Consider the following 72,089-nt stretch of genomic DNA (forward strand, 5'->3'; position numbering starts at 1 on the left):
GCTCTGCATCACAGCAGTAATGACAGCCTTAAAAGGCCAGTGGTACCTGGGCACGGTTATCTGTCATGGGTGAGGCTCAAGGGGGAGGCAATCTTGAACACAGTCTGGGTGGCCAGTTAAAAGAGAAGCAATGTGATCACTAGTAGATGAGTGCAAGCCTGGCTCTAGGTTTTTTGATGCCCCAAGCTAAAAAAACAACAACAAACAAAAAAAACTTGCTACTGCCTGTCGGACTGCCGAAGAAAAAAAAAGGCAGTTGCAGGTAGCGTGTGGAGGGCGGCAAAGGCGGCTCGCAGGGGCGTGAAGGGCGACGCTGCAGTCCACTCGCAGCCGGGTGACAGGGGCTCCCCTCCGGCCTTGGAGTGTTTCTCCCAGCCAGGCAGGCGGAGCCCCCAGGGGCTGCAGGAGGTGCTGGCTCAGCTGCTTCTTTAAAGGTGGCTTGGCCGGGCTGGGCTCCGAGTGGCGCGAGAAGCAGAGGCTGGTGCAGGCAGCAGGGAGTGGCACGTCTCGGGGAGCCCAGCAGCACGGTGAGCGGTGGGGATTGCTACTTCCTGCCTCCCGGGCCCGGGTCCATGCCACGGCTGGGCTGGGACTGGCGGAGCGCGGGGAGCCGGCCGGGGGCTCCGGAGCTGCGGTCCAGGCTGCCAAAGCAAAAAAAAAAAAAAAAAAAAAGAAAAACCACCGCAGGACGGCCGGAATGCTGCCCCTTACAATGCCGACCCAGGCATGTGCTTTCTTCTCTGGTGCCTGGAGCCGGCTCTGGATGAGTCAACAGACAAGGAAACCTCAGTTCTGTTCTGCTGTGTGACCTTGGGCTAGTCATTTAATCTCTCTGAGCTTTGCTTCCCCTTCCTTTATGCTTGTTTATTTAGAATATAAGCTCTTTGGCGGACACTGTCTCTCATCATGTGTATGTACAGCACCTGACACAGTGGGGCCTCGATCTCCATTGTGACCTCCAGGACCTATTTATAAATAATATTAATATAAAGTGGCAAAAAGTGAAGCCCAAAGCCTTGAAGGTTCCCTGAATGAATTCTTCCCTTTGCTACTGCCATCAGCACGTCACAGATAACAGGCCTCTTACATCTAACTTCCACCTAAGAAGCTTAAGCAGGAGCTTCTGATTTGGTTTCTTAAGTGCGAGCAAAACTTGATAGAGGCTCATGCATCTCCAAATTGCTGTTGGGCAGAGTGAACAGCCGAGAGCAGATGTGCAGCAGCTTCCTATGCAATCTGGTCATCAACAAGCCATTGTTTAATATCACTGCAACCGAATTGCAAAGGGAAGGGCTACATTGCTGCATCGTACCTGCTGTTCTCTGCCATTCCTGCAGGTGTATGGACATCATGGGCAGACTTTAAGTTATGCTTATACTTTAAACAGGCACATATTCGATTATGGAATGATTTAGCTTTTAAAATGCAAACACAGGGTCAAATTCTTAAACAATATGAAATTGTTGTAATGTAGATGTTGTAATACGCTATAGGCTGCATGGGCCTGGTATACATGCTGTATGCTTGACATGAGGACATGAGTTGCCTGCTGGCAGCTGAAGCAAGGATTTAAGGTTATGAGCGGTCAAGAATTGTCTGTGCAAAACAAACTTGGTCATGTCTGTAAGAGGAAATGGAATGTTTTGGATTATGGCAGCCTGCCCAGAACTGCTCTTCTGGAGTTATGGATGAAAGGCTTAGTAATCAGACAAAGAACTAATGATGCAACGGACTGGTCTATGAAAAAGGTTGTTTGCTATAGCTGAAGTTGGAATCAGACATCGACCCAGCGTCCTGAAAAAGAAGAGGCGTGTAACGTGAGGTTCCCCACGCCTTGTGATCAGAATGAATTTTGACAGGCCATCGGGGTTTCCTTCGGATCTTCAGATTCTGGTGTAGCGTGAAAGGAGTGTGAATGTGGAGTGAGTGGGGTTTATACTGTAATCAATAAAAATATTTAGAGTATTATATATCAACACTGTGTCTGGTATCTGCCTGCTCCCCCATCCCATAGGGAGGCCTCTATCAGAGCCTAATAAAATGTCCCTTAAAATGAGAGTCCATGCAAGCTGCCGAAACGCTGATGTGTGCTCATGATTTGGTTGATAGCAGCCTCACATGCGTACAACCCCCTCGCATAGGTTATTTCAGCCAACAGCATGAACAACCTGAATGTGATGGTGTGCACAGACATCCCCGCTGGGTCAAGGGACTCACAAGCATAATAATTCAGCCCAGGACCCCCATGTGTAAAAAATCCATCACTAAGAATGCAAGTGAAAATGCAGAAAAATAATTGCATATGCAAGTTATTTACACAAATAACTGGTGGGGGGCACATTTTGAAAACTAGGCCCATTCTGCCTACAGGGCATTTGATGCATTCCCTTTGGCTAACCTTGTTTCTTCCTATGATTATTCAGAGATCAGGGAGTAGGGCAATATTTTTTATTTGACTGACTTCTGTTGGTGAGAGAGACAAGCTTTCGAGCCACACAGAGCTCCTCCTCAGACATTTTAATGGTAAAGTGGCATTTCAGCTGGAATTCTTAGTTCTGCGGGAACTATTGTGCTGTCTATTTTCCCCTCTATTTTATTCATAAAGATAAATGTTGTGATAATCTGCTTGTGCATGAAAAGAAAACAACATAAACCTAGAAAATATTTATTTTTATTTGAGTTCCATTGTAATATAAGGTGGTAAAGACTAAAAATCTGTCATTGCTGGTTGCAGCCTTGCCAGTTTCACCAGTAATTGTTTCTTTCCTTTGTTTGCCAGCCCTGTACATTTTAGAAGGAACATGCACTGTGAGGTGTGGCTCTGAACTCTCCAGCTGTGCATAATGGGTATGCTGGAGTGTGTCACCCAAACACGCCAGAGAACAATAGCTGCAGCGTGTCCCTGCCTTGGTCTTTCCTGGAAAATAGCATTGACTCATTGTCCTCTCCCGGAGAGCCTGGGCTTCAATAGAACCAAAAGAAGAATCTCTTCAAAAATACAGATGCCCCAGGGCTCTTTTTTCCTTGGCCAGGACAGGAAATTATGCATTTTACCTCATTCACTTCATACAAAACAGACGCACATCAACTCAAACAGGCATGCACGCACACAAACACACCCACAGATATAGACACGTGTACATGCACAGACATGTGTACACACACAGGTAGGCAAATGGAAAGATGCAGCCTCACAGACACACTCATGCAAACAGGGACACACCCAAAGATGCAGAGGGACACAAACACACACAAAAAGATACAGACGAATATATGTGCGCATGTGCACACACACACACACAAAGAGGACATGCACACACAGGGATGCTTGTGCACAAAGGGGGACATGCAGGGGGATACACACAAACCCCAAAAGGGACATGCACAAAGAGGAATGCCCAAAAGGATGGACCGACACACACGTACACAGAGAGACAGAATCTTTTTCAGTGTCTGGGGTCAGGAAATGAAACTGACCGCCCCCCTCGAACTAGTCCATCCCCTTCCCTTCCCCTTGCCCCCCATCTGCCTTTCCTCTCTTCTTTTTCCTCCTATCTCCCCTTCCCTCCCTCCCTCCCTCCACTAACTTTCTCTTCCCTTTTCCCATCCTCTCTTCCTTCTCCCTTTTCTCCTTCCCTTCCCCATGCTCCTCTCCCCAGGGTAACCCCACCCCACCCTGCTCACCCACCTCACTGCAGGGCTCTCCCAGGCAGTCACAAACCCCCAGCCTAGCCCCTGCCCCCCCCCTGGAGGCGAGGCGAACCTTGGCTCGTTTTTTCTTTCCCTCCCTCCCTTCCTCTTTCTCTCTCTCTCTCTCTGGCTGCTACTTTCGGTTTTAAAGACACCTTGAGCTGGGGATGCGCTTCTATTGGTCCAGCTGCGATAAGGCCACCACCTTAAATCCGCCTGGATTGGTTTGGCTCTTCATCAATCATTTCTAGTAGCCGGGACTCCAGATGGTACTGAATGGGCAAGGAGGGAGGGAGGAATAGAAACTCATGCACAGAAGGAGACAGCAGCTGCCAGAGGCCAGGAGGAGGTACATGCGGATGGCTGGCTGGGTGGGGAGAATGGGGTAGCCAGTACTGTGTGTATAGAATAATGCAGAGAGACAGTGTAATAGATTGTAAGGTAATAAATTATCTATATAGTGACTATGGAATAATGATTATAGAGATCCAGATTAGACTTTCCTGTTTTCATTTAGGTCCCTTTTGTGCTGAGGTTTATTGCAAAACTCAGAGCTCTGAGCATCTGTTCTGCTGAATATTATTTTCATTTCCCTGGAGGGTGGGGGTAAATGGTCAAGGTGGGCAGCCTTAGGGAAGTAGGATGGCAGCTAAGGGCTGGCAAGAAATACAGGCTGGGGAGAGGTATGGACTAAGCATGGATGAGTTTATATTTATTCTGTGTTCAATGGCTGACCAAGAGCAGCAGTGCAGAATGAATGGGAGCTATGTGTTCTGATTGTCGGGTTATGCGTAGCAGTTACTCCACAGGATAGTAGGGCCCTAGCACTTAGCTCTGGGGGTACAGACAGACAGCCAACATCGGCACAGCCTAGGCACCCCGTTTAAATCATGTAGATATAAATAATGTATTAACATGGCTAGGGAACTGGGGTGGCTGACAAAGTTGTAGTAAAAAGACCAAGTGAATGAGCACTTGATGTCACGTTACCTCCCTCCCTGTTTTTATAGCAGCATGATCAGGCCGCACAATTTGGGTGAAATCCTGGCTTGTTTGGTGTTTATTGGTTTTTGTTTTGGTCACTAAATAGCTTAATTGTGCATGTGTCTGAGAGGGAGCACAAAGCATATGGAATGGGCTGAGACCTCAAGGGAGGAAGAGGACATGTTATGAAAGAGACAGCAGGGAACCACCCCACCCAGCAGCAGTATTTTGTTATAATTTATCATCATTGACTGTGGATATTTTGGGGGAATAGAACAGGAGGGAAGAGGCTGCCGATAGGCATGTGTTGGTCTTTTAAGCTCTGCTTCTTTTCATTTTGCCACTGGCCTGCATGCTGATGGGGCAGTTTTGTGTTCTGCTTGGGGGGCAAAGATGTGGGATGGAGATCTGAATTAATGTTAAGCTGGGTGACCTTATTCACCTCTCCTCAGAAACCTTCACCGAAGCTGGGTGAAGGTGCATGGGAGACGCAGCACGGCAGCCACATGCTCTGAAAACTGCCTGCTTCTGTAGCGTGCAGCATTGTTCCTCCTGCCGCAGTCCATGTGGTAAGTGTACACTCAGCCCAGGCCCTGGGGAGGGCTGGGGCTTCTGAGCAGTTTTTCCAGGAGACAAGAGGATAGAGGAGGAGGGGCTGGAGATGGAGGGGCCTAATGGCTTATTTAATTGAGGCAAGGGAGGGAGACTTGCCTGTGCTCCAGCACTCTGTCGGGTTATTCTCGGTCATGCACCTGCTGCTGCCACAAGGCTATCGCCTGCCTGCGCCTCTGTCAGGAAATGAGTCTCTCTCTACTACTCTGCAGTTCGTGCCCACTCCCTCCCCCGCTTGAGTTAATGATCAAATTAAACTGAAATGCTTCCCATAGAGGGCCAGACCCTGCTCTTGCTTAGACCAGTGTACATTAGGAGTAATTGTGTGGAGTCCAATGGAGTTAATCCAGATACATTAAAATCTTGCTCATAAAAGGGCAGATCCTGATTTCAGTTACACTGGAGTAAACCAGGGTATGTCTACACCACAGTGGCACACCTATGGCACTGCGGCTATAACACTGTTGTGCTGCAGTGTAGATGTGTCCTGCCTCGACGGAAGGGGTTTTTCCAGAGGTGCAGTCAATCTTCCTCTTCGAGAGGTGGTAGCTGATAGGAGAATTCTTCCATCAACATAGGTGCATCCACAGTGTGTGGCTAGGTCAACTTAACCATGTTGCACAGGGAGTGAGATTTTTCACAGCCCTGAGCGAGGTAGCTAGATCAATGTAATCTTGAGGTGCAGAGCAGACCTTAGTTCAGTTCCAGATTAACACTGGTGTAAGTGAGAGCAGCATCTGGCCCTAAATTTAATCCTGTGGCATAAGCAAAAAATCCAGAACATGAATGATCACTGCCCCACTTGGAAACTTTCAGATCTACGATAGGTCACTCAAACCACATTCAAATGTTACGCACCCTTTTCTCTATTTCCTTTAGCATGATTGCGGATTGCCAAGTAATATGTGGGAGATAATGGCTCACTAGAGGTCACCTTTCAACTCAGACTATTATGAGCAGCACAGAACATTTTACTGCCTCATACATGGGCTGATACAGTAGCAGGCAACTCAGGCACAATGCATGTCGTACTGAAACGTCATCATGCTTTGAGCTTGCTGTTAATCAAATGATATGAAATCTTAGAAAGTAGAAATACTCTAGTGCAATAGTGAAGGCTTTTTATCTTATTGTGATAATAATAATAATAATAATAAATAGTTTTCATATAGCTGGTTGACTTTTTTTGAATAACATTTTTCAACTTGAAAATGCCTTTTTTTCCCCAAAAGAATTCTGGCAAAAGGAATTTGTCAAAAATCTTGACATTTTTCAATTTCCATGATATTTTCTGTGATTTTTTTTAAGCAGTATTTTTATCAGTGCAATGGTATCACCAGGTACCATTGAAATGTTCCAAATTTTAAGTAAACAATAAGTATAGTTAATAATAAAATAACAATAGTAATGCATTTTATTCTTTCTTTATCTTTATCTTGTTGTGCTTCGTCAATCAGAGCACAGCACCATTTTTATGATGAGCATGAATTGGATCATTTGCTTTTCTTCCCTGGGCAGAGGGGATGCCAATCCAGTGGCTGTCTTTGTGGGCATAAATTGAAAACTTCACGGCACCATCCCTTCTTGGGAGCGTGTAGACTCCTGAAGAGGCATGCAAGAATGTGGCTTGATGGGATTTTAAAGCAGATGGAGGAAGGAGGGAGTGGAATAGTGGACCAGCTTCTCTATGCAGTGACATCCCTGGCTGATCCCACAGAAACCTAAGTAGATACCTGATTGAAAATTAATGCTATTTCACTGGCTTTAATTCCTTCTTGGCACCTCTCCAGTTGCGATTGCCACAAAAAAACTACCCTGCCAGGGAAAATTGGGGCCAGCCTTCTATGCAGACACACCGTTACACTCTGTTCTGCCTTCTTCTGTCTTAGAACATCAGAATCCATTGGAAGTGGAGGCCACGACTCCTGCCCATTTCACTTCACCCAATACCCTTCTCTTCAAGTATATAATTGACTGCGAACTCCCTGAGCTGAATCCCATAGTGTTCCCAGCCTCAGCCTTTGTAATTTTCCCAATGGAAAGGGACAACATCTGTTGTTATTAGGGCTGGTCATGCAAGAAAAATCTTTTCTCATGGGAAAAAAAAATAAAAAATTTGAGGTTGTTTTCATTTGATCTGTTTTCCAATGTTTTCAGAATGTTTCGCAAATTGAAATCCCCTCCTCCATTTTTATTGAAAACATTCTTGAAATGTTTCAGTTTTTTGTAATTTACTGAAAACAAAATTAAATGCATTTCAATCACATTTTTTATTTTAAAAATGGAAAAAAAAATTAAAAAGCATGTTTTTCACAAGAAAAAGAAAAATGTTGATAATTTTCCCCAAAGAAACCTCACTGGATTTTCAAAATAAGGCCCTATTTTCACTAAAATGTTGTCATTTGATATTTTTGACTCACATCAATTACGAGGTGTATTGTTGTCTTTTTGCTTAGGGGTCCATTCAGGACTCAGTATGTCATTGTGCTAGGGGCAGTACAAACACCAGAACAAAAGATGCTCCCTGTTCCAAAGAACTTCCAATCTAAGTATAAGATGAGAGACAACAGGTGGGGGAAATGCTATTTCAGTGTGATAAGCAGTGATCACTGTGCCGTAGCTGCCAAACCATGTGTCCAGCTATACTTTGCAAGGCTAGTCTACTTGTTGGGATATTATTAATCATAATTATGTTCATATCATGTTTTGCATTCCTGAGATCTCAATGGCATTTAGCATTAGCAAAGTGAGCTCCACACTACTTCCGGTAAGGTAGGTCAGCACTGCCATTATCTCCTTTGCACAGATTGTTCATTTTCACCCAGGCATGGGGATATCCCAACATGATCCTCAGCTTTTTTCATACCTTGTTTCCTGGTGTATACATTGCAATGTTGGACATGAATTTATGTTAAAAAAAAACAAACCCTTTACTGTGCAGAATCACTTGAGTAGAAAAGGATACAAGTGAGCCCTGTATATATACTGCATATATCTTGGTAATCAGCAATAATGGGAATGGAAGACTGTGTCTGGGGTTTTGACAAGACATGGTGCTTGGATGCATGCAATGAATGTATACGTATACTCAGGGCTCAGCCCTCTGAATTGCAGAGAGGCTTCCATGTAGTGTAGGACAATGAGCTCAGCAACCCAAGTTGACACCTGTGTGTGCTCTGAAATGAGAGCTGGTGATTGGGGACAGGGGAGTGAGCATGCTGGGGAGGGAAGGTTTAGATGAAAGGCTGGATCTTCAGCTGATGTGACATAAAGAAGCTTCTTTGATGTCACTAGAGCTACAGTGATTTACAGCAGAAGAGAATCTGGCTCATAGGGTGACCGTGGCAAAGAGGGTGAGTGCAATCTCATGAGTTCAGTTTACATGCATAGCAGCTAGGATTTTCAATCTCTTCTACTGCCAACCAGGAGTAGTTGCTACTACTTCAGAACTGTATTTAGCAAGGACATTTAGCAGAGACAGTGTGGGGAGTCAGTCACTGATGGAAAAGCACCCCAGGGTGCAAAGAAATTAGCATCCAACTACTCAGTGCTGTATGATCTTAGATTGCAAACACACCAAGGCAAGCTCTGTCTTTTTATTATGTGTGTGTACATCACCTAGCATGATGAGACCCTGGCCTGTGGTTGGGGCCACTAGGCACTACTGCAGCACCATAAATCAATCAGAATGATTGCTAGAACACAGGACACTCTTCCCATGCCTAATCCTCCCCAACACATCCCCTAGATGAATGAGGGTGGAGTGGATGGCATAGCGCTTTAGAATGATCTCGGATGATAATACTCTTCTTGTCAAGCCAACATGTGGCAGTGATCACTCTGCTTTGTTTACTTCACTTTTATTATGAGCAGGGTGGATTTGATTTAAATCGCTAGTCAAGAAGACTCGATTTAATCATGGATTTCTACATAAAAGTGCATTCTTGTTGGTTGTTATAACCTTAATACATATTCTTCACAACTCAGAGATAGAGGAGATAGATGAGACCCAAACTAGGTCTCTTTTAGGGCCTGCTGCCATTATAGGTTTTCCCTTCTCGTGAGAGAATTTCGTCCCCAACAATCTTCTGTTCATTGAACTTTTTGAAACTTTGCACTTTTAGAGAGAGGTAAAGGATTGACTCTGTGTACACACATTTGAAGAGGGCCAATAGGGTTGAGGTCTGTTATTTCTCACCTTTATATATCATTTATTTATTTATTTTAAAACATTTTTGCTGTTAACAAGCATGTTATCTCTGGAGACACAAATCCACAGTTTGAGAACTGCAAAACTAAGCATCTCTGATGGTATCTTCTAGACTTGGCACTGAGTCTCATCGCATAGATAGAAATATTAACCTAAATAATCTATACAGACGCCCCTGGAACCCCGTAAGATTGAGTCCCTAATCCATGAACTATTGGAACTCATTTACAAAACTTTTCTTACCCTAAACATGACATGAATATATTGTCTCATACTATAGAATTAGAATTTATAATCTCTATTCCATGATGAGATATCTTTGAGCTATTATGTATCTTTAGCTATGTTTTTTCTTCAAAAAGCATTTTATAAAAAAAATCCCATTTAAATAAAAAAAATACAATTTTTTGATTTGTTTTTAAATCATTGATTTTTATCCACGTTGATTTTGAGTAACAGAGCCCAGTGATCAGCAACCTCTCACTCTCTCACAAGACCTCCTCCAGACCCCTGCGGGATTGAGTCCCTATTATGCAGGCACAGTTACTCTAGGAATACAAACTGAGTATTTGGGCATTGTATTTGAATTCTGTTTCAGTAGCATGAACAGACCACACTGGGGTAGCATTAATAGAATATTGACTTTTCCAGTTTGTTCCTTAACCACTACGCCATCTTCCTGTCAGTGAGGTGTGGAGTAAGATTATTATGCAATGAGAGAGTTTTTCCATCATGCAAAATTCTGGTTAATATAATAATATAGTAATGCATAGTAAGATCCTGCTATGCAAATATTTAGCAAAGAGCTGATGCTGTATTTGTTCTAATCCGAAGAATCACATTGCTTGTATTTAGTTTGTTGCAGGCTTGGTGGTCAGCCAAATAGAGTATGATATCAAAGGAAAAGTTCCCCTTTTAATGCTGTCTCCCTCTTGATAGCCTGATGCCTCTGCAGCCTTTACGGTATGTAAGATCATGTCCTTCCAGTGCTGTTACTTTAAGATGGGTCTGAAAAACCACGCTCTGTGCTAGTTACAAATTCCCACCTAGCAGGCATTTCAGGGTGACAGCCTTTGAAGTCAGTTGGAGTTTTGATTTTTGTTTCAGTGGTAATAGGACCAGGCCTGTCATGTGCTCCTTTAATATCTTTGAAACGCTTTCTCTTTCCTGTTTGTTGTTGTTCTTGTTGTTATTAAGGCAATTTAGAGCCAAATGCTCAGGTGACATAAAATGTCATAGCTCCATTCTGGCCTTAGTGAATTTAGAGCCCGTGAAAGATGCTGGAGTGACAGCATCAGAATCTTAGACCCAGATCCTCAAAGATATTTAGGCTCCTAACTTCCACTGATTTCAAAGGGAATTAGGCACATAAATGTCTGTGAGGATCTGGGTCTTAAGTCCTTTATCTTCAGCATGAGATGTGCAAAAGCAATGACAATTCAAAGCTCCAAACACTGTCCTGCCAATGTACCTCAACTACCATACTGGGCCTAATCCAATGCTCATTAGTATTCACGGAAGGATATTGGATCAGACCCATTGTTATGATGGTTTCTAGATATGGACATCTGTCCATTATAAATTAGATGGAGCAACCCCACATCCCCAACTCTGTCATGCAGGCCACTGAAGAGCTACTAGCTGGCCATGATATTCAGTCATTACCATATTCATCACCATATGAAACAATGACCTCTTAGGAGTCATAGACTCTATCCCATTACGACTCCCAACCAAACATGTCCATCCTACTTTGGAGATCACGATAGGAAATGTACTGATTTGACATAAGAACTGATTCAAAGAGCGCTGAAGTCAATGGAAGGTCTGTAATCGACTTCAATGGGGTTTGCCCTATGCCCTTAGTTGCTTCAGTGGCCATTGCATTGGGAATACATAAGACAGAGAGGTAAGTAGGTGGACTGTTTAAGCAAAATGTTTAATATTTACACAGAAAAGTTTTTCTGATGTTAAACCTCTGTTTGGACAGAGCCTAGCTAACCTTTTTCACAAGATTTCCATGTTGCCGGTGTCAAAAAGTAATGTCATTATATTTAGCTGTCTCTTAGGGGTTTAATGAATGAAAACTATTGTGATCAATAGCTGGAGCACAATATACGTGCAAAACATCCTTTTTATTCTAATTTGATTGTGTTTTACTTTTCAGTAAAATGGCAAGCATCCAGATTAGTCTTTGAAATTCCCATTGTAATTAAACACGTTAGGTCAATTCCATCCTTTGTGTAATTCCACTGATTTACATAGAACTATCCCAGGGATGGCTTGGCCCCTAATTTTGAAATATAATATATATTTTATATGTGACATGAACAACTTTTTACCATGCAAACTTGCAGAATGGCAAACTGAGGGAACTGAATACAGTTTCTTCTGAATGATAACAGGTCTAAGAAGAAATGGAAACGTGTAACACTTAACGGGTTTTTTAAATTGATTTTAGAGGAGGTAGGAGGTAATTGTACATGTTGAGAAAACCATATATTGTTTTTTCAAAGGAGATACATAAGGATTTGTTATGGTCTGTCTGAAGAAATTCCTAGCAAAAGTATTTTTCTATATTTCCAAAGATACAATTTCACCTTTGTGAAATACATCTCTCGGGACACACTCTGGCAATGAGATAGGTCTTTTATTTTGCTAGTTGTCAAGGATATAGAAGAATAAATAGAAACTATAGAGGTCTGATAAATGAGCATAGCACCTGATAAAGAAATATAAGGGTTCCCAAAAGAGCTTCCCTTTTCTGTTCCTACATATACCCTTCCCAGAAAACCACCTCAAGTCCAAATTTAAAACATTAAGATATTCTAAACTGTTGTTTTAAAATTTCTTCCATTTAGGGGGCCACATAGAGACCATGGACTCAACCCTGATTCCTGGTGCTAGTTAGAGCAGGTGCAGGGTTGCTGTAACTCATATCAGCTGGAATGTCCATTCTGCTGGCCCAGAACTGCTAATGCATAGCACATTCTTTCCATGCCTAGCACTGCAATACATCCCCTAGATCAGGGGTTGGCAACCTTTCAGAAGTGGTGCACCGATTCTTCATTTATTCACTCTAATTTAAGGTTTCGCATGCCAGTTATATATTTTAACGTTTTTAGAAGGTCTCTTTCTATAAGTCTATAATATATAACTAAACTATTGTTCTCTGTAAAGTAAAGAAGGTTTTTAAAATGTTTAAGAAGCTTCATTTAAAATGAAATTAAAATGCAGAGCCCCGGACCGGTAGCCAGGACCCAGGCAGTGTGAGTGCCACTGAAAATCAACTCGTGTGCTGCCTTTGGCATGCGTGCCATAGGTTATCTACCCCTGCCCTAGATGAATGAGGGTGGAGTGGATGGCATGGCCCTTTATGCTACCAGGGGATTCCCCTATAACGAGGGAATCCCTAGCAGCTTCCTGAAGGCAGTTTTAAGTCCTCTTTGTGCTGCTGAAGTAGATTTACTCTGGACTAAGGATCTGGCTCCTTGAAGCCAGATTCTGATTCAAGTTACACCAGTGCTGATCCAGAATAACTCCTCTGACATTAGGGTAACCAAGAGCAGAGTGTGACCCATTTGGTTGGGCTTTTTTTCCCTAAAACCTGAGGGAAAACATTGAAAGAAGTATTTTAGGAGAAGATTTTCAAAGCTACCTAAAAAATCTAAATTACAATGAATGTGAATTAGGCACCCGTGTTCACTAGGCAGCTTTGAATGTCTCCACCTTAATTTTTTTTTAATCAATGCAGTTTTTTAAGTGCAAGTTTTTCTCACACTCCATCACATAGGGGGCCAGATTCTTTCTTCCTTGAGTCTTATTTACTTACTGTGAGAAGTTGCATTGATCTTGACTGGACTTCTTATGTGAATAAATCCTACTCAAGGTGAGTAAGGGTGGCAGAATCAGACCCATAGTTTGTTAGGGAGAAGGCGAGTAGACCAAATTTTGCCCTCCGTTACACTCTTCCATGTTCATAATTGAAGGGCAGGATTTCTTCAATTGTATTCATATCCTTTAACATTCTAAAGGCTAATGGGACTGGCAAGATACACGGCCCTTTGTGGACTACAATAAAATGTTCTCAAATTATGAATGAAAATCACACGATTGTTTCATGGAAGGCAAGAATCCTTTAAAGGCAGATTTCAGATTTCCAAGTAAACGTATCCTCCAACAGCTGCTGTGTAATACTATAATTTCTCATGTGTGAGAGAGAGTGGAGACTATGAACGTAGGCTTTCTCACTGCCACACACGGACAACAAACCACTCCGAATTCCAGCAGATGTTTTGCTTTGACAATGAGAACATTATACACTCGTTTCTTCCTCTATCTCAGGAAGAAATACCATTTGGCAGCAATTTGCTGGCTGGCCATGGGAACGAATCACAGAGCTGATCAATGGCTCCGTGACTTGAAAATGCCCTCTGAGAAGCAGGGAGATTTACAAGCCATCTGGGTTTATATCTTTTAAGCCAGTGTTCTAGCCCTTGGAATAAAGTTATTTGTTTGTTTGTTTGTGTTTGTTCGTTTAAATCATGGATCTGTATTTGTATAGGGTCACTGGTTTATGTGAATTTTAATTTCTTGGAAAGGTTAAATAACACAGGGTCATAATGTGCTGTCTGCTCTCTTGTTTGAAATCAAAGGGGAGTTCTGCTACAAAACCGATGGTCTGATTTTTATTAATTTAGTCTCAGACAACCATCCGTTAAGAAAGGGCAGCAAGCAGAGGGAGAAACGGGCATACAGGGAGATGAAGACAGCGTGCGGCCAAGTCACAGTGCCTGTGTGCAACCCAATGAATGCATAGAGAGCACACTTGGAATTTTCAATGTCTCCTGCTTCCAGTCCAGAGCCACTGTAGGAGCCTACAGCTGAGGCAGTCCTGAGGCCAGCCACTGACCGAAAAGCGCCCAGGGCTTCTATGAAAACCATATTGTTCCTGACCCGCTGCTCAGTGTCTCATGATATCTATTGGCCACACTGTTCTTGTCATCCCATTCCTCTCTTTACTCTACTTCACCCTCTGGTATTGTGACCACCCAAATGTCATGCTCAGTAGCCCCTGTTGCTGATTCAGTGCTACTCTGTCACAACTTTCATCCCTAACTCAGCAGGATGGAGTTCCAAGTGTCCTTGTGCAACTGCTGCAGCTGTGGATGCAACCTGGGGATTTGATATTTGCATTTGGAGATGGGAAGTTCGAGTCCTCTCAGAAGCCTGTATAATAGTACAATTATGCAATATGTAGGGGAGTTTTCAGGATGCAGAATTCTGGCTAATGTGGTGGTGTGCAGCAAGACCGCAGTATTCAAATTAGCCAAAAGCTGACATAGTATTTCATGTAAGAGGAAGAATCATAAAACTTATATTTAGTTTGCTTTTGGGGAGAGTCAGGAAGAGAGTGATGCAAGAAGAAACTGTTTCTTTTCTTTTCTGCACATTGTTTGGAAAGCAGTGTACTTACAGTAAAAACAATGTTAAAATAATTTTAAGCAACTGATTTAAGCAAAGCATGACTATTTCAGCTGGACAGCCACTCCTTGTGTACCTTGTTCCACTGCAGCCTTTATGGCATGTAAAGATCACACCCTTCCGGCGCTGTTTGAAAGCGAGATAGACCCAAAGAACCCTGCAATCCGATCATCTGATCTACATAACTCAGGCTGTAGGCTTTCATGCAGTGATTCCGAAGTCTAGCCCAACAACTTGTGGTTGAACTAGAGTATTTCTTTTAGAAAGTCATCTAGTCTTGATTTAAAAACTCTAAGCGATAGAGAGTTCATCACAGCCCTTGGTAGTCTGTTCCAAAGGTTAATTGTCCTTTCTGCTAAAAATGTCGATCTTATTTCTTGGTTGAACTTTGCTGACTTTAACTTCCAGCCATCTTGGAATCTTGGCTCTACGTAATCTAGTACTTAAAATGCTGTAATCATCTGCTGTGGCTTTCTGTTGATATTGGATGAAATTCAGCCTACTTAGAACAATTAAATATGACTTAACATAGGGTTTTTATGCACAGGGGTAAATTTCTCACACTGTGGTTAGCAGTTCCATAGCTACTAATAGATCTATGTGTATAATTATACATGATTGTTGCTCCTGCAAGGCCGATCATGCAGAGGCAGTGAACTCCAGCTTGAGAGCCAAGAGACTTGGTCCCTAATCTTGCAATGGACTGGATGTGAGCAGACCTCCACTGACGTTTCACATGGGCACAGAAGTCCAGCCACACGCAGTCTGTTACAGGAATGGAGATTGAGTTCCATCCCTGGCTCAGCCATTGTCTTGCTGTGTAACTTTGAGCAGGACAATGAACCTCTCCATGCCTTGGTTTCCTTCTCTGTAAAATGAGGTAATAACACTTCCCCACCTTTCTAAAGCATGTTGAAAAACCACTATCAGCATGCTATGTATTATCATCAATTAAAGACAATGGGTGTTTTGCCCACGTAAGCGTTTCAAAACTAGGGCCTCCTTGCTTGCTAAGATTGTCTCCCCCATCTTCCGAAAGGTGCACATTCTAGACAATGCTGGGAGGGAGCTTGTGCCCCTGGTGACAGCACAAGTAGTGGGAGTGCCAGAATATGATGAAGGGTTGAATGCTGACCACATTTCCCAGACAGCCAGCAGCCAAAACTTGGAGGAAACTGTGGAGGTCCCAAAGTACCTAAATCCTGGCTTTGCTGCATGTACTGAGGACCACAGTATCAAATAATAACAATAGAAGGGGGAAATTAATGTAAAGGAAGAAGAGCATGATTCTGCTGTCAGCTATAGAAAAATATTGGCAGACCTTGACGCAGTGTCCATTTCCGCTTATAGTTCTAATTTGTGTCCACTTTACACATACTGAAAATACCAGTGTTTCTAAAGATCAGTAATGAGCTGTTCCTGGATAACCTTGGATTCAAGAAGGACTTGGATCCCTGCCATCTCCAGCCTTCTCTTTTGATGCATGGCTTAATTAATTTTATATCAGTGGATTTAAAGTCACCGACCCCAGCCTGTAATTTAACATTTGATTAGGTCCCACATTTAAAAGAGATTTATATAAAAAAAAATCTTGGACCATCTCACAATTAGCTTTCTTCTGAGCTAGCAATAATTGTAATTGGTAGAACCCACTGGGCATGATTCAGTGACACCAGCATAAATGAGTCACTCCACTGAAGTCAATGTAACAGTAGCAAGATAGTATAAAACTAGTGGAAGTACTAGAAAAGTCTGGCCATGTATTTTTGAACAATTAATAAAGGGAACAAATTTGCTGAATGCTTTCACAGTGAACGTATTTCTGACCTTTTCTCTCCAGTATTGTTATCTTTCTTTTTTAAAAGGGAAAGTGGATTCCAAGATAGACACTGGAATTTAATCATTTCTTATCAGTGTGAAACTTTGCTGCCCTGGAGGAAAGCAATAGAGGTTAAAGATTTGAAAATATGTAACCTAGTGGGAATGACAGTTTGTAAGTTTGCTTTTATCTGAATCTTGTTAAAGACACATAACATTAAGTATCCAGCAAAAATAAAAAATAAATAGACTTTATCCCAATATTCTGCTTCCATCAGGTGAGTCCCTATGCATGGATCTAATATGCCCACTCTATGGACAAAACAGTAATAACTTTTGCCTAAGCCACTAATGCAATTTAATGAGCCAGGCTTGTCAAACCACAGCATTCAGGGGCCCAAGCTTACTCCAGGATTGGGCCCTACAGGAGATGGCTAATAAATTGTTACTTGTACAAAAAAGTCCTATTCACAAAGAATTTGAAGAAGACTGCAGTTCTTTATCAGTTGTTGCTAAGATAGCTACCTGGATTAAACTGACGTTTGTAGATGATCTGCAAAGATTATGCCTGGTAATGATATTTCGTTTCACTAATGATGAAGTTTTTCAAAAATGTAAAGTGTGGAAAACAATACTAGAGTCCTTTTTACTACTCTTTTGAGGTTTGATGTGTCTACTGAATAGATGCGTACTTTCAGAGCAAGAGAGAGAGATTTATCTATTTTCTGCTCATCAGTGGGTTTTTTTTAAATTGTTGGCATATAGTTTTTGGAGTCAGGTTTCTACTTTGGTTAATGAATATATAGAGAGGGTACAGAAGTGAGAGATATAGTGGTTGGCATTAAAATGTCAGCCACAGTATGTTCCACATTGTGATTAATATACTTCCCCCTCCCCTTAAAAAAGGCAGTATTCACAGTTACACTGTGACAACCGTTTGGAAAAACTGATTTTGAAAGGTTTATGCTGCAATTTTATTCTGACCAGGGAACTTTAGATATGATTAAAGAACGTAACTGCTTGAAAACAATAATACTTAACTCTTTCTCAGAAATGCATGTGCATAAAAGTCCATGTGCACTGGGGTGCCTAATTTTTCATGGGCAATTATCTTGCATCACAGTAAATGTGCACTCACTTAACATCCAACTGGCCACATTTGAGCACCATTACTGTACAGGATGGTGAGCACAACAACTGAGCACCCATTTTTCCATATATTTGCTCAAACTTTTGGGGAGAAAGGCATTAAAAAAGGAATGGTATTAATGGGAGAGGCTTGGGTATTATATTACAGAAGGCCAAACTTTATGTTTGAGTAATGTTTTCTCTGTCAGAATGAAAGTTATGCTGTTAAATCTCTTCCTTGACTTGAAGCTGTGTGTTGTTAGAGTCTAAGACACCTAGATCCGTGCACAAGCACTTTTATAGTTGCATGGATAAAGTGAAATAAATAAATACACTCTGAAAATCTGGGTTGATTCATCTTCAATGTGTTATCAAGTAGCTAATTGAAACTCATCAAAATACATTATGTGAGAAAATAGTATTATTACATAAATGTGTTAATGATTGCAAAATGCATTGAAAAAGTGCAAAGCACTCTGTAAGTGCTAAGCTTTATTTATTAATAATATTTTATTTTAGTATAGAGCCTTGCTGAAGTGATCATTTAAGATCAGATCCTACTAGTCTTACATGCATTGAGTAGTCCCTGCTCCTCAAGTGGTGCCATAGATAGCTCTCAGGCTGATCGTCTGGCCTTGGAATGGAGTAAATTACATTCATACAGAGGGCCAAATTTTGCCCTTATCACACTTGCACAGCCCCAATGAACCACAGTGAGCCGTTATCAAACTGGAGGGGAAAGGGGAGAGTTTATCTGAAATGTACTATTACCTTGCAATTATTAAATGGAATATATTTTCTTGAGGCCAGCTCTTACTCACTGTTTCTTGGACTGATTACAAAGTAAAAGATCTCAGCCCTTAGCCATTTTAGGGTAGTGAAATTATTTACAGTGTGACACGCATACCAGGGAAGGATCCCAATATAGTCAGTATATTCTACATGTTGTTTTTTTCCCATCTTTTACTAAATCAGCACTCTCAGTGCAAAAGCCAGTTCCCAGAAGCATCATGTGGATTTGTGACACTGCTTGGGAGGCTTTGCCGTTCATAAACCAATGAGTGGATTATACTTTATCCATATGGAGTTTATTATCTGTGACAGAAATAATATGGATAATCCTCATAACCTAAATAATCCATGAAAAATTTAATACATGTTACTATGATACATTAACCAGATGGGGCCAGAAGAATATAGCCTGTTCTTGAGTGATGAGTGGGCCTGAGATGCAAAATTTGGGTCTAGATCTGAACTTTCCTAAAGTCTGAGGTGTTTGGGTTTAGGATTTAGGTTGGGCACCATATCCTGTCGTCAGTCGTTTCAACTGGTTCAGGACACAATGACTATCACTCATATGCCGTATGAGAAGTACTGAAACCAGTACAGTTCCTATTACTCTAATGAACCATATTTTGGGGCTATACATACTCAATGAATGTTTGTTCTATGCTTCGTATTTCCCACTCAGACATATGTTGACTAACCTATTTGGAGCCTGCAGCAATGGAGATTTCTATCTCACACAGGAGCAAATACAACTACAGTTTTACTACATGCAGGAGAACAGGTGAGAGGGAGAGGTTATGGGTGTGCAGAATCCATAGTGGAAGGGTTGCTGTAGAGATCAGCTCTCAGCATGCTGTCATGAAGGTGAATTGATAGCCAGGCAAGGGCAGGCCTGCAGGGGGCAGTAAGTGGTTTTGCAGGTTGGTTGATCCACAGGCCATTATTCCCCCAGGGATAGGCTTTGCTGTTGCTATGAGGCTTGGTCTGACCCACCAAGCTTCTCAGCCACCTGGCTGTGTTTTCCCCAATCTAGCCTGAAAGCAAATGATTTGGAGTCATGGGTGCTGCTGGAAAGCCATGGGACCAGGGAGTCATGGATGGGCGTTCAGAATCAGTGAGCCTTCCTCACTCCTGAAGAAGGGGCTTGGTTTTTATTCAGTTACTCAAGCAAATATTCCTTACGAATTGTGAAAGGATGTAATTTGCTATAGTAGGACCCTATAAAAGTCCAACTGCCACAGAGTAAAAAGGAAGATTAGCTGTTCTTGGGCATGCTTCAGCAAATAGGATTATGTCAGATGCCATTCCTCTAACTGAGGTCTGCAACTGAGTTCCAGAGTGTTTTTAATTGGTCCTGTGACTTATTGTGCTATATTCAATGCTAATCCAATAAAAACCTTTGTCATTTTCACTATTGATATAATGCCAAATATTTTTGGGGGTGGGGCATGAGGAGATCTTTTATTAATCTCATAATCAAATGCAAGCCAAATACTTTTGCGGCTTTGCTGCTTTTGCTAAATTGACCGTTCAGGCTTGGCTGTACAGAAAGTTTACAAGAAAAGAAGGTTTACAAGCAAGAAAGTTTATAAGCATAGTTTGGCTGTAATCTTTCTGAAAGATGGGTAAATGATAGTGTAATCAGTATGCAAAGTAATCTGTAAGTATTTAAAATAATCTGGAAATGATCAGCTGAGTCGTTAAAAATTGAGATCAGTGAAAAGCGATACTTGTGTGGTGCCTATAAACAGTGACAATTAGGAATTGTATGTCGTTAAATCAAGCTCTCTTTTCTAAAGGCTGTATTCTGTCCTCTGAAGGAGGTGCACTCCCCTATGGAAGCGAATTGCTCCTACTTAATATGGCCCTATTTTTAAATTACTTCCCTATGTAAAAATTGGTTTGCTGGAAATTATATTCAAGCAGTGCAGTTTTCCTTCATGCGGCATGTAGGTGCACATTGAGTCAGTCAGGATATGACTACAAAGGCAGATAGTGCTGACAGTTTAAATAATGAAGTTTCTCTGTGTGGGGAAAAAAATCAGATAAAACATCCTGTGACAATCCTCTCTCAGGGATTGGACAGTAGGGCAGCATTGCCTAGTTGTCAGGGCGTAGGCCCCCATGATTTGCAGCGGGGGTGTTGGTAAGGAAGCCTGGGGCCCTCCCAAGCCATGAGTCTCCAACCCAAGGCTCTTTGAGGGCTGAGTGATCTGACAGCTTGGGCAGCTTACAGCTGCCCTCCCCGTGCCGCTTTCTGCCTGGCCTCTCCTCCCCTGCAATGGTCCCACAGTTTCCATCTGCATTTAGGCGGAGTGAAGGGTGTCCACTCACCACAAGGCAGCTTCGGGCGGCTCTGTGTAGCTCTCTACGTCTCTTGGGCAGCAACTTCCTCCTTCAGCGGTATGGCCTACCCACCCTCCTGGGCCAGCTGTGTCCTAGGGTTTTCCCCTGCTGAGGTCATTGAAACAAAATAGAGGGGAATGAACAAAACTCAGAGTCCCTATGAGAGGCAGCGGGAAATGCTTCCCTTTCAAGCTGTCTCAGCAGCAGGGGCTCCCTTTCCTCCAGGAGGGATCTCTGGGCAGTGTCATGTGGAGAGATTCTGTCTTGCCCTCAGCTCTCCACTGCTGGAGCTACAGGGCTCAGGTCTGCTCTCTTCTCTGGTCTGCCCCCAGTTGAGCTGTTCCTCCGCCTTTAACTCCTTCCCCGTTTGGAGCATTTCCTACAGGTGTAGCAGGCAGGGCTGGCTAAGCCCAGAGCAGTTCTTTAACCCCTGCTTGCCCAGGGTGGGGAGTTTGTATACCACGACACACATCCATAGTTTAAGAGTTTATTATCTTTCGATTATTAGGAGCAAGTGTAATCAGAATACCAGAAAGATGAGCTTGCAAAAATGATACACTCTGGGAGACTGATTTTTTTATGGCTTCATGCTAAAGTAAACTTCAGTAAAGAAACTGGTGCATAGTATAGATGGTCATCTGAATATATTTTCTAGCGTATAGCCTAGATTCTCTCAAAGCAGTAGCTTTGTTATACTTTAATGTAGATAGAACGTTGATGCATTTTTATTTATTGCTGCCTGTTCTGTATTAAAAGAAGTGAAAATAAATGAAGGGTGATGGCAGTAATAAGGCCACTGGGTAAAAAAATTCACAGATAGCTTTATATTTATGACATTATCGTTTTATGATGATACATTTTTTTAAATTAGGCACTACACTTGTATTTCAAAGTGTGTGGTTAGTTTCAGTGTTAGCACGTGCTAGCAGTAGCCCTGAGGATTTAGAACTGGCAGTTCATGAAGAATACAAATTTTATCTCGGTGAAAATGACTCATGAAATGTGAATACATTCTTAGATTATGAGCCTGTTGAAAGGAATTCAACTGGGAAAACAAAAAGAATGGTTGTTCTCTATGCTGGTCACAAATCCACACTCCACGCACAGTCCCACAGTAGCTGGACATTCCTGGTAAACTGCTCAGTACAGAAAATTGCTAGGCACTTTCTGCTGTGATCCAAAAGCACTTAAATTTAAGTGTATGGGTTGTTGAACTACTGAAGACAGGATTGGGGGCTGGAGTGCCTAGCAACTTGCAGGATGAAGCCCCAAATGCTCAGCAGTGAAATAGTTAATAACATTGGCATAAGGTCCATACCTCTCATAGCACCATTGGCCTGAATTTTCCGATGTCAGCATTTGTTTTGGCAGTGTAAAATTGCACACTCAGTATTTGCACCTGTACTCTGCAGCCACAAACTCCTACTTTGCACACAAGTTGGTCCCAGTGGTTTTCTGGATGTCAAATTCTCACTCACACAGACACACAGAGCGGTGAATCTATACCAAGCTGGTGCACTCAGTATATATAGATAGATAGATAGATAGATATAGATACAAAGAAATATTCTATAAGTGTTTCCAGCAAAATGCAGTTTTGTACTAATTGGTTTGTCGAGTGCTGCTGCTTTCCCCCTGAGTTAAGATGATCAGAAAGTGTTTTTGTTTTAAAGGGAAAACAAGAGCAAACAGTTTCTTCTTCTCCTTCACCCCTGCTCTCTGCAAGCCCATGGCACTGTTGGTACATGAGGTTTATTGCAGTCTAAAGGGAAACATTTTTATAGGAGCTTCTTGTGCAAGCGTTGGCAGCACATCACGGGTTCATCAACAGCCCGATATGCAGGGATTGAATGTGAAATATGGATGCTTTGAAAATATCCTGCACTAAACAATTCAAAGATCTTATTTTCTAATTTATTTAAGACCAGTGTTCAGTGGGGCTCCTCACTGTCTCCACATATTCTCATTCAACCAGTGTATTGCACAACTAGTTACGGGGGAAAACTAGAGCCGCCAAGAGTACTTGGCCTAAGAATCTCTTTGAGAGTAGGCAGTCCTCATCAGTAATCAGTTTATAGTCAGCTGTCTGTGCCCTCTGGCTGGCTTTAAAATGGCATGTACAGTCTAATTAGCTATAGAGAGGACTTCACAGAATAATTGCAAATAGATCTCAGGGCCTGAAATAAAATTGATCCAAGTGTGGAACGTTCTCGTGATAGTTACAACCTGTTATTAAACAATATCCAAGAATGAGCACATGGGACCTTTTACAATGTGAAATTCATGGTTTCCACATAGCAAGTGTTAAAAGTTTCTTAATATAGAGCAAGGTTTTGCTGAGGTCACATCTGCACTGATTATCAGGATAAGCTGTTCCTCTGTTGCTTTATGGCCACTGCAGCGATCCGCGGTTTACAGCTATTCAAATGATATGCCCTCTTCCGCTTCAGACTCACTTCTTTGGAAAGGACTTTCCTCCACTGCCACACCTCTGCACCTCTCCCCAGAGATGGTTAAAGAGTGACTGTCTTTACACATTAAAACAAGTACAAATGGTGGAAATGATCAGATGCGTGCTGACTGTCACCTTGCAATCCCTCTGCCTTTGCTGTGTCACTGGTCTTTTCCTGTACATTATGTATCAAGAGTAAGCAACTTGGGCCAGATGCTGATTTCACTTACCCTAGTTGTAAACGTAGGGCTTGTCTACACAAGGGACACTGAGGAAAATTAATCTGAGTTAACTAAATATATGGCTTTAAAGTGGATTGGAAAAATTGCATGAAACCTCTGTTCAAACTAAACTGAAGTAAGGCCACTGTAATTCTGAATGAACCCACACAGACATTTAATGCAGTTTAACTAATCCACTTTAAAGTCACACCTTTAGTTATTTCAGATTAATTTTCCCAAGTGTCCCCAAGTGGACAAGTCCTTAAAGTAATTCCACTGCAGCCACTGGAATTAATTCAGATTTGCACTGAGTAGAATCCTGTCCTGTGATTCGGAGCCATTGCAGAGGTGCCCCAATGAGATACACCACTGGCCTGGAAACCATATTTCTTTTTAATAGAGATGGCACTAGGCCTGAGGAAACCTAACCCTAACCCTCTATTATTGGATTGCCACCCTTCCCAGGGGCCCAAATAGGAACCACTATTGTTTTACCTTAAATTGCAACCATAGGCTGCTCAAGACAATCAGTGTGCTGCCCCCCTGTAATGGTCCCTTGCTCTCCCACTCGGAGGGAGCCCACTCAGTCCGGTCCTGTCTGGCCAGGACCAGAGTCCGCAGGACAGCCAAGAGCCCACAGTAGGGCTGGGCAATCAATAGTCACAGTCAGGCTTTAGCCTGGGTTTGGGCGGCTTAACCTGTCAGCCTTTAAACAGAGTCTATAACTGAGCTGGGGGCCTGGGCTGGAGGAGGCTCAGGCAGCCAGCAACAGAACAGTGTATCAGGGCTGGCTTTAGCCTGGGTGGAGCTCAGGCAGCCAGCAAAGCAAACAGTCTACAGGTGCTGGTAAGGGAGGCTCCTTCAGGGCTAGAGCTTCCCTGCACAGTGTAGGGAGTCAGCGACCCCATGGTGGAGTGGCAGGGGGACGCGGGCCCACCCTACTCCACCGCGTCCCAGCCCGGGGCCCTGGCAGGGGCAGGATTAGCTGCACCTGCTTCGGTGGGGATCTAGCCACAACACGCTGACTGAGCCATGCTGGGCTCTGCAGCCGGCTGCTCTGCGGCTGCCTCGGGCCACTTCCTGCCTCCCCGGGGTTCGGTACCTGTGACCTCCAGGCCTCTTCTGGCTCTTTCAGGGACATGGCGGTAGGCACTCCGAGCCAGTCCTCGTCAGTGTCTGGGGATCAGGAACAGGCAGGCATAGGCTCCGCTCTGGGATGCTGCAAAACAAGCAGAACGTCCTTCACCTCCGCAGGCTTTGCCCCAACTGTGCTGCAAGGCCTGCCTTTTATACTTCCAGCCACGCCCTTGTACTTCCGGCAAGGGGGATGGGATGATCTAGGCTCCGCCTTCCAAGGGAACTGTAATGGTCTCTTGCTCTCCCATTTGGAGGGAGGCCACTCGGCCTGACTACACCCCCCCCTTCATAGGCCTATGGCAGCATATTTCGCCCCACTGCCCGTCCATCATGATGGAGAAGTGGCCAGATCAAATGTGAGTGAGTGGCTTTGCAACCTGGTGCATGGGGTCACAGTGCCACTCAAATCTGCCGCCCTAAGCAGCTGCCTAGTTGGGCTATAGCTAGAGCGTCTCCCTGATTGCAACTGCTTAAGCCACTGTACTGAGGATATCTGCTATTGTCCCCTTTCTGCCAGTTCTAGTGTAATACCTGTTCACTTCAGCCATGTGTCTTAGTCATTAGTGGGACACTTGGGGCTAGTGCTTATATTGCCTAGCAACAGAGACCTGTGGACTCTGGTCCTGGCTAGACAGGACCGGACTGAGTGGCCTCCTTCGGAGTGGGAGGGCGAGGGACCATTACAGGGGGACAGCACACTTGCCTTTAAGTCATGGTACACCTGGTGCACTGCCTTAGAGGTCTGGCATACCACAGCACTGAGCAGCTGTAACACTTGCACCTTGGTGAGCGGGGGTGGTTTATTATGGCTGGTCCACCTGTCAGGTCTTGCATCATAATAAACATTATTTATTATCTCTATTATTGCAGTGCCTAGGGACTCTACGATAGGATCTGGGCCCTATTGTGGTCAGTGCTGTACAGATGAGTAACAAGGAGGACAGTCTCTGACCCAAGGAGCACACCACTTACATGGCAGACAGGACAAAACAGGTGGACAAAACAGACAAATAGGCTGGGCATGGTCTGAGTTTGGTTCTGTACATTGCCGCATCTGTGCTGAACATTTTCAGAATGACTAGCAGCTGCATTCTGCCCTCAGATTCCATGGAAGTTGCACATGTGTATCTGAGAAGAGAATTTGTCCCAATATTTCCTGGCATGAGACACGCTGAGATACACTTTCAGCATAAACTGTAGTAATAAGGGAAAAGGGAGACATTGCTGCTGAATGAACATAGAATCCCCTTGCTTTTGTAAGAACGTTATGTTGCCCGTGACTATCATTTAACGTACAGTGGGTTTTCTTACTCCTTTTTCAAGGTGACTCTGACATTTCAGTCCATTGGCAGGATTAGGCTTTGGGTAAATCTGAAGTTCTGAATGCAGCTTGAGTGTTTTGCTAAACTTGAAGGGAGAATTGGTTCAGAAATGAAGGTTTGGTACAGAAATCAGTGAGAACGGTGAACTGCTTGACATGTCATGTTTACTAACTTCTGATGTTCTTGTCACAGAATGAAGTGGTCCAGAACCTGACACTCACCCTCTACGTGCTTACAACTGACCATAAATTGCAACATACGGGGAGCCAAATCGTCACTGCATCGTGTAAAAGATCCTCAGCCAGAAACAGGCAAACAAGCCTTTGGTTGCCCATTGATGGAAATGTCTTATAATTCGACAGGAGAAAATGAATTCAATTCCCCCCAGAATTTAACTGTACCCGGTGCATCCAGTCCAGTTGAGAACAGCTTAAAGGAGCCTTGTAACACACCACTGAGCAATGATACTTTATATTCCAACACAAACAGCCCTTCAGATTCTTGTGTGAAACCTCTCTGCAATGCAGCATCCGAAAAGAAAAGCAACAAAGGAGTTAAATATGTCTCCTCCGAAGGAGACAAACTTGAGTGTGGGTGGGGGGCTTTCACGCCTGCTTGTTTACAGTTCTTCAACACACCTAAGGGGGTTTTGTTATTCCTCTGTGTGGCTTCTTTTTTGCAAGGGATGATAGTGAATGGCTTCATTAATACAGTCATCACCTCAATAGAACGGCGCTTTGACCTGCACAGCTACCAGAGTGGACTGATTGCAAGCTCTTATGACATAGCAGCATGTGTCTGCTTGATGTTTGTCAGTTACTTTGGGGGCAATGGGCATAAACCACGGTGGCTGGGATGGGGAGTGCTCATTATGGGAGTCGGGTCCATTGTCTTTGCATTGCCACACTTCACCACTAGCCCATCTGAAGTACACTTCTCAGAAGAGACTGGCATATGCTCTTCCCACCAGAGCATGCCATGTGCAGAAAGCGTCTCGATCCTCTCAAACTACAGATTTGTCTTCATGCTCGGGCAGTTCCTGCATGGTATTGGAGCGACACCACTCTACACTCTTGGAGTGACCTATTTAGATGAAAATGTCAAGTCTAACTATTCCCCTGTGTATATCGGTAAGTCAAGTAGCCTACTGAGGAAGAGCCTTCTGTTCTTTTCAGTCATGTTGGCTGAAGAGAAATCAAATGCATCTGTGCTGGCCCGGAATGTAATGTGCTGGAGAAGCTTGCCAAGGGTAATCCAAGTAATTTGTTCCAAATATCAGAAGAGATGACAATAGGAGAGGGGAAGCAACAGGCTGGAAGATTTTGAGTTTTCCCTTTTACAGGCAAGAATAATGTTGTGAGTTGCCTGAATATTACAGCAACTAGATGCATTACTTTAAATCTCCAGGTTCATCCTCCCCCATTCATAAGGTCTGACCTCAGCTTCTACACTTAGAACACAATCCACTGGTTCTTTGTCCTTCCCCAAAGCATGCTGTCCTGAAGATCGCATTTCTCCTTTTAGTGCTACAGCATGAGAAGGGCATTGATCATAATAAAGATCCTCTTCTATGCATGGCTAATCATGTGGGAATGGCAAAAGACCTCTAATATAAATTGGTGTGATAGAGAACATGTTCACTAAGGGCCTAATCTGGAGTCAATTGAAAGACTCCAGTTAACTTCAGTTGGCTTTGGATAGACCTATGGGCCTGAGCTGTAATACCGGAGGGCTGTGGAGATAGAGGAAGAAACCACAGGAGTCTGTTCCGGTCCATGGTTCATGTCACTATTCTGATGGCAGTGAAGGGTAAAGCAAAATATAGGCTCCAATCCTGCCATCACTAGCATGCATGTTGCTTGCCAGTCAGTAGTGAGACGACAGGAGTATTCCCAGCATTATGCCTGGTAGTCCGTGCTAACAGGATCAAGCCCTTGACTGGTAAATAATGAAAAAAGTTGACTCCAAATTACATAGTAGTTTTTCTGCTGAAACCAATTTCGACTCCCATCTTACAAACACATGCACGTGCATTGCCTCCAAGGGTACTTGGACTAGTCCCAAATACATGAGTGTCCATCTGCCTATGTCCCAACCATGGAAGGAATAAATGGAAAAGGTGTGACTTGGACTGTGCGCCCATGCAAGTCCGTACAAATCCAGGCCTGCATGCCTGCTTACTCCTTTGCTGGAGCATGTGGGGAGGGAAGGTCAGGAAGGAGGCAGAGTCATAGTTCATCCCTCTACTTACGGAGACAGTGTGGGGAGTGTCATGATTTGCTGCTAGTAAAGACGTGCAGGAAATTACTGTCTTTCCTGAGTGAAAGAAGCAGGGGGTGGATCTTGCTATTCTTTTTACCACCCAGAGAGCTTGTATTTAATAACAACCAATATATTTTCATCTAAATGTTACCTGGCACCGCTGTGAGAACCTTCTCTAAACTACAGCCAGCCAGGCTCTTCTGCCCCCTACAGTCCAGAATCCCGCCTTGCAAAATGAAGGAGGATCTTTGCTGGCTGCAGTCCATAGCCTCCACAGCACTGACCGTTACCCCACAGCGGAAGGGAGCTGAGACACCAGAGCTGTGTGTGTGAGTCCAGAGCTGTAACTACCCATTTTAGCGCCCAGGGTGAGCAAGCATATTTGCTGCCATTTTTTTCAGCATTTGGCCAGTCCATTTTCCTGCCCCTGCGGTTTCGCGCCCGGGGCAGCTGTCCCATTCACTTCACCCTGATTACGGCCCTGTGTGAGGCACACTTCTTTCCAGAGCTGCACTTAAGATCATGGCACTTTCATGCCACTCCCTTGCCCAGGGCAGTGTCTACCATCACCCTAGGATTTTTTGCACCGTTTCATTTGAGGGCTAGCTTAAAGAAAGAGCTGAGTCAGGGCTTTCAGAAAAATGCAAAGGATTCAGTAACACTGATTGTTTTCTTTTTCAGCTATTTTCTACACTGCTGCAATCCTTGGGCCCGCAGCAGGTTATCTGGTAGGAGGAATGTTTCTAAATATTTATTCTGAAATAGGCAAACAGTAAGTTGGTAAAAATAATCTTGTTCTTTTTCCTTTATGCTGTGCAGTTCCTTTAAAAAAAATTAAATGAAACCTTTAGCAACTTAAATGGAAAACTACCCATTGTCTTCAAAGGGGTTTTGTCCAGCAGTGAATTTGTAAGTGGGCTGTGTGTGGATATGGTTGAAGCTAGAAAGATGGGTTTTCATTAATGGAAAAGAATTGCTCGCAAGCCTTATTTTTCTAACTCCATCATCTTAGTGGTTTGTCATGTGCTGGAGCTGAGCTGTGGTGAGCAAGAGGATTTCTTGAATAAGTTCCCCTGTGTATGCAGCATGTCACCTTTTCCAGTATGCCTCACAATGATTCTGCAGTGCCACCTCGTCACTCTTTGGTTTACTCTGTGGGAGAGGAGGGGGTCCTTTTTCATTTGCAGCAAACAAATGATCCTTGCAAAAGTGTTTTATGAGCAAGCCTGGCCTGTCATTTTGATGTGACATTTGGTAGATTAGTGGACAGAATCATTTTGTTTTGTTGTTTCTTTCGGCAATGAGCCTTGTAGCAAAAGATTGATCTGCTATTGATCACAGGCCTGGGTGACAAAAATAGAAATGAAAATGGAACCCAGAACTGATGAGTGCTCAGAGATAAATACAGTGTTAAACAACTCGTGTTTTTAATGTCAGGAATGATCTGTTATAGTTGCCAATCGGCTGTGGGTCTGAAAGGAAGAATGGTCCAGTGGTTAGGGTGCTGGCCTAGAACTTGGGAAACCTAGATTCAATTGTCTGCTCTGCCATAGCCTTCCTGTGTGACCTTGGGCAAGTCACTTAGTCTCTTTGTGCCTCAGTTTCCCACCTGTGGAATGAAGATGATAGTACTCCCCTATCTGACCGGGATGTGGTCAGGATAAAGACATTAAGGATTATAAAGTTCTGAGATTAGGGTGACCAGATGTCCCAATATTATCAGGACCATCCCAATATTAGGGGCTTTGTCTTACATAGGAAACTATACCCCCCCAAAGTGTCCTGATTTTTCACACGTGCTATCTTTTCACCCTAGCTGAGGTACTACAGTAGCATGGGCCATATAAGTACCAATGACAAATTGTGTTGGCCAAGATGGCAGGGTGGCTTATAGTAGCAAGCTCACATTTGAGCATTAGCGTAGGTAGCCAGGTGTAAAAATATTTTGTTTATTCATTCAGAAACCTGCTTATATGCACAAATCATAGGGGCACCACAGTAGAGACCTGGTTGCAATGGTTTCAGCACCTCCATCTCCCAGTTTTGCACGCAAAAGAAGCAGTCAGATTTTCAGCAGAGCTCAGCTCCCATTTCAGCACCTAAATGAAACAGGCAGATTTTCGGAAGTGCTCCCATCAGCTCTTGTTGCCAAAGTGGGACCTGTAGAGTGCTGGGCATGTTTGGTATTCAGCCCGAGACAAGAGCTGGGCTCTCTTGCATATCTTGCCTCAAATGCTGAGCACTTTTGAGTTTGTCTGATGTTATATTCTCAGCTAAGTTTCATACTGTTTCCACACACATTGATCAGCTCTTTGGTTACACACAGAATGGGGTGGAAAATGCTGGAGTACTTCGCTTCCCCTTTGATTTCAATCATGAAAGCCAAGCGCTAAATTTACTCTGCGGCTCTCTCATGTGATAAGACACACCGTTGGCAAACCACATAGGTGTTTGGAACATCTGAGCTTGGAGCAGCTTTGAAGCGGCAGCCCCAGGGGTTGTGTCACCGATGGAACGCACCTGTGCCAGCCTTTGAATTTGCCTTTAATTCAAAAGGATTATTTGTGCAGTTTATTTGCGAATAAAGAGCCCTTTGGCAGAGTTTCCATTGCACAGTTAGATGAGGGTTCTGAATACTCAGGCGTGTTCAGCCTTTTGTACTGGGGTTTGTTATGATTGACTTACAGGAGAATGCCGAGGGCTGACAGTACTTTTCACACTGCTGTTGAGCACTGACTCCAGGCTGGGAACACCCAGCCACATGTTGTTCTTCTTGCCACAGTCCTTACTCAGCCATACAGGGGAATATGGGGGATAAAGCCCTGTAATTCCCCTGCTTAGCCTTGGCCAAATTGTTATTGCAGCCATGTGAGGGACAGCAGGGGCTACTCAGCTGATACTCCACTGCTGGGAGTGGAAGGAGCCGTAGTTCTGTCCCCTTCCCCCCACCCCAGTAGCTGTTTGGGTACGTTCAGGAGAGAAAGCTGTTCTGTGAAAAGGGGGCAAATATTGTACCCCAAGTTCCCCAGAGAAAGGAAAGCAGGGTGGAGCTGTGACTCTCTGGGTCTCAATTCATTCTCTGGGTTTGCCCCTGGAACAGCACAGCCCCTTAGCCAATCAGGCTGTAACGTTAAAATTTAGCCCATAGTGATGTTTTAATAGTAAAGATAAGTCTTCTCTAGTTCCTTACAGCACAGAGCCCCCTTGGACAGTGATTTTATTTTTCAGTAAGAAGTAAAATCCAAGGACTAAAATCTGCTCTCAGATGCATCAGTATAAATCTGCTATCTCTATTGCTGCCCGGGGAATTATTTCAGATTTATACTCATCTCAGGAAGAGCAGAATTTGGCTCCAAGTTTTCAGTTTGTCAAGTGCACAGAATATACTTGGGGGCAGATTGCCCTCCGCCTTGCACCAGTTTTACTTTGCTGACTTCACCTGCTACTCCTGATCCATGCCAGTGTTAGGGTGAAGTCTCTAATGTTCCATCCCAGTTAGGTAATTTCCTTCCCCCCTTTGTTCTTTTACAGAGTTGATCTAACCCCAGATAATACTCTCTGGGTTGGGGCCTGGTGGATAGGATTCCTGGGTGCTGGAGCTGCTGCCCTTCTCACTGCCATTCCCATTCTGGGTTACCCTCGCCGGCTGCCAGGTATACGAAGAACAAAATCCTGAATAACTTCGGGTAGAACACTTGGGGATCTTCTTAATGGAGGACGGCTGCCATGACTCATTAGCCTGTGTTTCAGTGAAGCCATTGCCTGAGCCTTGCTGCTGCTGCTGTGATACAAACCTTGTTTCTCATTTCAGTGTCACAGATTTGATAAGTCTATGGATGAGGCCATGCAAATTGGCTGCTTTAGGCTGGAGCGAAAAGAACTTAGTCATTAGATGCTAATTACTCCAGTGAGGCAGAACCCTATTTCTTTGTTTTGTTACTATTAGCCTGCTGTTTATGCTGTCCTTTATGCTACTACCACTTGCATTCAGGCAGTTATCCTCAACTTGCATGCTATACAGCTCTGCCTATACACCGGGAAGGAACAGGATACAATTTCACCCATGTATTTTGTTCTCCATTAAGGTCTTTTGTTTGCTTCTCTGTCCTCCTCTCCATCTCTGTCTTTTGTCTTTTGTTCTTATTTGCTGAATACTTGAGATAATGTGACGTTTTCTGTATGCCCCGCAGATGTGCATAATACTTTGATTGTCATTAACTCCTACGGGCTGTCTCCTCCTATTTTGAGATATGCCTGACTAAATGTTGCCCTTCTGGATGAATGCCAGTGAATGAGGAAACAATAGGCTGGGGAAAAAGCTCTTGTATTTTAAAGTGTAATTTATACATTGATTTCGCACCTTCCATTTCACAGCCACCTGTCTTCCCAGTGTTTCGTTGTCTTTCTCTGTTCCGCCCCTTTATGCTTCTTATAAACGAGTAGAGAGAGAGTCTCCAATGTGAGACAATGGAATTGGAGAGAGGGAGGGCTTCAATGGAATAAACTGGAGTCAAGCACCCAACTCCTATTAACTTTCGAAGAGAGTTGGGCACCTAGCTGCTCTTTGTTGGGCTGGTTGGGAAGTGGTAAAACATTTGCACAGAAGTATCTAATGGAAAAAATTTCACAGAAAAAAAAATCCTCTTTTACATGGAAACATTTTTGTTGAGCATTTTCTGACTAACTGAGTCATATTAGCATCAGGTTTATACTATGGTGCTTTTTTCCCTCATGAATTTGTGACTTGTGTGGCACATAAATCCTCCTCTCATATAGTCTCTATTTCCTACATCAATGTTTTCAGGATCCCAGCGCTACATCATCATGAGAGTCTCTGAGGCTCATCAGCTGAAAGATGGGAGCCAAGAGACGGCATCGGATCCCGACTTTGGGAAAACAGTTAAAGATCTTCCACGGTGAGTACCTTTGCGTGTGCATGACATTCATATAGCTCTTACCAAAATTAGGGAAATGGCCCCAATTCCATCTGGCTTTCTACAATAATAATTGAAATACTTTGCAATACCTGGGGCTTGATCCTGTAGGATGCTACTGAAATCAGTTTGAGTTGATGACACTCTACATCTTCCAAGATCAAGCCAATCGTCCCCAAAGCACTTTACAAACATTAATACTATAATGCTCCTGTACAGATAGGTATCGTCAACCCCATTTTACAGATTCAATGGTAGAGCAAGGAATAAATCTAGGAACTTCAGACACCAAATGCAGCTCCATAGTTGATATGGGGACAGTTTACGTTTATGGAACTGTTTGTGTTCAGCTTTTGAAATAAAACCCAGTCCGGTGCATAGAGCATCACAGTGTGTTACAGGAACTGTTACCTGTTTTCATAAGCACAATTTTGTGCCCACCGAGACCCTTGTACCATCCGGGATATGTGACATGGTGGGGTTTATGGCAGGTGGCTTAATACCAATCACCACTGGGCTTAACCAGTGTTTCTCAACGACCGGTACATGGACCGACACTGGTCCCTGAGATCTCCCTGATACAGTTTAGGAAGGCAGCAAGCTGGTCCCCGGTACCAAAAAGTTTGAGAAACAACGATCTAAACTACATGTACATCATTTGATTCTTCCCCTTAAATTGCTTATAAACTGCTCACTCTGCATCACTGCTCACTTGTTTATTGTCCAGTGTTTCCTCATCTTTGTCTTCTCTGAGCTTTTCTTATTTTACTCTTATTTTAGTCCCATGTTGGCTTCCTCATATGTCCCTTTAATTTTCACCTTCGTTTCCTTTTCTTGCTCATATCAAGTCTAATACAGTATCTCTGTTTAGAATCTATTTCCTGTTGTCCTAGTTTTATCTCAGTTTCCTTTCTGTTTTATTCCATTTCCTTTCTCCTGTGCCAGTCAAATTCTTTGTGGTTTTCCCTCTGTTCTCTCCTTATGCAAAGTAGCTGTGGCAGAGTGCAGGACCGGGACCAGGACCAGTCTTCAGCTGTCTGTATAGGCACACACAGAGGTTATGTCTATACTATGGCCTAGGGGTGTAATTCCCCTGCATGTGTACACATATACTTGCACTAGCTCTCATCAGGCTAGCGTAACTATAAAGAGCAGTGTGGCCAAGGTAGCATGGGTAGCAGCAGGGCTGAGCTGTGCCTCATCTGCTACTTCCCATGTTATCGCAGCTACGCTGCTATTTATAATCATAGAACCTTGATGAGAGAATCACACCCCTAGCTCATAGTGTAAACGTAGCCACATGCACAGGCCAAAAGCCAGTTTAAGGGGGAGTTGTTTTCTGGAAACATAAAGCAGGAAGTGTCAATGAACAATTGACCTAAATAAGATACAGGTAACATCTTACTACTGAATTTCTCTGTGGTGTTTTCAGTTAGCATTTAACTGGAGGAGTGTGGGAGACAGAAAGGGTCATGTAGTGAAGCTGAATGATACCAAATGGCAATGTTTGGGAGTTACTGAATGATGCTATTGCACGTAATGTTTGGAGTTCTGTTTTAACTGAATGTACAGGAGTTGGATCTTGAAGAAATGCTCTGTGTTAGTTGTGATGCACTTTTTTTTGTGGAAGCTGAGTATAACACCAGCGACTATAGGTTTATTTCCTCAACCTCTCCAAGTACCATTCTTAGATACAACTACAGTTGACAGGTTATACCCACACAATGCAAACAAAAATAATAGCTGCTGCAGAACCATAATCCTGTTGCTAAGGGTAATTTGTGAATTTTAGAATCATTAACTGCCTCTGCACATGAAAAGGAGGATTGAAACAGAGATGCACAGGCGAATTTACCTCATACAACAGCAACTTTGATTGACTCTAAGCAGCTATTCACACAGGGCAACACCAAAGCAGTTCACCACGGGTTAAGTACATTTTATGAAGAATATTTCATTGAACTGATTTCCACCTTGTTATTAAATGAAATTCTTGACCCAGTGCCATTTTCGGAGGTCATGACTCACCACACGGAAATTAAATTCAAAAACTGCATTTAAATAATGTTAAGGGAGCTGTATCTAAACTTCAGTGCTTCGCATTACGCAGGCCTCACCGAGACAAAACTCTGATTGACCTCATGGGAGCTTTGCCTGAGTGAGGGCTGCAGGATCAGTTCATTGGCCTTGAACATTCCTTAATGTGCCTAATCCCTGGAGAACACATGGCAAATAATTAGAAATGGGCAAACCAGATCATATAAAGTAAGAGCCAGCCTAGACCTGATTGTATTTTTATGCATCTTAAAAAATGAGTCAGTTGTCCCTTTTATTAAAAAAAAACAAAAAACTATACATGCTTCTGTGTTTTCTGGTTTGGTTTGAGAGAAGAGAAAATGCCCTAAAGGAAAGTTGTTCTAGAGGAATGGATCACATCTGTAAACGAGGCAGCTTTGGATGAATGTGCTGATGTGTCAGTTACAAGGGCAAAAGGCAGCTTAATTTTATAGGAGCACCGTTCCAGTTTTGTGTTAATTAGGAGTCGGACTCTGGCACATTTATTCATGTTCTTTAGAGTAAGAGGGTTCCGTTGAGATATGTGGAATTACCTGTAGAATAAGGTACCTCTCAGTGCTATCCAAGTAGCCCAGTAGTTCTCAAACTTTTGTACTGGTGACCCCTTTCACATAGAAATCCTCTGAGTGTGACCCCTCCTTAGAAATTTAAAAACACTTTGTATATATTTAACACATTATAAATGCTGGAGGCAAAGCAGGGTTTGGGGTGGAGGCTGACAGCTCGTGACCCCACATATAAGAACCTTGTAACCCCTGAGGGGTCCCGACCCCCAGTTTGAGAACCCCTGAAGTAGCCTGATTCTGCTCTTGAGAAAGCATGTACTGCTTAAAACATGATACTATTCTCGCAGCCAGCAACAACCAGGAATGAAGCCAATATGATGAAACAGTCGATCAGTGAATTGCGGCTTGATTCCTGTTCAGAAAAGCTTGATGAAAGTTTCCTTTTTTTTCTACTTCCCTCTGCAGATTTCTATCACATATTCCACTTTGGTAGTGCACATGAAAAAGTCCACTGGTGTCAATCTAATAGACATTTAAACAGAATATACAAGAGGCATGCTTGATAAATAGTTTGCTGGGGCTGATCAAAGAAGGGGAGTTTTATACAAAATTGATAAACATCTGTTTTATGAGGATTGGTCATTGGTATATTAGGCATGCACAATGCACTGATCTCCAAAACAAGGAGCTGAGTTCAATATTACATTCCTGCCTTTTGGATTACCTGAGGGGAGGAAGCTTTGGTTTACATCACAACTTTAACACTGTTTTAGCTTTGGAAAGGGAGGAAGTTCATTGCGTTTCATTTGGTGTTTTTTAACAATAACCTTTTCAAAAGATGAAAAAGTCCCCATGCACATTCACCAAAATGATGTAAACATAAGTGTAGAGTTTTTAAGTAGCATGTTATTGACTTACTAAAATGTAACTAGACTGTGAATGCTATGGCATCCCATTGTCCCTATTCTGCACAGGTGAGTAGATCCTCACCTATGGGAGGAGGGATAGTTCAGTGGTTTGAGCATTGGCCTCCTAAACCCAGGGTTGTGAATTCAGTCCTTGAGGGTGCCACTTAGGGATCTGGGGCAAAAATCAGTATTTGGTCCTGCTGGTGAAGACAAGGCCCTGGACTGAATGACCTTTCAAGTCAGTTCTGTGGAGATAGGTATATCTCCATATATTTTATTTATCTTTCTTATGATCTCAGTGAAGTCAATAGGACTATTTGCACGATTAAGGGCTACCCATATGGGTAAGGGTTGCAGGATCAGACTTTAATATATAGCAGGCCTTATCCCTGGGAAATGGTGAGTTTCCTCAGCTCCCAGTGAATTCAAGAGTTGAGGACATCCAGGACTTCCAGCAGCTTCCCTGGATCCAAAGCCCATTGATATCAATGAAAAGATTCCCATTGATTTCAGTACCCTTTGTACTGGGCACTATCTCTCAGGATCAGTCCCTACATGTGTTAGCAATAGAATACAAGGTAGATCCTCCAATGGTGTCACTGGAGCTACCTTGATTTATACCAGTTGAGGATCTGATGCATACACCTTCACTCTGCAGGCAAAAATGTCTCTCCTGTGATGGAATAATTACTGTCCTACTGCTCTATTTTCTCTTGAGCGTAGAAGGTAGGAGCTATCACACAATATACATAATCAGCCATACGTTTTCTAGTCAACAGATTAGACAGTACGCTTCCAAATAAAATGCAGTCATGCAGATTAATTTCTTTCATGTTACATTTAAGGGAAATAATTGGGGGGAAAAAGAAAAGGACATCCCTGGAAGAATATTCAAGGAATTAAGCTGATTCTAACAGTTAGAGAGAATGGTTGCAATAGGGTCCTGTGAAATTACATTATAGGAATTTACCATTTGTCTTTCTTTCTTTTCTTTTTTGGTTGCTTGAGTGTGAAGAAATCATATGCAGCACAGTGGTAGTCGCTCAAGAATATCTAAATCCCAGAACATGTGATGCAGAGACCTCGCATTAGAATGGGCTGAAAACAAAACTTCCCTCCCACTGAAAATGTTTCAATTTGTAAGGGAAAAAAAATCTCAATTCAGGGTGAAAAGTGAATAATTTGAAATGTTTCATGGGATGAAAAATTCCATTTCGGGAGAATCAAAATGGAGGCTGACCAACTCCCTGGTGCCCAACTCCACAGGCAGGCAGCCAGCTTTCCGAGGAGTAGGTAGCATGGGAACCAGAGCAGACAGCCCTGGGAAGCGGCTGCCCCGGGAGTTCAGAAGCTCCAGGAGGCAGCTGCCTGGGAAACATATGGAGGCTGGCCTACCTACCTGCCTGGTTTCCATCAAAAGTTTTGACAGAATCAATACACTCCCACATTTTGATTTCATCTAATCAGCTTTTTCCAGCAGAAAAGAGTTCTATCAGCAACGTTTTGACCAGCTCTACTCATGTGACATCTAGTTGCATGGCAGTAGTTTTGCCCCCATTCCACATTCTCTCGAAAGCAATAAGCAACTGTCAAGTGATTTTGATATAAAACACACGCACACATCATCTGTCTGTATGGAGAACTCTGATGAGTACATGACTTACTGTCATTCCAGAGATAACCAGTATGTTCCAAATTGCTTTGGGGAGGACTTTTCATTACACATAATAGCCTCAGAGGGGAGCAATTGGAGTAGGCTAATAGAGTTACATGACAGAATTTCAAGCCAGTTAACAAAAGAAATCCCAGCAAAGCAGTGTAGATTTCCTAAATCAATATCGCAGATGGAGGAGGAGAACTGAGACTATCAAGCAAGCCTGGGGCTTTTCCTGTATCCAACAGAAGGATCACTGCTGGATCATCTTTCTGCATACATATGGCACATGGCAAATTGTCTGGAATGTCTGCTTTCCCCTAATAAATTCCAGTTAGTCAAAAGGAAAGTGTATTTGCTAAATATACTAGTTAAACTTAAACTGGGACCCACTTTGTCTGGCCTGTGTTGATTGCTGCTTTACAGTAGGACGATAACATCTTTATGAAAGTACTTAGAGCAGGAAAAAACTTATTAGGTTTGAGTTGTAGAACAGTAAACATGTGACACACAGGAGTGCTCGTATGAGACACAGCTTTATTTCCTCAAAAAGAACAGGAGTACTTGTGGCACCTTAGAGACTAACAAATTTATTTCAGCATGAGATTTCGTGAGCTACAGCTCACTTCTTCAGATGCATAGAATGGAACACACAGACAGGAGATATTTATACATGCAGAGAACATGAAAAGATGGAAGTATGCATACCAACAGGAAGAGTCTAAACAATTGAGATGAGCTATCGTCAGCAGAGGAAAAAAAAAACTTTTGAAGTGATAATTGGTCATCTTAATAATATGGGTCATCTTAATTATCACTTCAAAAGTTCTTTTTCCCCCTGCTGACGATAGCTCATCTCAATTGATTAGACTCTTCCTGTTGGTATGCATACTTCCATCTTTTCATGTTCTCTGTATGTATAAATATCTCCTGTCTGTGTGTTCCATTCTGTGCATCTGAAGAAGTGAGCTGTAGCTCACGAAAGCTCATGCTGAAATAAATTTGTTAGTCTCTAAGGTGCCACAAGTACTCTTGTTCTTTTTGTGGATACAGACTAACACAGCTGCTACTCTGAAACCTAGCTTTATTTCCTGACCCCAGTCACTTGGTCTGGGTTAGGGTTACAAAGATTAAGATCACTGCTTACTGATATAATTCCCATAAACTGTAATGAGAATTGAGTGTATTCAACAGCTAGCAGAATCAGGATCTAAAAGTGGTATTTATTGGTATGTTGTCCTTCAATTCTGACCCAATTCTGAAAGGTGCTGAGCACCCTCAGATTTTAGTGCCCTGAATGGGAATTGAGGACACTCAACATCTTGCAGACACAAGCCCCGAATTTTCAAAACTCACCATCTAAACTGCATCGACAGAATTTGTGATTTCACCATTTGGTGTCTGCCAGACCCACATTATTTTGTACCTATGATGTCAATGATTGCATATGCAACACCCATTTTGCATATGCTGGTCCCTGTTTGCTTATGTAAATATCAGCTAGGTGGACACAACAGATGCATTCACAAATCTGCAGATGCAATCCAGGTATTCAGTTTAGGAAATCATCATTCTACATGAGTAGGCAAGTGGAAAAAAAATATTGAGAAATCTCTACAACATGGATCAAACTCAGTGGACAAACTTAAGATTTTCCACTTCCAAGGGAGGAGACTGCTGACAGGGGATGCTACCCAACAATGTTCATCCAATAGTCCCCACCCTGAGTAGGTGGAGAGGGAGTGGTCAGAGAGGGGTGCTGCTCTTTGGTGCCATGACTGAATCAGCATGTGGAGAGAAGCATGCTGCATTTTCAAAGAGCTGCATCAACTATTTCCTTTCTTTTTTCTTCCAGTGAAAGGTGGGGCAGCTGGGTACCACCCTTATGCACGGATGAGCCTAAAGACCTCCCTCTAGCCCTTTAGATTCAAAGAGACAATAACAAAGTAAAACTGCATCACCCAATGCAGTTGCCTCATATTTGTCTTTTCTGTATGCCTCTTGGACTCGACAGATCGTTATTGCTGCTTCTGAAGAACCCGACCTTCATCTTCCTCTGTTTAGCTGGAGCAACTGAAGCCACGCTTATTGCGGGAATGTCTACTTTTGGACCCAAGTTCCTCGAGTCACAGTATAGTTTAAGTGCCTCTGAAGCTGCTACCTTGTTTGGTAAGAAAACAGATTTTCAATAATGCCCATGTAAATGTTATATTGTCTAAAAATACTAAAATCTCCTGATCAAGGAGATGACTCTTTTATCACAGAGTCAAATGCAGTCCTGACCCTATGTGGTAATGACACTGTGTGTATCATGTAAAATGTGGCTGCAATCTTAGATATAAATGGCACCTTCTGTCCCAGCAGACCTGCACTGTGTGTGTAGTCAGTGTTATATCTACTAACTTTAGTGGGAAATGTTTTTCCAACTTTTACACCAGTTGATCCTGCCAAACCAACACAGAGTGAGCTGGGGTTTGTTCCTCTTTGTGCACCATCAAGAGAACTGTCAATAGTGGTATCTACTCAAGTGCAAATGAGGAGAGTATCTGAGTTGCGGAACCTGTATTACTGGTAACATACAGCTGGAAAGAACCCAGCTTCACTCTCAGATCCCAGGCTGATATATACACACATACACACATAGGTTAATACATTTAAATTGGCAAACTGAGCAAATTTGATCTGAATTCAGTAGAATACAAAAAACATGGAACCCCATAATGCTATTCTTGGAGAGTCATTTTTCAGGGCAGTACTGCACTATATGCAGAAAATATTTCCTTATTTTCTGAGTTTTGGGGCTAGGCTTTCGGAGCTGCTACTGAAGGCAAAAGGTATCCTTTCCTTTTCTTACCTTTTCTTTTCTTTTCAAGTCCTACAAATTCCCATCAAGAAACAAGCATAGGCCAGTGGCACAGAATTATGCCAACTCTGTAATGTATTCATTCAGATGAATAGAAACTCCCCTCCTGACATTTATAGGCTTGTTTCTTTTCCCATAGGTTATCTTGTTGTGCCAGCGGGGGGAGGAGGCACATTCCTGGGAGGATTCATCGTGAATAAGTTTAAGCTTCGCTGTTCAGGAATCATCAAGTTGTGTTTACTTTGCACAGTGACAAGTCTACTGCCTGTTTTCATATTTTTCATTCATTGCCCTAACATGCCTATGGCGGGAGTAACGCAGATGTATGACCGAAGGTAATAATAATGATCACAGTTCCCGTCAGTCGTGTGTTGTGGTACAGAAACACAAGGATAAATCTGAGCGATCAACACTGAGGTTAATATTAATGCACTACAGAATAAGGTCGCTGCATGGTTGCAAGGCCAACCTTATAGGCATGTTCCAAGTGCATGACTACACACAGCCTAGCACCTTCCAGCATCCCACTGCCTTAGCATCCCCTCTCACACACCCCTGTGCCCTCCTTTTCCTCTTAGGTCTGGTCTACACTAAGGGTAAGAGGGGATTGATCTAAGTTACACAACTTCAGCTAGGTGAATAAAGTAGCTGAAATCGACGTACTTAGATCTACTCACCGCAGTGTCTTTACTGCAGTGAGTCAACAGCTGGCGCTCCCCCATCAACTCTGCTTGCGCCTCTAGCTCCAGTAAAGTACCAGTCGATGGGAGAGCGCTCGGCGGTCAATTTATCGCGAAATCGACCCCCGCTGGATCGATCACTGCCCGTTGATCCAGCGGGTAATGTAAACAAGCCCTTATTCCACCCCACCCAGCCCTGGAAGATACGGTTAAAGGAACATCTGCTGACTAATCCACTGTTTCCTTTAGCATCTTACTCGAAAGCAGCCTAAACCTGACTGCAGCGTGCAATACTGAATGTGACTGTCTAAGGGAGATCTACAGTCCAGTCTGTGGAAGTGATGACATCATGTATTATTCTGCCTGCCATGCAGGGTGCAAAAAAATATCAATCCTCGATAGTGGCAAGAAGGTATGGTTTGAAGAACCCAGGTGTTAGCAAAGAACATTAGTTAGCACATCCGCCTTCATAAATTCTGGCCAACCTTGATGAAGTTACATTAAGTTTATTCAGGTTTTGAGCTTTGCTTTAAGGCTGATATAAACTGTAGAAGGACCCCCTGTGAATACATAGGATTCATGAGCGTTGGGCACCAACTGAGATGCAAGTACTCTGGTAATGCTTCTGCTGCCCAGCACTGACCTAGTCCTGCTGTTCCATTTTGGAGTTTGAAGTTCCAATTGTTATTACTTAAGGGTCTAGACTCCAGGCAGTGGGTCAGATTCTGCTCTCAGCTGCACTGATGTAAATCCTGCATAACTCATAGATTCATAGATTTTACAGCCAGAAGGGACCATCATGATCATCTAGTCTGACCTCCTGCACATCGCAGGCCACAGAACCTTCCCCGCCCACGCCTGTAATAGACCCCCAACCTCTGTGCCCTCACATCATAATTTAAAGAACAGAGAATCCACCATTTACTCTAGTTCAAACCCACCTGTGCCCCATGCTCCCACGCTGCAGAGGAAGGCGAACCCCCCCCCCCCCCAAAAGGGTGTCTGCCAATCTGACCCGGGGAAAATTCCTTCCTGACCCCAAATATGGTGATCAGTTAGCCCCTGAACACGTTGGTGAGACCTACCAGCGAGACACCTGGGAAATAATTCAATGTAGTAACTCAGAGCCCTCCCCATCTGGTGAAATATCTCCCGAGGTTGGAGATATTTGCTACTAGCAGTTGCAGATGCACCACATGCCACTGTAGGCAGTCTCATCATACTGTCCCCTCCACACATTTATCAAGCTCAGTCTTGAAACCAGTTAAGTTTTTTGCCCCCACTGGTCCCCTTGGAAGGCTGTGCCAGAACTTCATTCCTCTGATGGTCAGAAATCTTCATCTAATTTCAAGCCTATATTTGCTGATAACTGAACTGAACTCTGAATTTACACAGGTATAACTGGGAACTGAATTTGTCCCATTATTTGCACGGAATTCCCATTCTCAGAGCAAAGTTTGTTCCATTGTGTGCTCTTAGTCCCCTGTTAGTATTTTGTGCACATAGGGGACAATGTATGTGAGGGTGTTCACACTATGCAATAACTAATGTTTCCAGAGTTGAGAGCAGTCTTGTGAAGTTCATTGCCACCCAACCTGATAATATCTGGACTGGAAACTGGCATAAGGCCAAATCCTTGGCCCTGCTGTGGTTGCCTTATTCTGCTCCAGGAGCAAAACCTAGCTGTAAAAATAGCTGATCTGACCATGTGCAATTCTAGTCATGGCCCAAATTATGACTATAGAAACGCTGTCTCTTTGGGAAATTGACGAGGTGTTTGTTTCCCAGGTTTACCATGAGTGTAGCTGTATCCTGGAGAATGATCCCACTGGATCTGCCCAAGCGATAGCAGGGAAATGCACTTCCTCCTGTGAGAGAAGGACTGTCCTTCTGGTTTTCATGTTTTTTGTGATTTTCTTTACATTCCTATGCAGTATTCCGGCGCTGACTGCAACTCTACGGTAAGCAGTGGAACCTTCTCTTTACCGTACAAAGCCCCCGTTTCAGCAGGAAGTAATTGAAAGCAAACATTTTCATTTTATCTTAGCAATTGTGGTACAGGGCCTGATGAAAATGGCCCAGTTTTCAGTGTGTTGAAGATATCGAGCATGTTTCTCAATTTGCTCCAATTGTGAGCCCAATCTGAGCGCTCGCGCCTGTATGTAGCTCATTTGTGCCCTCAGTGAGGTAGTTAGATGTGCAAATACCCAGACTTGCCCTCACAATTCTCAAAAGCGTGGACACAAATTTTGCTGGTGCACATTATGTCCACAAAAGGGGAGAATGAACCTCATTCTGGCTGAAAGTATATCCCTTTATCATCAGAGTACACTGTTTGATGGTGTTACGGGGTGTGGAGAGGCTTTTCTCTTTGCTGCTGGCGAGTTGCTACTGCTTCATGTCAACATTTTAAAATTCTACCTTTGTGTACTCCAGGTGTGTCTCTGATAGACAGAGGTCGTTTGCACTAGGAATCCAGTGGATTGTAGTAAGAACTCTAGGTATAGTATGGAGTGAATGTGTATGTCTTTCCTATTGTATTTATAAACCACTTATCACAGGAGTGTCAATGGGCCAAATACAGATAGTTTAACAGCAGGGGACTGGGGATATGTGATGTTTGAGTGGAGGATATTTTCTCTCACCTACCTACACTATTCATAAACATCCAATCCTGTTGCATGTAATTTGCAAACAGGAAGAAAAAAAGCTCAATTGTGCAGCTAGATTGTTCACTGTGAATAGCTCACCCAGCTGTAGAGATAACTTAACACAGAACAGCAAAGCTTCATACCATGTCATTAGCTTGAGTTTAGTAAATTCAGGGCGCCAGCCTGGCCAGGACACCAAAAGTTCCTGGGGCTCCCGGTGGGGATGCAGATTTGAACTCTTATAGTGTCATATGCTGAAGTGAGCTCTCTTGTTAACCGTGTAAGCTGGCTGTTGGACGGAAAACTACAACTCCCATAACAGGTCTCCAGAGGAGTAAACAATAGCGGTGGGCACCTGCTCATTCCAAGAAGAAAATGGGCTGTGTTGTCCAAGGCCCTGGATAACTACATATGTCATTGCTGAGTTCATAGGCTGGGGTTTTCAAAGGAGCTGATGGGCATTAGTTACCCAGTTCAGTAGGGTTTGGGTGCCTAACTCCTTTAGGATCTTTTGGAAATTCCAGCCATGCAGGTTGCAGTGTTAGCTTACTCAGTCACTGTACCTGCAAAACCTGTGCTTTGGGCTATCTTGAGGATGATAGATTGAAGTTATATCAACTGATGTTCCATTCTGTCTTCATGCAGGAGGCATTCCCGGTCCTATTGCCTTTGGCTCAGTGATTGATCTATCATGTCTGGTGTGGCAGGACCAGTGTGGAGAACAAGGTTCTTGCTACGTTTACCAGAACTCTGCCATGAGCCGATACACTCTGATCGCTGGAATTGTCTACAAGGTGATGCCCAGTTATTATTTCACTTTCACATCTCCTAGCCTGTGCTTTTTGCTTATGACTGGTTAGATGAGCAGCGCCAACTGTGGCAGAATTTTGGAAACCTCCTTTATGCTGTTCTGATCACAACACAAATCCTATCTTCACGCAACTTTGGTGTGAAAACACAGCACGGTGTTTGTCACTAAATGCAAATATTCCATTTATGATTCGCAATTTAACAACTCTCTGGGTACCATCATTCTCCTGACTTCATATTATTTTCCAAGCTAAATGTTTTTCCTCTAAAAATTTTAGAGGAAAAACTCCACAAAATCCACATTTTATTAAAATCACTCACTCCAGAACTAGAGTTGCGTGTATAAATGCAGTCTATTAGCTAGTGTGTCTCAGGTCATTCTGCTCATGCTGTAAAGAAGAGTAAATAGCCATTCTCTGATCACGGCTCGAAAATGTCGAGAGGGCGAATGTTTCAGTATTTATGAGCAGAAAGCATTGTTTTAGCTCAGTCCAAATTGGCACTTAGCTTGCAGGTCACAGTAGGAATCAGCAGCTGTGGTGAGAAGGTATGTATGTGTAGCAATGCTAGTATAAACAACAAAATACTACAGGTCAGATCCTCAGCTGCTCTAAATCCATGTAGCTCAGTGCAATGTGGTTCCAGATGTTTTAAATGGCGGGAGCATCGGTCCCAGTGCACTACTGTCATGGAGTCAGGTGATCAGAGAATCTAGCCCCAGCTAATTGTCAAGAACAAGGTAAAGAGCAGATCTTCCCCCATCCTCAATCCAAACAGTCCTTCATTTAAAAACAAATCCCAGCTGCAAGAAAACCAGTTTGTTTCCAAATTAATGGCACGATTCCTTTTTACATACAGAGTTTGATGCTGTGTGATGATAGGTCATGACTGCAAAGTTCAGCTTCAGAGCTGAACTTTCCTGAAGTTGCAGTGGTTTAAATGGAGATTTTGGGGGTCAGTCTGTTAGAAAGATGACAATGGGAGGGCAATATGTGAACTTTATATGTGATCTTCATCATCGTCAGGGATTGTTTGATGTGGATAAATCCCCCTCATAATGCTAATGGGTAGTCGCTACCCCCCACAGCATGGTACAATGTCGGTCTAAAAAGTATGACCATAAATCGTGTGTCTAATGGCATGAACTTTTATTTGTACACCTCTACCCAATATAACACGGTCCTTGGGAGCCAAAAATCCCTACTGCGTTATAGCTGAAACCCTGTTACATCGGGGTAGCAGCGGCAAGGCTCCAGTGGTGATTTAAAGGGCCCAGGTCTCCCCGCAGCAGCCGGAGCCCCGGACCCTTTGAAGTGCTGCCTGAGCCCCCTGCCAGAGCCCAGAGATTACCACGCTATATGCGAACCCATGTTATATCGGGGTAGAGGTGTAATTTGCCTCATGCTAAGCACTACTCACATGGTAGCAAGAGCTTCTAAAATAAGGCTTTCGGGCCTCACCCTTGTGCAGTCTTGCTCTGCTGCCTCTACATTCAAGAGAACTGTGTAGATTAACTGGCCGCTCACTGAGGTTTCATGCACATTTCTAAGAAGTAGGCATGCACACCTGCTCATAATCAACTGGAGCATAGTCCCAGAGCCACATACTAATATGTTTTCCTGGCTAATCTCTTCCTTGTCTTTATAATCCAGCCAAATCCTCCTGCACAGATCACCTGCATGTCAAATTGTCTTTACAACTCCCTTGGAACGTGTTCAAACTCTTTTAATCTGGATCTGGGAAACCTGGAGGGAGCTACTCAGTCACTGTTAACTGTCGTAGCTCCATTGGCACCAGCAACACCCCTGTCTTCACAGTTGCTATGCTGGTTTACCTTATTTGGGGATCTGGCCCTGGGTTTTTAAATAAATTAGAGTCATGCTGGGTATTAAAAGTGGTTGTGTTAGTAACAGGGGATGTCTTGATGATTACAGGTAGTTGGAACAGTCTTCTTCCTGCTGGCCTGTTTCCTTTACAAACCGCCTCCCCCAGAATCCCTACCAGGAAGCTCAGATGCATTGGAAAATGGGAACTGTGTCCTCCGGGAGAACACATCTCTCCAGACCCAAGCTGCTGACTAGCACTGTAAATACTGCAAGGGACTTTCTCTCAGCCTCATAAATACCATGTCAAGATATTGTTCTATTCCTGTTTTTATGATTACTATTATTATTACTATTGCTTAACACTTCGTTTTTCTATTTAAAGAAGGATATTTGAAGTAAGTTCTGGTTTGGCATAACATTTTCTGAATGGCAGAAGCACATGAGAGGATATGTCCATTGATGCCATATGAGGATTTGTGCATTGGTGCTAGACACTGTTATTTTACTCACTGGTAGCTTTATAGCTAGGGTGACCAGATGTCCCGATTTTATAGGGACAGTCCCGATTTTTGGATCTTTTTCTTATATAGGCTCCTATTATCCCCCACCTCCTGTCCGAATTTTTCACATTTGCTGTCTGGTCACCCTATTTATAGCACTTCTGAACCACACTAAAGAAGCCAGGGTACCACTGTGGGATCAAATTCTCAGCTGGTGTAAACTGGCACCATTCACTTCTGCGGAGAATCTGGCCTGTAACACATACATCATAGAACCGTCAGTTGCAAAGCACGTGTGTTCAGGCTTTTTAGGTCTGATCAACGGCCTATCCTCGTATTGACAGTCTGCTACCATATGCAAAGCAAGGAACAAACAAGGAACAGTGTCTTTTGTGTTGCTGTAGCACATATGGCGTTGCTCGTAATGCACGCTGTATTCTCTCTCTGTTCATTTCAGTTATAGACATTTAACTGCGATAGTTCATATTACTGTGCAATGGAAAATATGTTTGAGATCACGGATTCCCTGGGAAGTTCATCAGTAGATCACATGCAACACACTGTTGAAACTTGAACGCCGCCGGCTATTTTGAACTCACTACCCAAGCCTTTTTCTGTCACTACCTCTGGTTTCCTAATTCCATTCCCAGGATTTGCAGTATAGTTACAATCTGCTTTTCTTCCATTGTTTTACAATGGACATATTTTGTAATGTCCTGTAAAGGCAGTTGGATTATTTGTTGTCCTTGAGCTATTGTGCTGTTTGACACAGAAACACATAAGATATGGATCTATGCAATGTTTTGTTTGTTTTGCTTTGTAAAGACATTGTTTTTAAGTATGCAGAAAAATCAGAACTAATTTAATTTTTCTTAGACTGCTAGTTTAAAGAGAAACCTAACATAGTGACAGACTTTATTGTATGAAGCTAATGAAAAGATCAACCAGATTCTCAGCTGGTGTAAATAGACATAGCTCTGTTGATTTCAGTGGTGCCATGCTGATTCAGGGCTGCCCAGAAGATTCAGGGGGCCTGGGGCAAAGCAATTTCGGGGACCCTTTCCATAAAAAAAAGTTGCAGTACTATAGAATACTATATTCTCGTGGGGGCCCCTGTGGAGCCTGGGGCAAATTGCCCCCCTCCCCCCCCCGACAGCCCTGTGCTGATTTGCACCAGATGATGATCTGATCCATTGTTTGCAAATAAACTAGGCCACATTTTCAAAAGTGCCCTTTAAATATGCATTGCAGTATTAACCATATGTTGTTGGCAAGGCCAAGCAATGGATTTTCAGCATCTGATGGCCAGATTTATGCATGGCTGTCTCACTCGCACCCACGAAATCAGGCAGGTGTCAGAATCTTATTATTTGGCTCTTCAAATGGTTGCACAAGAAAAAATTGCAGGTAAAAATTCAGCAGTTGGATTGAGGCCCCTCTGAAGATGCAGGCCCCTGAACTCGTTACCCTGCATAAAACTGTAGTGAAGAATTATAGGACAACCACTAACGAGCTGTTTAATCAACATGTAATGGTCACTACAAAATATTTAGAAAGATTTTGTAGCTACTTTGTATATTTTTTTATATTTATGTTTTTGTAAAAGAGTGAAGAAGGTTAAAAAGCTGTTTATAGTTTTTTCGCAAAGGACCAAACATTCCCAAGCACAGCCGGCACCATTAAACACGGCCCTATACCATGCCTGGTGTTTCCCATTCTACTGAGGCTGATACTGTGGTGGAGATACGGGGTTGAAATGTCCGTTCTTTCCTTGACGCTCACTGGGAACGGGCTTTGAATAAGAGTTCCTCTGCCATCCATGAATCCTCCTCCACCAAGGCCATGGATTTACTATGCAGAAGCCACCTTTAAAAGGCCCATATTTACCAACCATTGTCACACCACAGTGTCTAGGAGCAAGCCTCTCAGCCTCAGGCTAGTCGCACTATTGCTCTAAAAATAGCTGTATAGTAACACATTGAAGTTGGGGCATGGGCTGGAGCTTGGGCTCTGAATCTCCCAGCCCCAGCCACAACTTCAGCAGCTTCAGCCCGAGCTGCAAGTTCAAAGCACTGTCTATACCTCAACTTTTAGAGCCATTGACCTGGGCTGAAAGGCTCGCTCCAAAATGCCATGTATACCTACCCTGAAAGAGAATAGTTCGTATTGGGAAACACTGCAACGTCTCTGGTATCATAGCATGGTAACTTCTGCTGAACACCGACATTCTGGAAGGCATCCCTGGTCAGTAGGTCTGGGTAGTCATGGACCTGTTGGTAGTGCCTGCCCAGAATAAACGCCTACGCATTGGTGCATACAGAGCCCTTGCAGTATTCTAGGTGTGGCGTCCCCCTCTCTGCTGCTTGACACCCACTCCCCATCTTACACACCTGTGGGGGTTTAAGGGGTGTGACTAGGCCCAAAGAGATTAACCCTGACCGATAGTAAACGGTTCTTCATGACTGTCAACAGTTTTCTCAGGTGCCTGTGAACAAGACAACCACTATCTACAGGAGTCTGCCACTCCAGTACACGAGAAACAAGAAAGACTTCCCAACACTTTGGGTACAAGCAGTAGCCTGATGAGTTGCATGACATTATTTTGGGGAAATATTTTGGGGAAATAATGTACTTATGATGTTAGAAGTGTTTATATATATATGACATGCTTTAGTGGTGTTTATAAAATGAAATTTATTTGAATTTATCATTTCAAGAGCAAAAGAATAGTGGTGTTTTATTAGTTGACATGGGATTGAAAATCCTTGATTTTAATTAAATAGCAAAAAAACTTGTTCCTATTAGGGCAACATTTGTATATAGAAAAGTATGTATGTGCATATCGTATCTGAAAGGACATTTCCCCATCTCATGTGAAGTATTGTATTGCTATCATGTCACAGAAATATAAGCAATATTTGACAGGTCCTTTGTGTGTGTCTTGATCAGCTTCATTTGATTCTGAATGGTGCTTTTGAGGAAAACGGAATGAATTAGCTTATTCATAGCTATAATGTAGTCACAACTGGAAAAGTTGGGGCGTAGACACCTGCAGCTCTCAATGATATCAGTGAGAAGTGTGGTGCTAAGCAACTCTCTGGACACAATACTTTTTAGTGCCAGGTAGCTCTTTGGATTGTGATTGAAGTTTTAATACATCACAGCTTTGGTTCTCTTTTTAACTACTATCCCTTTCTTCCTGCGCTCATGGAGGAAGGTTACACAAGTGGGGTTAGGGAATATGAGCCAACACAGACTGAAGACAATGGAAAGCCTCCTGTTGACTCAGAGCATCGGACCAGGCTCAGGGTAAGCAGACACCTAAGAGGAGCTATCGGATTCTGTTTCAGAGAAGGTCCATTCTGGCAGTAAGACTTCTTCGATCTGTCTAGTACCTTTGAGAAATAAGCACACTATGATGCCCACTCAGGTCAGTGGGCTGTTATAGAGAGAAGCCTTGGTGGCATAGGAATTGGATCTCCTGAACCCTCCTCTCTTAGGGTTCATCTTACAGTACTGAGCTCAGAACACAACTATGTTTCTTGGTACTGTTCATCGCTAGCTGAGACAACGTGGAAGGACAACAGCAATTCCCAGAATCAAAATGTATGGAGAATCTAAGAACCTGGGACAACCTTAGGTCAAGGACAAGTGTAGAAACAAGAGCCTATTCTTGGATCTTTGTGGGAAAAGGAGGATAGGGCAGAGTGTGAGCACAACCAAATGAAACAGAATGCCAGTGTGCTTTTGCTCTGAGGAGAGATTTCTCTTCTGCGCTCAGCCCAGTTGGGACTCCTTTCATTTTCTTTTCCTTGTTGTGCCAACCTGAATGCAATGATAGGTTTATTTTTAGAAAACAAAACCGTTTTTTTTTTCTTGTGCCAAGTGCATTATTGTCAAATATTGAGGAACACATCATCAGCTGGCGTAAAGTGAGGTAGCTCCAGCAGAGTCAATGGAGCTATGGCACTTTTCGTTCGCTGGGGACCCAGCCCTGATTCTGCACAAGCAGGATCAGCTGCCTTGCAAGGGCAAAACAAGAAGTCTTTGGTTATCAAAAAAGAACAAAATGAGCAAGATCAGAACCTCACTTTCCCCCCAGTGAATTGTTTTAGGACCTGATCTTGAACTTGGAGCTGTACACACACACAGCTCTGGTCTACGAGGAGCTGCACTGACTTCAGCAGTGAACTCCATGTGAGTGTGAAGATCACCATGCATTGATTCAACTGCAGGATCAGGGCCTTCGTTAACAATTGCCACCTGCCAGGCTGAATTTCCACTCTTGCTCTTCCTTTTGTTCTTCTTGATTACGAGGACAAATAACAGCTTTGTTGGGCTTTACGGCTGTAAACTCTCTAGGTTCTTGGATGTTTAAAGCATGGTATTGGTGAACCAGTGTCTAGTACAGATATATTAAGAGATACAAAGGCAATCAGATTGTGTATATGTGAGATATAAAAGCCTGCATTGTTTTGGTATTGGTGCATTGAAATAAAATATTAAATTAAAACAGCTTTCAATTTATTTTTTTAAGATCTAGTGCTGATTTTCTAGTAGGCATTCAGATGTTTCCGTATTTTGGCTACCGTTAAATTATGGCACATTATACTTGGCTCAGCAGTCTCCCAAACTATGGCATTCCATAATTACATTTGTCATGCCTTCAAATGAGACTAACTACATGTCAAGTCCCTTTTATTGTATCAAGAAATTATTTTACTAGATCAGTCAGCTCTCTTCACTCAGGTTTCATGGAAAAACTAAGAGCAGCTTTTCCAATGGCGCAGATGATTCCTTAAAGTGTTTTCGTTAGAGACAGGCCTAAGCTGTAAAATTTGGATCCAAATTTCAATTTTTCCCCACCCCCTACTTCCCCAAACCTAAAGTTAGGGGGGTTTGGATCTGAGATCTTGGTTTGATGCATTACAGAGATACAAGCCTAGTATAAATGTTGAATCTGTATATAAGACCAGATTGCGGGACTTACTTAAATCCTTGTGGGGACAGCTCCATGTTCTACTAGACTTCTCTGACTTCACAGAACACTGCATTGTTTTAAGGTGTCACGAATGAGTGGAGCCATCTGGCTGGATTTATCAGGCCTAATCCACTGTATCATCATGTCCACTGTTACTGGACAGGAAAACAAAAGAGCATGTCAGATTCGCTTGTGGTCTCTTTATTGTTTCCATAGCACACGCATCCTCGGAGATAGAGGGGAAAGAATGTGTTTTTAATTGGCTCACCATCAAAATAATTATAGAGTTAATTTATGGACAAAGTTTTCACATAGTATTGAGCTTATTATATGAAATCCAGAAGATCTGCGGCAATGTCTGTCAATCTCCACTGAGCTCGTCCATCCATAACCTGTCTCTCGAACACATAGTTATGGCTTTGTTGTGGCTCTGTGAGTATCTGCCACAGTGGGAGTGGATTCAGAGGTGCGCAGTTCCACTGGGGGCATTCTGCCTGTGGAGTAAATGTTGGAGGAAGCAGTCTTGTGAAGATCATAGCATTTATTACCTTTCCTTTTTGGAGGTGTGGTCTGCATTCCTTCTGCACGGTCTGGAGTTTGCTAGCAGGTGCTGTAGAGGTTAAGAGGCCATGGCCTGAGTGCACCTATATGCATTCTCCCCATTGTCTTCAATGCATACAAGACCCAGGATTGGAGCTGCTCCTGTCGGATCCTGGGGCTGGGGGTGGGGAGGGGGGGAGAGGAGGATGGGGAGGAGAAGGTGTCATAACATTTCTTCCCAGATCTGGACCTTAGCGTCCAAAATATGGGTGTTAGCATGAAAACCTCCAAGCTTAGTTACCAGCTTGGACCTGGTAATTGCTGCCACCAGCTAGGAATTATACAGTGCCTAGCTCACTGTGGTCTCCCCAAAACCTTCCCTGGGGGACCCCCAGACTCAGATGCCTTGAGTCTTACAACAAAGGGAAATAACCCCTCCCCTTGTTTCCTTGTTACTTCCTCCCAGGCTCCCCTCCCAGGACGACCCTAGGATATTCCCTGCTTCCAGTCCTGGAAACACAAGTACCGAGAGATCTTATCTGTCTTCCCCCTCACCCAGAGGGTATGCAAAGTCAGGCTTAGTAAATCTAACACAAAGAGATTTTCCCCCTGACTTTTTCCTCCCACCAATTCCCTGATGAGCTGCAGACTCAATTCCCTGGAGTCCCCACTAAAGAAAAACTCCAACAGGTCTTAAAAGAAAGCTTTATATAAAAAGAAAGAAAAAGACATTAAAAATAGTCTCTGTATTAGGTGACAATATACAGGGTCAATTGCTTAAAGGAAAAAAATGAATAAACAGCCTTATCCAAAAAGAATACAATTTAAAACATTCCAGCAACTACATACATGTAAATACAAAAGAAAACAATATAAACTTATTGTCTTACTATCCTTGTACTTACAACTTGGAAACAGAAGATTAGAAAGCCAGGAGATAGAAAAATCACTCTCAGAGCCAAGAGGGCACAGACCCAAGACAAAGAACAAAGAACTCACACCCAAAACTTCCCTCCACCCAGATTTGAAAAAGTCTTGTTTCCTGATTGGTCCTCTGGTCAGGTGTTTGGTTCCATGTGTTAACCCTTTACAGGTAAAAGAACATTAACCCTTAGCTATCTGTTTATGACAGAAGGTTCTTGTGCTCTCTGACCCTTGCTAGCCACACACACTGTACCAGCCATCACCTGCCTGATACTATTTTGTTGGCTATCTCTGAAATGGATGATACAGGCAGAGTGAAATACATACCCCAGAAAATGTTTTCAGTTTTATTTCTCGATTCACAACATTTGTGTAGTATTGCCATAGCACCACTAGATGGCAGTACAGACAATGCCTTTGTAAAATTCTGTAGTGTCAAGGACCAGGAAAGGTGTGCAGAGGGAACTGGTGAATGTTATTTGATATTATTTATTGTTTGTATTATGGTAGGTCCTAGGGGCCAATGGAGAATGGGACCCCATTGCATTAGACACCACGCAAACATAAATTAATAGGCTTTATTCCGGATTTACACTGGTGAACATGGGAGTTCCTCAGTTTCAAAATAAATAAACCAATCAAGGTTCATGCTAAACCTTTAACAAATAAAAGTGGAAACCAAAGGCATTCCCATGGGGAAAAAGAGATTTCTGTCCATAAAATGATTGAGCATATGATCAGAAAAGGGACCTCAGAGAAATTCACTGTATTTTTTTAAAGCCACTTTTGATGACATTGTATTCTAAAAAAAGAAGGGCGGATAGAATGAAAAGAACAAACCCAGAAGCAAACTCACTACAGTATTGTAAAACTAAAACTAACCCCTGGTACTGAATCAAAATGATTTTTAAAGGGAAGAATCGCCATAGCCTATTTTGCCAGAAAATATACAGCTGTTTGTCTCTGCAGCGTGTGACTGTAAGTAGGCCTGTAACTGCAAAATGGCTTTACAATGAAGCTTAATACCATCAGAACAAAGTGTAATCAGAGCTCACTCTTTACTACAGCTTTCCCACAATAACAACCCCTGGGAAAGGAAAGAGGAGGAAAAGAGAATATTAAAACAAACTAACAGAAGGTCCATGCGCAAAGCTGGGAGAGACAGGATGAAAGATCAATAGTGTTTAAACTGCAGGCTTTACATGTCTGGGGAAGGGGCTCAGATACCCTCGCAATGATCACAGTATAAATAGCTAGCTACATTTGGAAAGTTGGGATTGCCATTGCAAAAACACACCCTGAGGTTTTCAAAATTGACTAGCCATTTTGGCAGCCTCCATTTTTGGAGGACCAACTTGAGCTGCCTTCAGGGTGTGTGCTCAGCACTTTCCAAAAATCACACCTCCTTACGGGGTCTTGATTTGGACATACAAAAGCTGAGGGGCCCAAAATCACCTGTCACTTTGAATTCCTTGGCCCATTTTGTTTTCAGTTACAAAGCAGAACCATTAGTTTAGCCTTCAAGCATGAAGCAAATGACTAAGGATCACATCACTCTGGGTACAGAGGGACTGCAGGAGACCCCAACCACAGTGGCACTTATAGAAGGCCCCTGTATGAGAAGGGGCAGGCTGCGCAGTGAGACCTCACACCCCTGTGTGTTGCAAAGCACAGCTCTGCCATGAGCTATGCAGCAGGCCCAAGGAGCTGTGTGGCCAGCAGATCTTATGACCTCAGATCTGCTAGCCAAAACCTCTGGAGAAAGGTAAAAGAGCAAGCAATGGTTACCCTCTATACACAGCCCATGAACTCAGACTGTTTGCAGGAAGCAAGATTTGCCCTGCATTGGAGAGTTTGACTGGAGAATTCACAGCCTTCTTTCACACTGTTGTTGGGCCCATCCATACGCTGAAAATTAGCATCACGGTTCACAACTTATATACCCTGATGCAGTGTGTGTCGCATGTGTTACCATCTGCACTCTAGCATGCACAAATCTGGAACACAAATGTACACAGTGATGCCAGGCAGCCAATGTCCACCAATGTAGCGAGAGGGGAAATCCTATGCCAGAGCAATACGCAATCCCAAATGCCTCTTCTGCTCCTTCAGACACGATGTAGTGACAAAAGAAATCTAGCCCAAAAGCTTGGTTAAAAAAAAAATCCCGCTGCTATGCCCATCTGTATAGTCATTTAATTAAAATCAGCCACATTATGACTGGGTTGAGCTAGTCCTAATCAATAGCCCAGCTGAGATCTGATGCTGTGTGCATAGATTTCTGACGTGCTACTTGACACGGCAGAGTCAGGTAATGCAGTTCTTCAGGGGCAGCTTCTGAGTGACTGACTGATCATCAAGCTGATTTACTGGGCTTGTTTTGCCAAGACGTGTCACAGTTACAGCTCTATCAAACCTCAATTCACATGTAATGTGTTCTTGGTAGCATAGTTTAAATGATAAGCCCCCTTGCACCTGTTTTCTTGCACTCAGAATGGTTCAGACAAAAATTACTTTTCAGATGATACTTTCCCTGTTTGGTCTCTCTCCAAAGGTCACTCATTTTATTTTTTACATTCTTAGCCAAATCCCTTCAGCCCTTTTTGAGTTAGATGAGGTTGAAAAGCAAATGCACAATTTTCCTTCCAGAAATTCATCCTACCCTTCTCTTTGTGGTCTAATCATTGAACATTTCTTCTTGGCACAATCAGAGGAGACGTAACAGGTACATGAGAAGGAATGCAGCACACTCGATGTAACCCCTTGCACCTGCCCTGGCTGCTTTGCGGCAATGGAGGGCATTAAATTGAAGTCTTGGTTTTACTCCAGCATCAGGATCAGCTGCAGACAAACCATAATCCTGATCCACCTTTTTCGATTTGCCCCTGAAAGATTATCTCCGTTTGCTTAGACACTACACTACAGCTGAAATTATTAAACCTTCCTCCTCGCTTCCTCTGCACTGTATAACCTGCTAGTAGATGGGAAATGGAGGGACATTATTTCAAACTCTAATCTGCTCTCCCCACAAGAAGAGACTATCTGTATTACCATGAACATTCCCTGCAGCTTAACAGATTTATCCCTTATAACAGGACTGCAATATAACCAACACCATACTCCCGCTGGGGATACACGGGCTTTGGTTTTCTAAAGAACCCTTTACTGAACAGTCAACCGTTAAAGCTCACTATTTATATACACAGAGTTTGACCAGCCATCAACCTGTGAAAGGTGGGTTTCGGAATGAAGCCTCAGACACATAGCGTATATGTGTCACTTCTCCCTCCCTACCCCATAAATCCATTTACATGGCCCAGGCTGCAGTCTGCTCCCTCTAGACTAAAGTAGGAACATTACACAGGGATTGTATTAACAACTCATCAACATAATGGGAGATTTGGCTGAAATGGAATGAAAACTTGGATTACAGCAATGACTGGGAGCACTCGGCAAACCTTTTAATTACCGCCATTGTGCTGGAGCGCCTGAACTGGTTGCTATTTTGGGGGCAGCAGTTAATGTATTAGTGTATTGCGTATGTGAGTGTTCTCAAATGGACTTAACAAGCAAGCTGCTCTGTGCTGCTTGTTTCCCTGTTGTTTTCCCCCGAAGCAACCTGACAACTAGCAACACTGCTCAAGCCTCCTTCATTTGGAGCAGGTTGTATTAATATTACATCCCTGCTCAGCATTCTTTTTACATCTATATTAAGTTCAAATGAAATGCTATGGCTGGGAAGCCCATTTTCCTCTCACAAAACCGAGGCACCCTCATGTTTTTGCAATGTTCCTCTGAATCAGCAGCTTGCTCCTGGAAGGCTGGTTTTGTTGTCGAATGTGAATAAACCCTGCCTCCATCCCTGTGCCTGCACGCTCAGGATTTCAGACACTCGCTTCCATTTACTTGCAGCTCTTGGGTCCCACTCCCTTCCTGAAGTAATCACCTCTGATAGTGTCATCTGAGAACTGAGAAGGGTTGTGAGTAGAATTGGTTGAAAGGTTGAAATTTCAGTGAAAAATGCAGGCTGAGCTTGAATTTCAAAGAAAAAAAACCCAGGAAAACAGTTGGGACACAATTTTCTTCAAACTGTTTTTGATTTTTTTTTAAACCAGCTCTAGTTACAAATTATGCATATTGTTAGCACAAGCTACTGGGTATGGTTGAAATCCCCCTTTACATGCTGTTCACCAGGGCTCCAGCCACAAACTAGAAGATGAATGTACTTTCTGGCCACACAACATTTGGCAATTGCTATTTCAACCTACCTAAAGCAAAACAAACCCTGTGTTTTCTCTCCTTTAAGTAGGTTAACTGTGAAGCTTTGGCTAATGAAGGTAGTGTGGCTTAATGGACAGCACATTGGCTTGCTACTCAGAAGATATGGGGTCTATCCCTGGTTCTGTTGCTGGGTGACTTTTGGCTAGTCATGCTACCTCTCTATGCCTCAGTTTACCCTCTGTTAAATGGGTACTTATCTGCTTGTAAAGCACTTTGAGATATGCCAATGAAAAACACTATATATAGGCACTATTAATAACTGCGCCATGTGTGAAAAATGGCTTGTCAGATGGATACAGAATAAAGTGGCCAGGACAGAGTTAGGGGCCACTGAGGTGTGTGTGAATAAAGATATACTCGTTTTTAAAAATGAGTAACAAACCCTATGGAAGCATTTGATGTTTTCTCTTCTATCGTGTTCCAAGTCTGGCATCTCAGACTGGTTACATGTGCTGCACTCCATCAGGCTCTGCATCAGATTCACCTTTTGACATCCAGGGGAAGCATTACAGAAATTGCAGTCTAGGATTTCTCGGGCACTAATAGTGCTGAGGAATGTGCCCAAGTGAAGTGTGATCTAGTGTCAGGCAGATAGAGGACTCTCCTTTCCTTTGAAATTATTTATGAGTGAAGCTAGATAATATGGAGATAAGGGGCATGTAAATTCCTAGCTAGAGAGAGTCAGGATGTGCTAGTCTCAAGCAAGTTTCCCAGCTGGTGTTTCTTGCCTTCATCCTGGTCAAGCCCCTTTGATATTTAGGGGGAAATTGTCAAGAGAGTGTCAGGCTAGTTTCTAGATGTGTGCCTGAAATCATGTGCACACACAATCAATTGCCCTGTAATTGCAAAATTCCTGATTTGAGCACACATGGGCACCTTGTAGCCACCACAAGTGGGATTTTGCAGCTCCCATAAAATTGCCTATGCAAAATTAGTTTTCAAAATATAGACTTTAAAATCCTTTTCTGGCCGCAGAGGTGCAGCTCCTCTGAGCACATATCTGTAGCATGCTTTCTACCTTGCTTTTCCTTGCTAGCCCAACCTCTTCCCCTCCAACACTAATTCCATTCAGAATGACATCATGGGAGAGGCAGGAGACAAGGAAGGAAAAGGTTCTGCTCATTAGATGATCCGAGCATTATAGGCTGCCTACCTGGTGTCTCCAAACATACTGGTCTCCCAGGCTTCCTCTCCTGGGTGAATCAAATTCAGCCATGGAAGAAGGAGATGATGGCAGAAGACACAAGTTTGGAAGGATAGGTGACTTCAGGAGGCTGATGAGTTAACCAGCTGTTTCTAATTCTGTTCTCCACAAATACCCCTGTCGGCTTTGTCAACAAATGAACTTCACTTCTATGCTAGGGATAATGATGGCAGAGTGGATTGTGATGTTATTTAAAGCCAAGCCAATTTCCCAAGCTAATTAGAACAAACAATGCTCCTGCTCCCCGGATTCACTGGGTGGAAAATATTTTAATGCAGCAACTGGTATATGCTTTTATAATGGCTAGTTACTGAGTATGCAATCAGACTTGTTTAGATTGCAGGTTGGAAACAGGCCTGTTTGTCGCTATCTGGCAGAAGCGATGTGCCCACTCTGCATAGCACAGCCCTACCTGCCACCTTCTGGAGGTCTGGGTTCAACCAACAGATGCCCCAACAGGGAGTGGCCCTCTGAAAGGGGATTCCCTGCTGGACATTTGCAGCTGGGTCATTGCAACCTCACTATGCCATCTGAGGGGTGGGCTGGGACTGTAACCCACCTTGTGTATCTGGCCCGTAGTGGCAAGCTGCAATGTTCTACTTGTTCAGACCTGGAATGAGACCTGACTCCCATTAATGTTCAGGAGTGTTTGAATGTGGAACTAATTTCTCAACCCCCTGGGTGTGACAGTGTGGGCCGGCCCTTCCCAGGAGCGGGAGGTCAGCCCCACCTGTGCCTAGTTAGCTGCCTCTCAGGTGATGGGGCTCAGAGGCCTGGCTCAGATGACTTAGCAGGTAACTGACCTAACACGTCTCTGGGGGAGTTATAAGGATCAGCCTGCACTTGGTATGAGAGAGGTACTGGTGGGAGTAACAGGAGAGAGGAGCTGGAAGGGGCCAATAGGGAGCAGGAACAGAAACCGTGGCTGCGAAAGGGGTGGGAGACACACTAGGCAGTGAGAGGGCCATCAGGGGCTGCTGAGCTGGGACAGAGGGCTGGAAGATCTACCGACTTGAGCTGACCTGCTCTGTTTTGCATAATCAAGAGCACCCTGAATAAAGAGCCAGAAAACCTGCTGCTCCAGGGAGCTTCATGTGACATGCTGGCTATTGAATTCACACACTGGCTCATTCTCCTTTTGGACCAGCTCCAGTGGGGCAATGGGTGCAAGTGAGAGAGGAGTTAAGCTCTGTGTTGCTAACAAGACAGGGGCCATTTGGTCCACCTGCTGTGAGTGAATAACTGTATCTGAAATGTCCCGGGCAGGAATAACAACCTTGCTCTGTTAGGCTGTAGGCATACTGGGCCAGATTCTGCTCCCATCCAGGTCAATTACAGAGCTCTCCTTGCTATCTGTAATATAAGATCAAGCTCGTATTTTAGAGATTGTCCAGATGACACACAAGACAGCTGGTTCTCATCTTACATTGTTCCTCGTGGTCTAACTCCAGGGGCTTTAATGGAATTACTCCCAACTTATGTTGTGTAAACGAGGTCAGGCTTACTCTCATGGTCTTACAACTCTGTCCATAAAAATAAACTCCTTGTTTTTAAAGAGTAGACAAATTTCTCTCCTTAAATGTATCCAGATTGCATGGCCAACAAGAGGGCTTATTTCTGGAAGAAATGGCCTGGAAAAATCATGCCCAGGACATATGATCATTTGACTACTAGACCTGTTTTCAGTGCATCCCTATCACAAGCTCCTCCTGTCTGTGCTTGCAAATATAAAACCATGTTCTCTGAAAAATTGCTAATGTGCATGCCAAAGAAAATGCACAAACCTTAGGGCAGCAGAGCTCTGGCTGTAGCCTGTCCAAAGCATAAGACTTGCAAATTGCTAATAAATGAAAGGAAACAGGAGCGTGAGGTAGTAATAGGTAGTACCATGAGAGAGAGAAGCAAGTCTTTACGTCGCCTTGAGCAGCGAAAGAGCTAGAGCAAACGGGACAATATAAAAAAGGATTTGCAAATGCTTTTTATGAATAAACAGGGCTGTATTAAGGCAACCTGGCAACCTAAGCACCCCATATGAGGGGGACCCATGGCCACTACTCAACTGAGCTTGGACAGATGGGGGTGGGCTTCTCTCTCCTCCACAGTGGTGGAGGTGACAACGGGCCCCAAAGCAATGGCAGAATCCCTGACCTACATGGTGTAGCGGGGCGGCTGATTTGCTCTGCTGGTGTGTGTGGCCCAGACACCTTCCTCCCTAGCTCTTGTGGCTGGTGCTTCTCCCTCTGCTGGAGGCTGTCTGCAGACTCAGACAGATGATATCACTGTACTGTTTACACGCTGGTCATGTGTTTAAACATTTTTTCACATCCTAGGGGGTTAGACTATAGTATTTGAAAATTAAACTGAGATTCTGAAGTCATCATGGGGCCTTACGCATGGATCTGTGCATTAACCTAGTCCTGCAAAGTCCTGTTTCCCTGTTATGCAAGGAGACCATGTTCTAGGAGTATTCAGGTCTAAGGTCCAGCGTTTACCCATTGCTTTACCCCTTCTGACATTGACCATGGTTTCTCCGAGTTCCCATATGGAATATAATTTAAGGAAATCTTCACTGTTTCTCCTCAACAAACCAATGTCGAGAGAGAAGCACAGTGGTGTTTCTGAGGGAGGGGCAACTAGAATTCCATGGACAAAGAGCCATTTGGAGCTGGCCTCTGTTCTCAAGAATAAAAAAGGCATTTTTCTGAGAACACATGAATCTTAAGAAAATGAAAATTAGAGAAATATTTGATGCTAAATTCGGTATTTAGCAACCAGCTAGGTTCAGTCAGAACATCAGCAGATACAGAAATGAGTCAGGGAGCCAGAAATATCAGAGACAAAATCTTTTCCATTAGATAAGGGGAAAGGCAGGAACAGAGGAGACCCTTTGGCAGGAGATAGGGCACATATTGTAATTGTTTGAGAGATGCACATGACTATCAATACCACATTCTGCACTTAGAATCTGGCAGACTGGGGATATGGCTGTGAACAGGGTTTTCATAACTGGGCTTCTTACAGATAGGAAAAGTGGTTAACACATATCCATTCCTATATGTCAATATTTAGTGATCTTTCCCATGTTCTAGTCTGGCTGTCCCATCCAAGCAGGCTTCCTAGAGATTTTTGTACTGACATAAACCTCTATATATGATGGGGAGGTGGCAACTTATCATTCTACATGTCCTTGTTTTGTATTCACTGGGATGTGATAGGTAGGTGCCAAAGCCCCCTGGTGCCCAGTATCTTCAGCTGCAACCGCACCCTCTTCTCTCCTCCTGTAACATGAAAGCGTCAGCTGGAGGATGTCAACTTTGTTTCGCCACAAGAGCTTCACCGTATTATAACCTCATTTCAGTCTCCAACTTAGGATTTCCCAACACTGAACAACTGATCAGACGGGCAAGCGGAGGCCGCAGATGACTGTGCACTTAGCTCGGAAGGTGAAGGCTTGAGCACCAATTGGTTTTGACGGCCAAGCTGTTCTGCAGCCAAAGCATAGGCCTGGGGTGGGGAGCTGAAGCTTGATGCTTGTGCTTCTCAGGTCCTATTCTTCTCTCACTTATAAAGGTGGAAATAACTCCGCAGAATTCAACTGAGTTATTGGATGTCAAAACTGATGTGAGAGAAGAATTCAGCTGTCAGAAAACAAACCTGTAGATGTCATCAAGAAACTCTTGATTTCTGGTGTGGAACGTGGCTATCACTTTCCTGACATTATGCCAAATATTTCTTTGGGGCATAGAAACAATAATGTGGGGCCAGAACAGATGCCTATGGAGTTCAACAGAAAACCTCCCAATTGAACTGAGCAGGGTTTAGCTTCAGTCACAAACTTTGGATTGGGTTTAGAATGACATTTTTCTGAATAACTCTTCTTTTTGGCTTCCTTTAAAACCAAGTGGAGCCAAAGAAGTACAGCAGGTTAAAACAGGGTAATTTGGGTGAGTTATTTGGACCAGACAAATTTTGCAAACCGATGGTTGTACAGCAGTGGTTCTCAAACTGGGGTCACCGCTTGTGTAGGGAAAGCCCCTGGCAGGCAGGGCCAGTTTGTTTACTGCTGGATCTGCAGGTTCGGCTGATCGTGGCTCCCACTGGCCGTAGTTCGCTGCTCCAGGCCAATCGGGGCTGCAGGAAGTGGCGCGGGACAAGGGATTTGATGGCGGCCGCTTCCCCCAGCCGCCATTGGCCTGGAGCGGTGAACCGCAGTCAGTGGGAGCCGTGATTGGCCAAACTTGCGGACCCGGCAGGTAAACAAACCAGCCCGGCCAGCCGGGGCTTTCCCTGAACAAGCAGCAGCCCCAGTTTGAGAACCACTGTTGTACAGTGATTGTTGTGTTGTTGACATGAATAGTATTATACTTAAAGGAAATTGTACAACAGGATCCAAAAAAACAGAATGCCCTAACTTTTTCTTTGGCCAGAGGCATTGTTTTTGGAACAGAATAAATGCCATTATAATGATCTCATCTTCCATGCAGCTTCAGTATTGTTTTGCAAATGCTAGTGCCGGAGGCAGTGGACGTTTGGAGTTTGTTGTTCAGAGAGTGTATGTTAAAATGCTACATGGACCTGAAATGAGAGCCAAAATAATGCCAGTCTTCACCAGCCTGAGCATTCCCGCGGCCAGAGGTGACTTGAACTTTTGACTTGACTTTTGCCACCCTCCTCTCAACTGTGCTGGGGATGAACTTGCCATAGCTGAAGACTGGGTCCAACACCCTGGTTTGTAAAATAATATGTTAGCGCAGCAAAGTTACTGATCTCCCATGTTTTTTTTTTTACTGGTAGAGAATGTCACGCTAACAGCAGAGACAGGTTTATACCTTGAAGTTACTGGTGTAGTGTAGTCAATCTGCTTAAGACAAGAACACTTCCATACTGAACAAGCTGGCTTCCCTGGCTCAATGTGGTAGCCAATGCACTTGGCATAACATCCGTGGTGGCAGAGGAGGCATGCCCCTGAGGCGGGAACACTAGACACAGTTTGCTGGAAATGTGTAGCCGGCCATGCCTGACTCACAGTTCAGGCATGAGTTGCATGTAGCATTATCAAGTGACATTGCAACACAATAACCATGTACAGTGTGACTAGTAGATGGTGCTGAGAAATCTTCTAAAAGTTTGCACACTGGGGTTGAGATTAACAGAAGATACTGATCATGAGGCCAACAGTTTCTTAGTGGAGAACATTTTAGATGCTCTGTTATAAAATCTATATAGAATAGCAAGAGCAGTCAGTGCAATAAAAATGCACTGCATAGGAGCTACAGCAACTGCAGCTCTCAGAAACTGTCAGACATGGTAATCTGTCCTGCTTATAACTAACATGATAGACCACAATTTCTGATTGCTTTAGCAAGTTGGAAAATCTTATGTGACAAGTCTCAAGGGCAATTAGGCTCCTAAGTTCCATAGAAATCAATAGGAGCTAGGTGCCTAATCACCTTGGAGTCTCTTGGCCCATGTACATAACAGGAAGAGTATGACAGTCGAAATAAATGAAGCTTTCAGAAATCCAATCTAAATTCTATCAGCTCACTCCATGTATTTGATTTTATCTGTAGAAATGTGATGAATTGCAAGAATAGCTTCCCAAACTCTTATCAAACATTTTTCAGTTTAAACGCACGTGTTTTTAGGTTGATCAGAATCAGTTAGATGTCACCTGACTAACCATTCTTTTTTAAATGGACCTGCAGTTAATGCTGAATATCTGCTCAGCTGGAACAGTGACAGACATTAATGGTTAGTTCGGTGCATGGGCAAAGAACCAACTTCTATGAAAAAAGCACACATCAATAGAAGAGCCAGATTCTCACTCCTGGGGTGGAAAATCTGCTTTTTAGTGCATGATTAGTGTTTATTTAGTAACATTCTGTTCCTCTTCACTGCATGATAACACCCATTTCCTATCAAGCAAGCCTTATAAGTTATTTCTGCATTTTGTACACATGCATTAAAATTATTTCACTTACATCACTACCTCTTTAGGATGGAATGGATTTCTCTTTTTGCTCCCTAAAATTATTTCACTTACATAACTACTTTTTTAGGATGGAATGGATTTCTCTTTTTGCTCCCTAAAATATTTAAATGTCCCTTACCCAGAGTCACATAAACAAGAGCTGTGATGCTGTTCTGTTGAAGGAAGCTACCAGACAACATGGCAGGTTTAAGTATCTGGCCCTTCTGGTGAGGGAGCACTTGCTGGCCACTGGTTAGAGTTAACATCTAGATTCATGATTGCTTCTGAAGTGCCATTTGGGCACCTGTTTTCATCTTGGATGAAGGTCTTGTGCTGTTTAGTCATACCTTTGTCATCACTATTTGGAGATCTCTATGGCTTGTCTTGGCAGCTGCCTCTGGAAAGGGCATGAGAGTGGTCCAGTGGGTTTCATGCACAACATGAATCCGCTGAGCAACAATCCCCTGCAGGGAAAATCAGCCACTCAACCCCAGGACACATTTTAATGGACACAGCCTGGCTATGTAGATCAGTGGTTCTCAAACTCGGGCCACCGCTTGTGTAGGGAAAGCCCCTGGCGGGCCAGGCCGGTTTGTTTACCTGATGGGTCCGCAGGTTCGGCCAATCGTGGCTCCCATTGGCTGCGGTTCACCACTCCAGGCCAATGGGGGCTGCGGGAAGCAGCAGCCAGCAAATCCCTTGTCCCATGCCACTTTCCGCAGCCCCCATTGGCCTGGAGCAGCGAGCTGCAGCCAGTGGGAGCCACGATCGTCCAAACCTGCGGACCCGGCAGGTAAACAAACTGGCCCGGCCCACCAGGGGTTTTCCCTACACAAGCAGCAGCCCCAGTTTGAGAACCACTGCTGTAGTAGTTGGGAGTCCAGAGGTCAATAAACATGGCCTCCTTGGACCACCACAGGGAGCACCTTCTGCAGCTGGGAAATCACCTCCTGGCAATGTCCCACTGGTGATCCCCAAAAGTGCACAACAAGAGACTGTCAATAAGCAAGCCTCAGCTGATCCCAGCCAGCCTGTCGGTGCATAGGGAGAGGAGCTGTCCCTGAGGAGCATCCCAAAGCCATCTGGGTGCTGTCCTTTGGGAGGCACATGCTGTATATCTTCAAGAAAGTGAAGGGGGCCCACTCCTATTTTATTCATCTAATTAGACAAACAAATGTTGTCAATGTTCCGCATGTCTAATTCATTAGGTCATCATTAAACAGAATGCTGCTCGCTTTAAGAATGTCTCTTCTCTGCTAGTGCCTTGTTTGCCTTTGGTTGGAAACACGTCAATTAACTGGAAGGTTTATATATAAATATGCAAAAATTTGTGCCATTATAAAATATTTGGGAGTTTTATTTGCACAGTTTTAGTGACTTGGGAAAAGAGAGCTGAGATTAATTACCTTGCACTTAGCGTTTATCAACCAAGCATTTGTTTTCTTAATCTTACTGATTAAGAGAGAGATTCTCCTTCTGTTATCCATCGTTAGTAGCTCTTTGCTATAGGAGCAGTGTAAAGGTATGTCTTCACTGCAGAGTTAGCCTGAGCTCTTACTTGGGTGTTGCCCCTTACACCTCTCTCGTCCACACACACAACATGGCCGGGTCTGCGAGACAGAGCCCAAGTTCCGCTTTCGCTCGAGCTGGGTAACCTGCCCACTTTGCAGTGAGAACAGAGGCTAAACTACTTGAGCACTGATAGTCCTCCAGTGCCTTCTCACAATTCCCTCATGTACCCAGAAGAGCAGACAAGTTTTCTCACAATTCATTGGGAAAGAATCATAGAGCTTACTGCAGAACAAAGACCTATGGGATATGTCTGTAGAATCCTAGAAGCATACATGGGGACTAGGGCTTTGCAGTGGGAGTGATCACACCCTGGGCTAGGCTAACCTGGATGCTCATGTCTGAGTGCCAATCACCCAGGCTAACTCTTCAGTGAAGATGTACGCTAAATATTTTGCACAGAGTGAGCTGAATAAACATATTCACTGAGATCCAAATCCTGTTCTATGTCAACAAGACTTTTGCATGAGCAAGGCAGGCAGGATTTGACCACGGTTTTCAGCCTAAACTCAACTTCCCTCTTTGCAGGAGCAAAGATTTGTGGGCCCGGTTTTGCTCCTGCAATTATTTGTGAGCATGATTTACATCATTAGATGTTTCAGTACCTGATTTGTGGGTGCAATCAAGTACTTAGACATGAACTGTGAATGCAATTAACTACCTGCATGAATTGCAAGCACAGAAAGGAAGGACAGTTTTAAAAAATATCGGCCTATAATATGTAATACTGAGTGGTTTGATATTGTCAGGCTGTCCAGAGTGGCTCAAGGCCATGATACCAACCTCAGGACAGATGGTTAAGAAGTAAGGCAAACACCCCAAGTTGGTTGAGAGCTCTATACATAGATTTCACCAACGAAGTATCAAATATGAACTGCTCGGGCACAACAACCTTAACATGGAGTCACAGACAGTCCCCTGGGGTACTCTGATCTATCTTATCACCCAGAGAAGCTTGCCTTTGTGTTGGGTGATCTCTTACACGAATGGTCCTCAAACTGGGGCAGCCACTTGTGTAGGGAAAGCTCCTGATGGGCCAGGCCGGTTTTTTTACCTGCTGGGTCCACAGGTTCCACTGATCACGGCTCCCACTGGCTGCAGTTCACTGCTGCAGGCCAATGGGGGCTGCGGAAAGCGATGCGGGACAAAGGATTTTCTGGCCAGGATGGAGTCTGTGCATCACCATGGTGCATCATTGCATTGTGATGCCAGAGTGACTAAAACCACCATCGTGTCATAGTGTAGTGGGAAGTACAAGCCAAGAAGGAAGCCTCTGTGATCGAAAAGCCCCTTCCCAGAAAACCAGTAAAAGTGGAGAACCTCAGTACTTCCTCACAATCAGACTAGAAAAGACTCACCCTCTGGGATCCCATCCCAGAAACCAGCATGAAGGAGAGGGATGCTCCCTTCCATGAATGTGAATGAGAGAAAAGCTTAAGCTATCAGATCCCATCTCTGTGGATGATCTGTACCATACCTGTCTATGCTCTGAGAACCCATCCCCTAAGCAGAGAACAGCTGCTTCCTTGTGAATGGTCCAGAAAAAGGCCTGCATGACAGCAGCTTGTTCTTAGTGGAGGGGTGGGATTGGACTGGGGACAAGAAGAGGGCTGGCTGCTTCTCTTTAGCCACTGGGAACAGCATGCAGTCTGGGCAGGCACTGCCAGGACATAGGGAAGAATAGGTCAGGGTTTGACCTCCAAACTCACTGAAGGTTTGATATTGCACTGGTAAAGTCAACAAAAGTTTGTCATTGTCTTCAACAAGCACAGGATCAAGCCCAGAGCTATCTGGCCCACAAAAGCAACCACAGAACTCAAACCTTTCCATGTTCCCCGCGCTCAGAGCACTTCAGGATGCCGCCTGCCCTCCTCAAACACACCTGACTATGCATTTCTTCTTCTCTGCAATTTAACCACTCCTTCCTTTGCATGGCCTTGCTAATATTTTTCAATCTCATGGCCAGTTTGTCTGTGGGAAAGGTCATTAACTTCCCTGCAGTTCCACCGGGGATACAATTGCCCCTAGCTTTTTCTGCCTCTGTTACATGATGGGTTTGAAATTGTAGTGGTTTCCACTGTGACCATGATTGATTGTCTATTCTCTTCTGAATCGGTGTCTGTTTCAGCTGCAGGAAGTATTAATGACATCAACTGTTCCTGCTTCGTCATGTATCCTGTTTATTATAACTGACCTTTGATGTTCTAGGGTTGGGGAAAGTTTTTACTAGACACGGCCTTAATTAGCCTCTTCTCTTCCACTTTCACCTCTTCGTTGTGATTCTAGTTACAGGTAACAGAGGAATAGCTCTTCAGTCTGCATAAGGTTTACCAAATTTTATGCACCTGGCACCATTATGGCATCTCTAACTGTTAAATCCCTGGTCTATTTTACCCAATGAACTTTTTCACTACCCCAGATACCCAGTGCCAGTATCTGTCAGCTGGCCGAATTTTAGTACAGAGCTGCCAGCAAGCTCTTCCAGCCCTCGACAGCCGCTGTTATGTATGAATATTAAAGAGGGAAACATCAGATTCTAGCAGGTTTAGAACATCAAATTATTCCTGCTCCAGGTGCCAACATGCAAATTCTGGTGGATTCTCCCCTCAGCCTTCTACTGCTTGCGGGATGAGGAAGGTTATTGCAAAAACCTTGCTCCAATTGTTTAAGTTCCATATGTTTTTTTTTCCCCCAGTAGAATGATCTTTCAGGGGAGACCTAAAGCCAAAGTCTGGACTGTTCATAGTCATTCATTAATAAACCCATGGCGTGTCTTTCAGGGCTAGCAGGGGTTTCCAAAAGGTGGGTTAACCAACATCCAAATTCTAGTGGGGGTAATTATATGTCAGCTGTCCAAAGTCCCTCTTGGTTTAATTGAATAAGAAGTTCACTTCCTGTCCTAAAAGGGCTATGTCCACCTTTGTCATGGCTGCCACATCCAACCCCAGAGGTGACTTTGTTTTGGTAATGTGTGAAGTGAACAGATCCCTAAAGCTATTTAGTTTGTAATTCTCTAAGACACAAAGGTGCTATATGAGTGGAGTGTCCACTGTTAGGTTAACACCAGTATCTGATAAGCCCCACACCCCTTGAAACAAATGTGAGAAGTACAAAACATGCACCAAAAGCTCTGAAATTCACCATTTCCCCCCAGTGTTGCAAATTGTGTCTGCATGAAATCATGAGTCTCAAGGATCACCCACCCCCTTTGAAGCCTGACTGCCAGGAGTGCAGAGCTTCAGAAAGGGGGAGGATACTTTCTCTGATATAATACAGGGGAAACTAATTTTGGGGTACAGTTTTCAGACAGTTTGTGTCCTATTGCACACACAGCACCTAATTTGCACACTCATTCCCCAAACTGCCTACGAATCAGGTCAACTTGCACATCATCCAAGCTGTGACAGACATGAGGATGCTCAATGGTAAAGATGGGTTTGTCCCCAACGTGTGTTTTACATATAGGATTTCTGAAACACACCCTCCAAGAGCAGACCTTGCATCTGACACACCTCTTGGAAGTGTAGACCCCCCGATTCAATTCCCTAGGCCCTGAAACTAATGCAATTTTCCCTACACTGCCCCAGCAGCTCTTCCATGGTCCCCATAATCCCACTGGAGTTGTGAGTGTTCTGGTTTACAGTTTATCTCTTGAGGGGCACATGATAGTGACAACCAACAGACACACAGACTTTGCCCAGGATTCTAAAACACCATTTCTCATTACCTAACTGGATGAGAGGTGCACAGATCTAGACACAATAAGCTCACCTATATGCATTTACCCACCTCAGTTTCTGCACCACCCTGCAGAGTTCTTTGGGCTTGGGCACAGTTCTCTTGGGTGCCCAGGATCCTGCAGCCCATGACTTCAATTCTGAAACATGGAGCCTTCCATATTTCAACTAGTCTTCTCGGACCTTGGATGCTCTGCAGTTAAACAGGACTCCTGCTACGAAAGCCTGCCTGACAGTTCTCTCCTGCCCGTAAACTTCCTCTTCCTAGCTGAGTGGGTCTTTTAAGTTTATATGTCCTCCTATCAACACCTTATTTCTTTGTTCTGCTGCTGGTGTTTTTCAGTTCTCCCCTTCCCCAACCCCCTGCAGACAAGCTGGGGGAAGTAGCTTTGCTCAGCTTCAAACAGCCACTTTAGCATAGCAATGGTTTGGTCAGAGTACAGTCTTTAAGGTTAATGACTCTCCCTGGCCTGGCAGAAGTGTGCTTTGAGCTCTATCAGCACGTGGTGGATTCTACATCCACATGGATGCATTCCCTGGTACAGCGATTTTATAACAACAACTTCATAGCATTAACCAGAATCTATAAGCTGTACAGACAGATTCCTCAAATAGTCCCACCACCACCGGGACATTAGCTTGGATAGTCTGGCTGGTCAACTGGGAGAACCAGTCTCAGGCAGAAAGAAGACTGCACACCCAGAGCCCGTAGCAAAGGCTACTGAGCAATATGGAACTTGGGCTCAGGCTCAGAAAGGGATGGTAGGCCTTTAGGAAAGGGGGACAACAGACTAGGGGACACACCCGCTGGTAGCAAAACTGAGACCAGGCTGGTCTAGTCAAACCTGCATGGTAATAAGTGGTTGGCATAGATGGGATGTTGTACTCAGAGCTCAGTCTATGTGAGTGGGAGAATTGCAACATTTCACCCAAGACAGGTAAGGGCACAAGGCCTAACCTCTGAGGGGGTGCACTCGGAGAGTACGTCTACACGGAGGTTTGGAGTGAGCCTCCCAGCC

At 43.6% G+C, this 72,089-nt stretch overlaps 1 protein-coding gene across 4 annotated transcripts; it reads left to right on the plus strand.

Moving 5' to 3' along the window:
- The first annotated feature begins 3,861 nt into the window (after positions 1-3,861).
- On the plus strand, positions 3,862-52,346 carry SLCO4A1 (solute carrier organic anion transporter family member 4A1). Of its 4 annotated transcripts, none has more exons than XM_050918671.1 (14): positions 3,862-4,039; positions 5,127-5,243; positions 19,398-19,496; positions 26,386-27,323; positions 29,137-29,227; positions 31,987-32,108; positions 33,260-33,371; positions 40,548-40,702; positions 41,536-41,731; positions 42,326-42,488; positions 43,865-44,037; positions 44,513-44,577; positions 45,373-45,531; positions 47,472-52,346. In XM_050918671.1, exons 4-14 carry the CDS (start codon positions 26,531-26,533, stop codon positions 47,612-47,614), a joined length of 2,172 nt encoding a protein of 723 aa, XP_050774628.1. In that variant the 5' UTR covers positions 3,862-4,039; positions 5,127-5,243; positions 19,398-19,496; positions 26,386-26,530; the 3' UTR covers positions 47,615-52,346. The 4 variants fall into 4 exon arrangements, with proteins under 4 accessions (XP_050774628.1, XP_050774629.1, XP_050774627.1 ...); XM_050918672.1 differs by lacking the exon at positions 19,398-19,496 and adding an exon at positions 25,742-25,864; XM_050918670.1 differs by lacking the exon at positions 19,398-19,496.
- The last annotated feature ends 19,743 nt before the right edge of the window (positions 52,347-72,089 follow it).

Source organism: Gopherus flavomarginatus, chromosome 11 (genome assembly GCF_025201925.1).
Source record: "Gopherus flavomarginatus isolate rGopFla2 chromosome 11, rGopFla2.mat.asm, whole genome shotgun sequence".
Taxonomy (NCBI): domain Eukaryota; kingdom Metazoa; phylum Chordata; order Testudines; family Testudinidae; genus Gopherus; species Gopherus flavomarginatus.

Bases quoted from the DNA above. Each gene is read 5' to 3' on its own strand.
- SLCO4A1 (XM_050918671.1), top strand. From the start codon at position 26,531: ATGGAAATGTCTTATAATTCGACAGGAGAAAATGAATTCAATTCCCCC. The intron at 32,109-33,259 runs GTATACGAAGAA...CAATGTTTTCAG, and splicing joins TTACCCTCGCCGGCTGCCAG to GATCCCAGCGCTACATCATC. The intron at 45,532-47,471 runs GTTATTATTTCA...TGATGATTACAG, and splicing joins TGTCTACAAGGTGATGCCCA to GTAGTTGGAACAGTCTTCTT.